General features: G+C 36.1%; 6 protein-coding genes across 6 annotated transcripts; 3 read left to right on the forward strand and 3 right to left on the reverse strand.

Annotated features, from left to right (window-relative positions):
- Nucleotides 1–12283: 12283 nt before the first annotated feature.
- On the forward strand, nt 12284–18739 carry LOC116114870 (potassium transporter 8). The gene is made up of 8 exons (XM_031401007.1): nt 12284–12963; nt 13074–13563; nt 13661–13714; nt 15875–16135; nt 16229–16281; nt 16745–16868; nt 16965–17219; nt 17519–18739. Exons 1-8 carry the CDS (start codon nt 12925–12927, stop codon nt 18568–18570), a joined length of 2328 nt encoding a protein of 775 aa, XP_031256867.1. The 5' UTR covers nt 12284–12924; the 3' UTR covers nt 18571–18739.
- A 1203-nt stretch (nt 18740–19942) lies between these two features.
- LOC116114883 lies at nt 19943–23178 on the forward strand. The gene is made up of 7 exons (XM_031401021.1): nt 19943–20242; nt 20369–20455; nt 20563–20739; nt 21475–21645; nt 21786–21998; nt 22080–22168; nt 22378–23178. Exons 1-7 carry the CDS (start codon nt 20155–20157, stop codon nt 23035–23037), a joined length of 1485 nt encoding a protein of 494 aa, XP_031256881.1. The 5' UTR covers nt 19943–20154; the 3' UTR covers nt 23038–23178.
- Nucleotides 23179–25366: 2188 nt separating this feature from the next.
- Nucleotides 25367–25894, forward strand: LOC116114866. Its single transcript, XM_031401005.1, has one exon. It carries the CDS (start codon nt 25367–25369, stop codon nt 25892–25894), a length of 528 nt encoding a protein of 175 aa, XP_031256865.1.
- A 2402-nt stretch (nt 25895–28296) lies between these two features.
- Nucleotides 28297–30195, reverse strand: LOC116114871 (RING-H2 finger protein ATL46). The gene has a single exon (XM_031401008.1). The coding sequence runs from the start codon at nt 29787–29789 to the stop codon at nt 28581–28583; it is 1209 nt and encodes a 402-aa protein (XP_031256868.1). The 5' UTR covers nt 29790–30195; the 3' UTR covers nt 28297–28580.
- Nucleotides 30196–32671: 2476 nt separating this feature from the next.
- On the reverse strand, nt 32672–34710 carry LOC116114850 (probable inactive receptor kinase At2g26730). Its single transcript, XM_031400990.1, has 2 exons — nt 33387–34710; nt 32672–33302 (listed from the first exon to the last, which is right to left on the reverse strand). Exons 1-2 carry the CDS (start codon nt 34708–34710, stop codon nt 32734–32736), a joined length of 1893 nt encoding a protein of 630 aa, XP_031256850.1. The 3' UTR covers nt 32672–32733.
- A 931-nt stretch (nt 34711–35641) lies between these two features.
- On the reverse strand, nt 35642–37921 carry LOC116114884 (ubiquitin-conjugating enzyme E2 5-like). The gene is made up of 7 exons (XM_031401022.1): nt 37790–37921; nt 37593–37669; nt 37368–37447; nt 37126–37240; nt 36967–37019; nt 36148–36276; nt 35642–35884 (listed from the first exon to the last, which is right to left on the reverse strand). Exons 2-7 carry the CDS (start codon nt 37634–37636, stop codon nt 35742–35744), a joined length of 564 nt encoding a protein of 187 aa, XP_031256882.1. The 5' UTR covers nt 37637–37669; nt 37790–37921; the 3' UTR covers nt 35642–35741.
- Between the last annotated feature and the right edge of the window lie 27489 nt (nt 37922–65410).

A 65410-nucleotide genomic window follows, 5' to 3' on the forward strand; every position in this document is an offset into this window, starting at 1 on the left:
AAAACTGATAAGTTACAACCAAGGGCTATTAGTTGCATTTTCTTAGGATATCCTGAGGGCATTAAAGGTTATAAATGTTGGGATATTGGAGGGAAAAATGTATCATTAGTAGAGATGTCAGATTTAATGAAGATGAGTTGGGTATTTGGGTCAAAGAGAGTAACAATGCAGATGGACAGAGGTCTTAAATCTGGATAGGTGGAGATTTTTCAAGTCTGAACAATCTGTTTCAGACACTGTTTCAGATTCCCATACCCAGGAGGAAGAATCTAGCTTAGGAGAAAATGGTGATAAGTGATGATGGACATGACCTGCAAAATTATCAACTAGCTAGAGACAGGGAAAGAAGGGATAGACCCACTAGGAGGTACTCACATGCTGACATGGTAGCATTTGCTCTTCAAATTGCTAAAGAGATTGATGATGAGCCAGGACTGTTAAGGAAGCCATGATTAGTAAAGATTCCAGAGGATGGAAAACTTGCCATGCAGGAAGAATAGAGGCTTTAATCAAAATCAGACCTGAATTCTTGTTAACAAACCTGAAGGCAGTAGGGTGGTTAAGCGTAAATGGGTTTTCAAAGGAAAGAGGGTTATACCAGGGGTAGAAGCACCTAGGTTTAAAGCTAGGTTGGTAGCCAAAGGTTCACACAGGTTGAAGAGGAGTTGATTATAATGAATTTTCTCACCAGTTGTGAGACATACCACTATCAGAATTCTTTTAGCCTTAGTGCTCAGTTTGATTTAGAATTGGAACAATAGACATCAAAACTGCTTTCTTGAATGGTGATTTAGAAGAAAGAATTCAATGGAGCAGCCTGAATTGTTTGAAAAGGGGTCTACAAACCGGTTTGTTTGTTGAAAAAATCACTGTAGGATTAAAGCAGTCACTAGGCAGTGGTATAGAAAATTTGACTGGTTTATGGTGAATGCTGGATTTATTCAAAGTAGCTTTGATGGTTGCTTTTATTTTAAGTGTTTGATAGTGAGGTGCTACATTTATTGGCTTTGTATGTAGATGATATGCTTGTGCTTGTAAAGATCTTTCTGAAATTGGTAGGTTTAAGGAGAGAGGAGTAGACAATTTGAAATGAAGACTTAGGGCAAGCTAAAAAAATCTGGAATGAATATTGAAAGGGATAGAAAAATTGGAAAATTGATTTGTCACAAAAGGAATATGCTGGAAAAGTTATCAGAAAGTTTAATATGAGTAATTCCAAACCTGTCAAAAACCTACGACAGCACTTAAACTCAGTTCAGTTCAATGCCCAGAAACAGAAGAAGAAAGGAAGGAATGAACTGCATTCCGTATGCAAATGCAATAGGGAGTTGATGTATTTGATGGTGTGTACCAGACCTAATTGCCTTTGCCGTTAGTTCTATAAGGTAGGTTTATGAGTAATCTGGGAAGAATCATTGGGAAGCTGTAAAATGGGTGCTTAGGTATGTGAGGGGTACAATGACTACTGGAATGTTTATAGTAGGGAGCAAAATCAAGTAGGGAGCAAAATCAGGAAATATCATTGTAGGATATGTGGATGCTGATTATGCAGGAAATGTAGACAATAAGAAATACATGACTGGTTTCTGTTTTCTTTTGGAATAATGGTTTCGGAAAGCTAATCTGCAGGCAATTGTACTTTGTCAACTACGGAAGCAGGAACGTTGCCATTACAGAGGCTGTTAAAGAAGCAATGTGGCTCAAAGGAATGCTTGAAGAAATGGGTTTGAATCAGCAGCAGGTTCCAATCAAGAGTGACAGCCAAAGTGCAATTTTCTATGTAAAAATCAAGTGCTTCATGAGAGATCAAAACACATTGATGTCAGGCTACATTTTATAAGGAATTTGATTGAAGATAAAGCCATCAAGGTGGAGAAAGTTCCTGGTTGTGAAAACCCAGCAGACATGTTCACCAAGTCTGTTGTCTGGACAAGTTAAGGCTCTTTAAGAGCTCTTTCACATTGAAGAAAAGTAGAAGGAAATTCAGGGCAGTAAGTGAGGGCAATGATCAAGTGCCAAGGTGGAGATTTGTTGTGAGGTGGCAATTGATTTATGCGCATGTGGAAGTCAAAGTTTAATGGGCAGTCAAAGTTATTTTTGCTAAAGTAAGGGGCAGTTCTGTCAAACTAGTTTTCATTAAACCTAATTAAATTAGGTTTTGCTCATTTTCATTCTCTCGAGTTTCTCTCTTGGTTACAGAGAGAGAAAGTTGTGTTACGAAATGTTGGATCCGCTGGAGTTTCGAAGAGCGTTGATGGAATCAACGGTAGTGGTAGGTCTTAGCTGGATTGTTTTTCTGTTTTCCTCTTCTATAAATCTATTCTAATGCTTGGTTATTTGGTGTGTGGTGTATGAGAGGTGTTGAGATCTGGGTTTAAGAGGGGGGTGTGCACTGTGTAAAGGGTGAGCGTATCTCTGTAAGATTCTCTTATTCATTGTGAAAATCTGCTTATTGCCCTGGAGAATGGATGTAGGTAATCATAAGATTACGAACCACATAAATCTTTGTCCCCTTTACATTTCATTTTTATTGTGCATATATGTGGATTATTGCTGCTTATATGTTGGTTATCTGCTGTTGAATGTTGGTTTTCTTGCTTTTGGTTTTGCGGTTTGGTCTCTTAAGTTTTAACATGTTTTTTTTTTTTTTTTTTTTTTTTTTTTTTTTTTTTTTGCCACCAGGTATCCAATTGCATCATTACTGCATTTTCAAAAGTTGGCATACCAACTGTTCAAAGAAAGATCCCAATGAACTACCCCTACTTGTGCTTGCACACACGCCCAACCTGCTCGCCCAACACCAATGCGCAAGCACCCGAGCGTCGACCGTGTGCCTGGCTACAATTTGTTGGTCGTTGCTAGTTAGGGTTTCGTTGTTTAAGGGTGGTGGTCGACGATAGGTGAGTGTTTGGGGTGGGGGGGTGGAGTTGAACTGGAGGTTAATAGGAAGATGATAGTGGCATTAAAGCGGTTCAATGGTGCTGGAATTAGGCTAGATTCGTCGGAAAAGGGCTGGTGACGGCGCTGGCAATGGTGGTGAGTTGAGAGAGGGTGAATGAGATCTAGGATTTACAATTTACCTTTTAATCGTTATATTGAACAATTAAATGTTAATTTAAAGGTGAAAATCTAGAATTTATGAAACCAAGGGTGGGAACTTGCTATTTTGCTAATCCAATAAAGCTATGGACATCGAGGTTTTTGCATCGAAAATGTGTATCGGCCTACATGTCCCCCTGACTCACACCAGCAATTCAGACGCGAAATATTTTTCTAGTGAACGGTCGTCCATGAAATATGGACGGCCGTTCACTTACATAGACTCCCGTCCATATTATATGGACGGGGGTCCATTTACTACGGACGGGCATCCCCATTTAAAGGACGCCTGTCCATCAGTAAAATAGAATAAAATTTTTTTATAAAAATTAAGGACGGTCGTTCATAAGTTGTGGACTGCCGTCCCTTCATTTTGGACGGGTACCCGCAAATACGAGACGCTCATCCATTAAGTTCGGACGAGCGTCCGTAATGAATGGACGCCAGTCCAAACTTAATTTGGTTTAAAAAATAAAATAAAAAATTTGGACGCCCGTCCATAATTGTGGACGGGAGTTCCTTAAGTTTGGATGGGCGTCCGTAACCAAATGGACGCCGGTCCCTTATTGTGGTTTTAAAAAAACAAAATAAAAGAACTTGGAAGTGTAGAAGGACGTCTGTAACTAATGGACGCCCGTCCATTATGTATGGATGGCAGTCCACACTTAAGGGACGACCGTCCCTTATGTAAACAGCAAATGGACAAATCTTGACTACTTGATCCGACATCATTCTCTCAGGCAGAAAGGTGAGTAATTTCTCTGTTTCTAAACTACAAATTTAAACAGATAATTTGCCATCCTGATTGCATGCATCTGGGATCATATTAATATATAGATTATAATACAATGACAACAATGTGAATGTAGAAAATCATGTAAAAGTTTTTGAGAAAAGACCATAGAATGTAAATAAACGCACTTGCAGATTCCAAAGCCGCATAGAAAGATTCAGTAAAATATGTTCCACAGCATCATTAGATGACGACTCGAGAATCTAAGATGAACGGAAAAATGGAAACCACAGAGCAAATGCATCCAGATATCCACGACTAGAAACATAAGAAATAAAAAAACAGAGACACGCAAAGGTAGAGTGAATCACCATCAGCAAGCATGATACTGCAGTCAGTTGCACTGACTCATCCAAATCATCAAGCAATTCCAATATCACACCAAGAACTTGAGTCGTGTACTGATAAATATTATTGGTTGGTATCTGCAACAGCAAATCAAGAAAGTTCATTTTTTAAAACAAAGAAAGAAAGTAAATACCATATATACAAATGTTCAACAGCAAATCAACATTTGAGTTCATATAAATACTAGAGTTTGATCCAATCTCATTGATATTAATACAAAGAAGAAAACATATATAATTGTTACATAATCGCCGTGATGAAAATGTACCTGAAACTCTGTGGCCATTGGTGAGAAGAGAAAGTAGCAGGATTAGAGCCTTTATCTCCATCTTCGTCTCCGTTAATATCGTCTTCATCGGAACCAAAGCCACTATTATCATTATTGCCATTCTCTTCTATGTCTTCTTCATCAGAATCATCCTCCAAGAAAAAATCTTCTTTTCTCTCTCTATCCTGATCACCCATTAATAATCTGTACGTACAAACACCAAATCAAGTAATCAAAAATCACCCAACCAGTATTATATTCAAAGGTTAGACTGAAAAGCAGCACGCAATAATTTTTGGAAATCGGAGAATGGTGATTTTGTGTTTTGCAGGTTTACCGGAGAATCGAGTGGGTGAGAAAGGAGGTCCAAAACCATCCTTGCTAATCTTGTTTGGACGGGCGTTCATTAGAAAAATATTTATTGTTTAATCACGCGTCTGAATTATTGGTGTGAGTCAGGGAAACACATAAACCAGTACACATTTTCGGTGAAAAAACCCCGATGTCCATAGCTTTATTGTTTGCTAATCTTGGGTGGGAACATATCGTTTGCTCAATTTCCAAATTATATATATGCAAGACACAAAAGGTTTCATACATAATTTTAGCCCAAAGGCCGAGAAATATAGCTGCATCTAAATGCATATACTATAATAATTTATTACACAAAAACCCTTTTTTTTTTTTTCAGTTTTAGGGTCTTCCGTCAGCCCCATCAAACTTCTTCTCAAGAAATCTCTTTTTACAGTCATAGTAATAAATCACAAAAACCACCCACTTCATCACATTCCAAATACAATCCAAACAAACATGTGCAGCTATGACTTCAATCACATTCTTGCTTCCTCTATTTCGCCACCCAACAGAGATACATAATAATCTTAACCCAAAACTCCAACCCGAGAACATCAACTCCAATAGAGATCCACGCTTTCTACTGCCTCTACTTAGATATGCCGAGACCCCAAGCGCTACATCGCCGTGTTTATTCTCCTCCAGAATCGAAATCACCAGCCCCATATTCCATATCGCAGTCCACTCCATGTATTTTGTTATAAAAGCAATGAAGAGCAACCCGTATAAAATTTTGAAGAAAATAAATATTGATACGTAGAAGTTTATTGACAAAGTCAACAAGCCGATCAATGTAAGTGAAGTTAATAGAAGAGCGCAGATGGATGTAATCAATGGACCTTTGAAACTCACCTTCTTCATAGATTTGGTTATCAAATCCTTCAAATTCATTGGATCTTGATCTTCTAAGTAAATCACCGAGGCTGTAGAAACTGTGATGATGGTGTTGAGGAGGTCGACAAGATGAACGAATCCAATGAGTGAGAGAAATGAAATAAGATTTTTTGGTGAAATTTTTCCTATCAATTCTTGGATGTAAAAGGTTGAAGTGCCATAGCAGCTGAAAATATTGTAGCATCCAGAAGAATGGGACATGAATGTAAGAGCTTGAATCAAGTTGTGCTGGAAAATTATTTCGTGTAAAAGGAAGAAGCAGAAAAAAGGGAGGAGGGCGATGAAAACGATGATGAAGTTGAGATTTTTGAAAGGTAATTTGATGGCTTCTTTGATTATTCCAAAGTAAGTCTAGCTTTTCTCTCATCATAATTTGATTGTTGTTGTTGTTCTCCATTTTCATTCTGCTTTCTTTACTCCATTAATTCATCATCTAAGTTATGCGAGATGAAGTCCATTGTCTACTATAATAGTAGAGTCAACTGTGTTGGGTTGCATTGCTAGGTCTGCCTACTGAGGAAGGCAGCGTCTCCGACTAGATGGAAGTTTCCTGCTTTTGTGGTTTCCTTTGGCTCCATTGAAGTGCTTTTGGGGGAAAATGTTGTGCTGCAAATCACTGACAGGCTGCTTTCTATGTTAACCATGAAAAAGTGAATCTCTTATGCTCCGTTTGGTTCATTATTTGATAGTTTTTAGAATAATCTTTTGAAAAAAAGTTAAATTGGGTAGGTATTACGATGTAGGATTTGGAAATTAACAAAAATATCTCATATATTTGTTTATTTACTAAACACCCCTATAATAAAATATTAAAAGTTAACAAAAACACCCTCAACCCACCCATTAAATACGGACAGCCGGCTACCACCGCTGAAGGGTGGCCAGAGTGTTTTTGCAATTTCTAAAAAAAAAAAAAAATTGGAGGTATTTAGTTAAATTAACAAATTTAGGAGGTTTAAAAGAAATTGAAAAATATAGAATAATATTTTGAGAATAATGACATTTTACTATTTAACTTTTTGGGGAATACTAATAATAGTATTCCCAAAATCGAAACAAACGGAGCCTTAACTTCTGGAAGTTATCTTTATTTGGATTTTTAAACGTAGACTTCTTGAATTTGTAGATCCTTTAATTAGCCTTTTTCTTTTGGTTGTAGAAATCTCATATTAGAAGCATATATCCACATGCTTCATTCAAATTTTGTTTTCATTTTCTGTGAAATCATCTTTGGGAAGATAGGGCACCAATATCAGATATGGAAAATGCACTCTTCCACTAATGTAATGCCAGGGTCTTTCAACTCATGGTAGGCTTGTCTCTCTGGCTATAAGGAAATGTTTGGAATGTTCTTTTAGTCCCTTGCTGCCAAGCATCTCGCCTTGCTCAAGCAATAAATAGATGAACTCCCTGAGCTGATGAGACCGGTTGTAGAGAGATTTTTGAAGTCCTCCCATTAAGGGAGGCAATTGAAGAAAGGAAAGGCAGGCAACCAAAGTTAGTCTATCAGAGTCTTGAAAGCAGAGCGACAATGGGCGTGGTTCAGGTTCTATGTTTAGGCAATGTACATCTTTGTAATGTACAATTGTAGTTGTTCACGTTTTCAAATGAAATTATTAAAAGAAGCTAGCTTATTCATCCCCGTATTAAGACGAACTATCCGGTGGTGGAGAACTCTTCAACCCGGTCAGTACCAAATGAGAGGCATTTAGGAGCATTCATTGTCAGTTTCAAGATGTTTAAGTTACCATCATATGTGGCTTTTTGTTTTAAAATTTTTTTAATTTAAATTATGGAAGGTCTTCTCTAGTAAATGGACTCCTGTTTATATTATATGAACAAGAGTCTATTGTTATTTTCCCATATACGAGAATCTATTTAAAATGAATGGTCATTTAATAATCATGGATGTTCGTCTATATTTGATGGACGGTTGTTCATTCACAAAATATTTGTTAATATGTTACATGGTTGCCACTACTCAGGTGACACGTTGTTTAGTGCAAAAAATTGGCGTAAAACTTCGGTGTTTATAGCATTATTGTTATTATTTAACAAGACTTTTAATTGGTGTCGAGAGATCCTGATCTGTAGGAGATTTTTTATTTATTATTATTTATCGGATCCTTTGTTTATGGATCCAAGGCTTAATTGGGCCGGATGTTTTATAAGCTAAAGCCCATTTTGAATTTGTTCATGAGTGATGTTATTTAAAGTAAAATCTTTTTCTACATTCCAATAATATTTTCTAAAAAATCTGTATATATTTAAACTTTTAGTTACGGAAATGACCATTTAATCATTTAGTGTACCCCAAATACTAAAAAAAAAAAAACTCTTTTTTTTTTTCTTCTTGAAACTCTATTTCCTTAATTTTATTATAAACCATGTTTAGAATTTTAAATTATATTTTTAAGATTATGAATATTTTGAAGTGACGGAAGATGAATTTAATCAATGGAAAAAAATAATCATAAAAAAGGTGAGTGATATTAGTAAACAAAATAGATGATAGGGTTAACAAAATGTTTGAAAGAGAAATATTAGTTGATGGTAATTTTGAGAAATAAATATTTTAAATATATATAATTATTTAGGGTGCGTTTGGCTTATTATTTTTATCCATATTCTCAATCCTATTCTTCAAATGTTGTTTGGCACGTTATTCCCAAAATATTAGTCTATTTTTTAACTATTTTTAAACCCCATAAGTTTATTAATTTTATTAAATACCCCCCCAAAAAAGTTTAAAAACTAACAAAAACACCCCCACCCACCAATACTTGCTAGATTCGGCAACCACCGTCGGTGGTAGCCGAAATCTATCACAACAATCACATGACCACCGGAAATGGCTGATAATGGCCAGATCTGGCCTTTTCCGGCCAGATCAGTGGTGGATCTGGCCGGAAAAGGTCAGATCTGGCCGTCGTTGACTGTCAACGATGGCCATATCTTTGGCCATTGCTGACGGCCAAAGATGGTTTTTTTCGGCCGTCGAAGGCCACATCCGAACTTAGATCTGGCCTTTTCCAGCCAGATCCGTGGTAGATATAGCCGGAAAATGCCATATCGATCGAATACTTGCCAGATCCGACCTGTATGTGTGGTTATCCAATTTTTCGGCCAGATTCCGGCAGTGGTAGCCGGAATTTGGCACTGCGGGTGGTAGGGGTGTTTTTATCATTTTACAATATTTTAATATATTGGGGTGTTTATTAAATTAGCAAACCTTAGGGGTTTTTTCATAAATTTTTAAATTTTATCTCGTAATACTTTCCTATCCAACTATCCAATACTATACTCAAAATTCTACCCAAAATAATAAACCAAACGCACCCTAATTATTATTGGGGTGTAGAGTGAAATTGAGTGAGGATTAAATAACACATCTCTAAAGTACATCGGTTTTTATCGATGAAGAAACTGGAAATGGGCCAAAAGAAGGCTGAGATATTGTCTTAGGGCTTTTCTTGGATCGCCAATTCAATAAAGCCTAAACTCGTTTAAGCTTGGTGGGATCGAATTTCCATTGTTGGGTGATATACATCTGAGTGAACGACCTTTTCCCACCAAATTACGATTTAATGACATTTTTTCACACGCTAAATTTTAAAATATCATTTTATTATTCAAATTTATATTTTATTTCTGGTTTCGATATTATTACAATTTTATACCATCATTGTTCTCTTCCCCAAAACTCTTCGAATCCTACCCTTGTCGACCTCACCAATCGTCGATAATCGAACAATTATGATTTGTGCGATCGTCCCTCTCAAGTTAAATTTTGATCAATCTCAACCATCAAAATCAATTTTCCACCACCAAAAGACTCATCAGTCCCATCTATTTAAAAGCACCAATAACTTGGATAGAGTTTGCTTTCTATTCTTTACCAAAATATAAATTTGAGTAATAAAGTAGTGTTTTAAAAATATGTTAGGTGAGAAAATGTTATTAAGCCATTATTTAGGTGAGAAAAAGTCGTTAACTCTATACATCTAGATCTTATATGAACCCAAGATTAAATTAGCAAATTGAAATGCTATTTAATTTGAAACAGAAGATTACATTTGATTTGATTTTGTAAAGGAATTACATCACAAAAATCTAGAAAAGCTGGCCACTAACCTTAATTAATTTCAGTGTAGTCTTTGACAATCTAAATTTATGAAAATGAGCCGGCTGGATATTTTACTTGTATGAGTTGAAAATATGAATCATATTATTGAGTCTTGATCAAGCTGTCACATGTTAATTGTCAGTGAAATAATTAAGGATTCTGCTGATATCTTAACTATATATTAAAATTAATTAATCTCCCTCCAAATACTTAAAGATGCTTTGTATTATGAATTGTAAAATGTGATGCAATATGAAGGATTTTCAGGACAAATTTAGCTGTCTTATTTGCCCCCGGATTCTAAGGCCTCGCTTGATCTTCATGGCATCACCAAATATACTGTTAAAACTCATTATATTTTATCATATTCAACTGCCAGAATTAATTACATTTTCCCTCCTGTGGTTTCGGTCAAGATCCTGTTGCTTCAAATACCGGATAACCCCACCTTGAAACTGACTAAAGTTTACAAAGAGTGGTTAGTTAAAAGCTCAATAGTAATGTTAAAAGTTTGATGACTTTATACCATCGAATGGATTAAACCTGAGCCTTCTGGAAAAGATATAAACATTACAGTTGAAGGGTACTTTTATCATTTTATGTAGTTAACAGTTTTGACTATTGTCCATTAAAACAATGGGAGAGTTTTTAGTATTTGAAAAGGCAGAACCAGGTTCACAATGGATTGAAACTGATGGGTGATTTGAGTATTTCTCTTTTCTGGCCACACCAATCTTTTTTATGCACTACTATTAAAGATTCTGCAGATATTCTTCTGCTGTGAATTTAGATAACAACAATAGGAAAACGCCCACATGGTTTTTGTTTTTGTTTTTTTCTTTTATTTTCTTAAATATGTGAAATTAAGAACAATGTAGAGTAGTAGGAATTTGTAGTTGTAGGTGTAGGTGATGGTGATGGTGATAAATGAAAGATTGAATTGATGAATAATGAATGATATCCAACTTAAGATTCCAAAAACTAAAACAAAAACAAAAACAGATAGAAATAATAAAAGGCAAAGTGGGGCCGTCGACAAAAACAAGTAGTGGAATGTGGTCTCCACTCCTAAAAAGTGATGTGATGTTTCCTGATTGCAAAATCCACCACTGCCCTTTGCGCCTCGCCATTGTTTTCTGGTCAGGTTTTCTTCTAATTCATGGAACCAGAATGAGATAATGTTCTCGTAATTGATGTTTTCAAAGTCATGAAAAACAAATTACGTTGAATATATTCTAAGTTTATATTTCGAAAATCTTCTATTTGTGAAAAAGATGATACTATATAAGGTAAATAAATCTTTAATCGTCTAACGTACATAAAAGTGTAACCAAAATAAGGTGGATTATTGAATTCATTTATCATCTTTATCCTGTATCTCTAATTATAATATTTTCTTCAGTCCAATAATTGTATGAGAGGTCAAGTCAACCGCAGAACCATTCGGTGGGTGAAGGTGAATACACACAAGCGCTCACAAAATGGAGACAGTTAAATATGGGTTAATTAACATCTGGTTAATCATAGGAAGGAAATGCGCGCACGTGTGTGTGTGTGAGATAGGTAAGATTCTAGTGTTGATAATATTAACTTAAAGGGGATCCCATGGGTCCCTGACCAATAATAGGCTTACAAACAAACAAATTAGCGGGCTTCAAGGGGTCCATGCAGCAAGGGATTTGTTTTCTTTCTGAAAATTTTCTAGGCTTCAGACTCTTTGAGAGATGAAGATGATGGATAGATATAATTTTCATGGAGATTAACTTTTTGTGGTGGATAGGATAAGAGAGGCTGCTGATTGTATTATAAGTGGAAGATTTGTTTAAAGCTTTTTATTATATCTGCAGCTCATATATATCCCGGCTGGCCATTGAAAGTGAAACCAGCAATAGATTTGTGTTAGTGCTTATGCCACTGAGAATTGAAAATCTCCATTTTAATATTCTCTTACAACTGCAGAAATTGCAGACGCAGTTGGTGGAGGTTTTAGATTCATAACAAGGTTTTAAGTAGCAATTTAACATCACCGATCCAAATACTCATTTAATGTTAGGAGAATCTTTACCAAACTATGGATTCTCTTCAAGATATATTAAGATTAATTGCAAAGGTTTGTTTAGTAGGTAAAGGTAGGCAGCCAGGCCAAGTTGAAACTAATATCTTTTTTCTCTCACTATCTACACCACCCAACAGTTATTACGTGTTCCGTGGTTGCATCCACATAAGGGAAATTGAAAGCCAACTACATCACAAAATTTGTTATCCACAACCACAAGCTATATGCTCAATTATACCTCCAAACTAATATATTTCCACGTTACTAGCTATAATTTCATTTAGACAAGAAAAAACACACATAAAACGTTTCCTTAAAATATGTTACTTAACCCAAAACTAACACATTTAAAGGGCGTTTGATGCAAGGAAAATAGAAAAATTCAGAGTCAAAATCATGCTGAGTTTGAAACCAGCTAGGATTGGTGAACTAGTGTAGATATACAGAGGGAAGTTTGTTCAGAGTTTGGGTGGTGAGTGTTAGGCCTGTCTCAGTTAGTGCATGCCTCGATCACAAAGCACTTTACCACTCAAAAACAAAAACAACTTTGTTATATTTATTCACTTTTCAAAGAGAGCCAAGCCAAAGCCACACCCAAGGGGAGAAGATAACAATAGCGTGATAAAGAGAACCCAAAACTCATATTTTTCACATACAAAGCAAAGCAACTATCTTTCTCTCTCTTTCAGATTTGGTAGACATTAATATATTTCTATATTCTATGTAGCTGCAATTCCAAAACTGTTCTCTATATTCGTTTGTTGTGTTTCGTGTTTGTTCTTTATTTGTCTCCATTGGTGGGTCTTGACTCTTTAACTACTTTGTATATTCTCTTATATAAAAAGGGATACTAGTCTTTCTCATTCTAGATTTGTTTTTAACTTGTTTGAATTGAACTGGGGAGGGTGATAAGCCATTTGGGTCGTTTGTTTTAAGCTTTAAGTAGCTTCAGAAATGGATTGTCAGTGATTCAGTGGCAGTCAGTGATGGATCTTGAAGGTGTCATCAGTAATAATCCAGTTAAGGTATGACATGTGGCAACCATTTTTTTTTCTCTTTTTGTTGGTTTTATCAGCTTCAAAATCGCAGCTTTTTTTTTTTTTCATGTTGTTGTTCTTTCTTTTTGTTGTTGCAGAAAGATTCATGGAAGACAGTGTTAACTTTGGCTTTTCAGAGCTTAGGTGTTGTCTATGGAGATTTAAGTACTTCTCCTTTATATGTTTACAAAAGCGCTTTTGCTGAGGATATACAACATTCAGAGACTAACGAGGAGATTTATGGGGTGTTATCTTTTGTGTTTTGGACTCTAACATTGATACCACTGGTAAAATATGTGTTTATTGTGCTTCGAGCTGATGATAATGGTGAAGGTGGCACTTTTGCTTTATATTCATTGCTGTGTAGGCATGCCAGAGTTAGTTCCTTGCCCAATTGTCAGTTGGCAGATGAAGAGTTATCAGAGTACAATAAAGATGTGATTTTATCAAATAATAAGAGCGTTGCTGGGTCTCGCTTGAAATCCACTTTGGAGAAGCATAAATTATTGCAAAAAGTGTTGCTTATTTTGGCTTTGATTGGAACTTGTATGGTCATTGGTGATGGGGTTCTTACACCTGCAATTTCTGGTATTGAGCTTTTATTATTGTTTGTCTTTGGACTTTAAGATGAAAAATTGGTCTTTTTAGTTGCTGAGAAATGTTTTTGTTCTGGTTCCCTGTACAGTTTTCTCTGCAGTATCTGGTTTGGAGCTTTCCATGTCAAAGGAGCAACACCATTGTAAGTTTCTTATCTTGAAGCCAACCTGTTCTATCAATTGTTTGTTATTTCATTCCAAGAGTAAATTTTCATGTTAGAGGGGGATAATTTTTCATTCTGGGGTGAAATATCAGTATACCAATTTCTTTCGATCTTAAACACAGACTCAATATTCCAGAAATTCACTTGGCAACTGGGAAAGGAGAATATTCCAAAAATGATCGAGTGATACAAACTTTGTGGCTAACTCTGTTGATTGCTTGAATAATCTTAAAACAATTTCTTTAGCATCCCTATCCCAAATACGCCGCAAAAGTAACATATCTTAGTTCTGTCTAGATATCAAATTTGCTGTTATATATTCAGATATTGATGTTTGAAATTTGAAATTTGCAAATCTTATGCTTCCTCTCTTCGTAAAATCTAGACGTAAATTAGTGGACAATTAGAGAATAACAAATAGTTGAGGCATGCATTATTGTGGGGTCCTTACTAATATAATTAAAATAAACTTTGCTTTAATCAAGACTCAAATCACCCTCAAGTTTATAATACTATTATTTATGATGTGGAAGATCAAGTTATAGCATCCTGGTTATAATAATGTAAAGATCCAGTCATCTACATGTGGCTTAGAAAATAAGTTTGAATTGAATAAATTAGAAGATTAAGTCCATAAAAAAGTTCTATCTTTAATAAAGTTAAACTGTCATTATGAGGTGGAGAAAAAAGTGGTTTTTAATTTGGATAAGGTTCTGAAATCTGAATAAAAATATAATCTTATATCACCATCTGCTTCAGTTAGTTCATTTATTTGATTGGAATCATTAGATGCCTGATTGGTTGGATGGTTATTGTTGGACTTTTCAAACTATGCTAGAACAATGACTTCAAGTCACCCATGACATACATAAATATAAGTATTGCAACAACCGAGCTCCGACCGATTGTTGCTGTCCAGAGCGTGGTGAGAAATATTGGACAGAATTCTATATCATTCTTTGTTTGCTGTTGTCAGTCGTATATCGATTTTCTAGACAATCAACAAAAATTTTAATTGTCACATGATTCCTCTGTATGATCAACTTGTTTTGGAACACCTAATTATCTTTTTATTAGTGGGATTCTATCTTTTGTGTTTTTCGCTTATTGGAATTCGGTCCTACATCCTTAGTTGCCAATTCATTTGCATTTGTGGGGAACAAGTTCTCCACTGACTATCATGTCATGGTGTACAAAACATTACCTAATCAGTTAGGACTTTGAGAGATAATCAAATGATCTCTGTTTAAAGCAAACAAACAACACTCTAATATTCAGATGCTATTTTGTGTGCCCTTTAGCCTATGTTTTGACTCACTTTTAACTTAAGTGAGGAAAATTTATGTTTACCTTCTAATATGCCTACTAACATATCTGCTTCTCAATAGGCCATTCCTCGATCCTGATACACTTGAAAGAGCTTACAAAACAGAATTTATTGTGCTCTAAGAGGTTCATCTTCATACAAAATTTTACCTTTAAGCCTAAAATATCTTGGTATGAGGAAATAAGCTTAAAATACATTTGATCAAATAATTATTACATTAAAACAAGTAAAGTTGTTCAACAAAGTTGGTTTGTGCAGAGGTACATAAGTACCATCAAGTTATTGCCAAATTCATTCCATCCCTTGAAATCGGTTGTTCATATAGAGTCTACCTGCAATATATGAATCAGGATTTGTTGGAGCACAGTTTCCTGGCACTGTCACAGTTTTATCTTTGTTTCTGTCTGGAAAGTGGATGCTAGCTGAATATGAATGGTTTTTTTTTGGGAAAATTAACTCCCAAGATTCAACCAACTACTATAACCTGATAAATGATCACATATGGTTTTTGTTAAAAGAAAAATCACTTAAAAAACAAGCCATTTACGTGTTCACCTGACAGGTTTATATCCATGGCGAATATATATGTATATGTGTTTGTGTTTGTGTTTGTGTTTGTTTGTCTGTGTGTGTGAAGATCTGCTATGCCTTGAAGAAGTCATACACTCGCCAGTTTCTATTCCTTGATGAAAATCTTAGAATTTTATTAGTTTTTAGAGAATCAAACACTCTACAAGGAATGCGATCTTGAACTCATATTATTAATTGTGCACTTAGTATTCTATGTCCTTAAGAGTTCATTGATACTGCAGATGTTGAAGTACCTGTTGCTTGTGCAATACTGGTGTTTTTGTTTGCCCTCCAACATTATGGGACCCATCGAGTGGGATTTTTATTTGCCCCTGTCGTGCTTACATGGCTTCTATGCATCAGCGCAATTGGTGTCTATAACATTTTCCACTGGAATCCCCATGTTTACCAAGCACTCTCCCCATATTATATGTACAAATTTTTGAAGAAGACCCAAAAGGGAGGCTGGATGTCCTTGGGCGGGATTCTGCTGTGTATAACAGGTAGAAGAGCATTAACAGTGAATTGTCTGTTCACCATTGATGTACTAGGCCTTTTATATCTACTCTTAAATAAATCATTTTTCTACATTTCAGGTTCAGAAGCTATGTTTGCGGATCTTGGGCACTTCACACAGTTGTCAATTAAGGTGGTTGATTAGTCTAGATTCTTTGTTCATCCTAAATATGCTCAATTAAGTTGAATGCATAATCATCTTTGTGAATTTCAGAACAAAGTTATACTAGTCCGATATGTAATGAAAAAAATACTGAAATTAGATGCATAAGCATATTGTTAAACCAAGTGAGGTACAGAATTAAGATCACAATTGAATTGTCGGTTTTGATAAATTAACATAGCCTAATCATCATTGCGAAAGTAGAATTATTGATACTGATATAAAAGATAGTACATTAGGTTTAGTACTATAACTGATCCTTCATACGTATTTACCAGTACCATAAGTTGACTTCTATGCATCATGCTCAAGTAAAACAGCCGTGTGTTAATCTTCTCACTGTTAATGATAAACCGAATAGAGAACTATTCTGCTTAGGATGCCATGAAAATTTTAAGCAATTCCACTAACTATAAAATCCTTTTTCTTGCAGATTGCTTTCACCTTTGTGGTTTATCCATCTTTAATCTTAGCATATATGGGCCAAGCAGCTTATCTTTCTAAGCATCATACTATTGAAAGCAATTACCGGATTGGATTCTATGTATCTGTACCCGGTAGGTGGTAGTTGCTGTTCTTCATAGATAAGAATAATCAATTTAAATTTCGTGATTTGACACTAAACCAAAGCAAAATTATTCTTCTTGTTTCAGAGAAAATAAGATGGCCTGTTCTGGCTATAGCCATTCTTGCAGCAGTTGTGGGAAGTCAAGCCATCATCACCGGAACTTTCTCAATAATCAAACAATGCTCTTCTTTGGGTTGTTTCCCCAAGGTCAAAATTATCCACACATCTTCCAAAATACATGGCCAGATTTACATTCCGGAGATAAACTGGACTTTAATGTTTATATGCTTGGCTGTTACTGTTGGTTTTAGAGACACAAAGCATTTGGGAAATGCATCAGGTACTGTCATTGTCAAACCTTGTCTGCTAGCACCTACACATACAAACACTTATTCTAGTCCAATCTATGTGCACTCGTCATCTACATTCAAGCTTTTATATGGGGATGTCTTCGGAACATATAAAGACTGCACAATTTCAAGATGTTTAGTTTCAGCTCTTTCACCATTGTTAATGAAGGATTTTAACTGATTGTTTAAACTAAAACATAATGCGTACAGAGATTATCAATGATCTTAATGTTTTCTGAAGTAGGAACCAACTTGATTCTTACTGCAATTTTTCTTGTTCTCTTAACAGGTTTAGCTGTTATAACTGTCATGCTAGTAACCACCTGCCTAATGTCTCTAGTTATTGTTCTATGCTGGCACAAAAGCATCTTCATGGCCGTCTGTTTTATATTCTTCTTTGGTTCCATCGAAGCACTGTACTTCTCAGCTTCTCTCATCAAGTTCCTTGAAGGGGCTTGGGTTCCCATTGCCCTCTCATTGATCTTCTTAATTGTAATGTATGTTTGGCACTATGGCACACTCATGAAATATGAATTTGATGTGCAAAATAAGGTGTCCATCAACTGGCTTCTGAGTTTAGGTCCTAATCTCGGAATTGTTAGGGTTCGGGGAATTGGTCTCATACACACCGAGCTAGTTTCTGGAATCCCAGCTATTTTCTCTCACTTTGTCACCAACCTTCCAGCTTTCCACCAGGTTGTCGTCTTTCTCTGTATCAAATCAGTTCCAGTGCCACATGTCAGACCCAAGGAAAGGTTCTTAGTGGGAAGAGTTGGTCCAAAGGAGTACCGGCTGTATAGATGCATAGCACGTTATGGGTACCGTGATATCCACAAAGATGACTTGGAGTTTGAGAAGGACCTTATTTGTAGCATTGCAGAATTTATTCGGTCAGAGAGGCCGGAAATCAATCTAGGAATTGAATATCTGGAAAATGATGAAAAAATGACTGTTGTTGGGACTACTTCCTCAAATTTAGATGGCGTAAAAATGTGTGAAGATGATCAAGATGTTTCTGAAATTGTAGGCTCTTCAGAGATGAGGGAACTAAAGCACTCCGAGAAAGCAAGAAAAAGAGTTAGGTTTCTTGTGCCAGAGAGTCCACGAATTGATCTAGATGCACAAGAGGAGTTGCAGGAACTGATGGATGCGAGGGAGGCGGGAATGGCATTCATACTTGGACACTGCTACGTTAGAGCAAAGTCAGGATCAAGTCTGATGAAGAAACTTGTGATAAATTTGGGGTATGATTTCTTGAGAAGAAACTCCAGGGGACCAACATATGCTCTGGGAATTCCTCGTGCATCGACTCTCGAGGTTGGGATGATTTACCATGTTTAATTTTGAGTATAGAGTATAGTTGTGTATTCAATTATTTTCTTTCTTACAATCATATTGTTTATGAAAGATCACAGCTTTCTTATAAAATGCCTATTCAGTGTCATACCTAGGTAAACCAGTATTATTGTTGATCCCCAGCTTATACATGAGTTTGTAATTTGCCATTTTAGTAGGTTTCCACTTTATATTTTGAGTCATGCTCATATTTGACAAATGTTATATAAAGTTTCTAATTAATTCTTATAAGAGAAAAGAAGTTTTGAATCTTGTTTCCTTACACATTGTCATGTTTATATCTAATCAATCATAAAATATCATGTTGAATTATTCATTACGCCTATGTAAGTCTGTATTCGTTTTATTGTACACGTTCTGTATTACCAAACAATCTACCAGTTCAAGTTTTTTTTCCCACAAGATGCAATTCCTGAAGGCACAATATCTTAAGAAGAATTAATGGAGAAGCTATTCTCTTCTGCAACAATCAGTACCTGCAAAAACTTATCTTATTTTCCATGGTTAAACTTTGAAGGTAATGCATATGGCACATGCCTCAATGTCACCTTTGCCATTTTTTATGTACTAGAATATTTAATTTTTCTTTATTAATTTGTCAGTAAATTTAGATAGTACCATAAGCCTAAAAGATATACAAACAACTAAACTCTTTTATCTTTTTTTTTTTTATTCTTTTTTTATTTTAAGTGATGTTAAAATTAATCAATGATTGGCATATTATTTATTATTTTATTTTATTAATTTTAAGAGTTATAATTATAAATTTCTATTGTCATTACTCATGTAATAATAATCCCCTTTCACAGGGAGAATGGAGGATTTCTAATAATTGCAGATTAACCATTATTAATATAAATTAAAGATGCAATTTGATAATTTCTGAACATTTTTAAAGCCATGAGTAATTCTAATCAAAAGAGCAAGGATTAATAATCCTCTTTCAAAAGTCCACATGGTAAAGCAACATCTAATACAACATAATATTAAAGCAAATTAAAGATTTGAGTGTAGAATAAGTTAAAGATTAAAGAGTTAACAAAGGAGATCAATGGAGCCACCCATCTTGGACTCTGTGACTGTAACTACACTTTCTTAATCTCTTCCCACAACACAACCTCCGACTATTAAAATTGAACTTCCATGATGGATGATTTGAATTGTTTTTTCAAATTGAATAGACACATCTGTTGTTATATATAAATTTTGTAACAATTAATAAATTTAAAGGAAAATGGTAGAGAAAAAGCATATGATTCTCTCTGACAGTGAACACACACATTCTCTCTCTTTTACTTTGTTTTGTTGATGTTGAACTGATCTTTTCTACTGTTAAGCCAAATCGCTACACTTAGTACTCTTGTCTTTGTCTCTTTCACTCTCTCTCTCTCTTTCTCACAAAAAGGTTTAAGTTCTACTGATTAACATGTAAAAAGAAGAAAAAGTAAAGTAGCATACAATTTGTGGGGTCTCCTCCTTAACTAGTATATATAAAATGCTGAGCTTAAAACCTTCCCATTTCAGCATTTCTTCTTCTCTCATGTTCAACAAATTAACCCCAGCTCAACAATGGTGAGAAGTTTCGTTGCTTTTGTTTTCATTTTAGTGTTTCTCTTTGGTGGGTTCTCTTCAGTTTCGGCTTCCACAACACCTGCAAGTAAGTACTAGCTTAAACACTCCCCTATATTTTTCACATTTTTTAAAAAAAAAAAAAAAAAAAAAAAAAAAAAAAAAAAATTCAACTTGTAAAATTTGTTTACTTAATGTTTGAGTATATTTGCAGGAATTGTAAGTGGGGTTGTCACCAATGCGGTCTCTGCTCTTGTGAAATGGTTGTGGTCACTAAAAGCTCCTATAAAAACTGGCAGAGGTAGAGATCTTTCATAGAACCCACATTCTTTAAGTTGTACGTCTTTTTTAAGTTCTCCAAAGGTTTTGTTTTTTGCATTATTAAGGTTAAAGGGATTAATTTTTCAGCTATTTCTAGCGGTTCAAGAATGAAATTTGAGGGTGGATATACAGTGGAGACATTGTTTGATGGAAGTAAGTTTGGGATCGAGCCATACTCAGTTGAGGTGTCACCAAGTGGAGAACTTCTTGTTTTGGATAGTGAAAACAGTAACATTTACAGGATCTCAACTCCATTGTCTACGTGTAAGTTTGCTTTTGTTTTATTGGTTTGTAGAGTTTGTTTCTCAAATTGATAGGTTTTATTTTAATTAGCCTTCATTCTTGTGGTTATGATTGTTGTACTTTGCTTTGTACTTGGGAAATCTTACATTTTCTTTCTAAAGAAAGATTCTAAAGCCATTAATAAAAAAATTATAACAGGGTTTTATAAGCTTTTGTTAAGCAGAAGTCTCCACTTTTATAAATACAACAAGACCTTTTAGTCTTGTTTCTGTCTACCCAATTCATCTTTTTGGAGATTTACTCTTTCACTTTTTATTTTTAAACAAAAATTAGAGACTAATTTCATCTGCCGGTGACTTCTTGTTTACTCACGATGTCTTGCTCTTATTGATTTATCTATTTTAGACAAAATCTTTACGCTTTTGTGTACTTCATGAAATTCAAATACTTTTTTGAGCTTCTTAAGCTGAACTCCTTGTTAATTTGAGTAAAGGATATCCAATTCTACTTTTGCTTTTCTTATTTGATAATTAAAAGAAGAAGCAAATTAAGTGAGACTTAAAATTTTTCTTTTTCTTTAATATCAAGATAGGTTTCATGACCTTGGATTCTTTTCATTTCAATCCTTCTATTAAAAATGTCTTACTTTCTTTAAATTCATCTTCGCTGGTTCAACTTCTTCATTTGATCCGTTGTTGTTCAACTAATTTTTCTGTTAGAACTTCTCTATATTCTTAAATCAATGATGAAATGCAGATAGCAGACCCAGGCTGGTTGCCGGGTCACCTGAAGGGTACTACGGGCATGTGGATGGGAAACCAAGAGAGGCAAGAATGAACCACCCGAAAGGGCTTACTGTTGATGACAGAGGAAATATATACATTGCAGATACAATGAATATGGCTATCAGGAAGATTAGTGATACAGGTAAATTTTTGTATATTTGATGCATTCCCCTGGCTAAAGTTTGAATTATCTTTCTTTTAAATTTCTTTTGTCCTATAGTTCTTGTCTCTACGATATCAATTATTCTTTCAGTAACTCGTCAACTCAATTTATTTGTGCAGGGGTCACAACTATTGCAGGAGGAAAATGGAGCCGTGGAGGAGGTCATGTGGATGGTCCTAGTGAAGATGCAAAATTTTCAGATGAGTTTGATTTGGTTTACGTTGGAAGTACATGCTCTCTGTTAGTTATAGACAGAGGAAACCAGGCAATTCGAGAGATACAACTCCATTATGATGATTGTTCCTATCATTATGATGGTAGTTACAATTTAGGTATATCTGTTCGATTTTCATTCTTATCATTCTTGTTTCGAAACCTCTATGATCTATAGTTTATTTCATTGAACATTGCAGGAATATTTATGCTTGTTGCAGCTGCATTCTTCGGTTACATGCTAGCATTGCTGCAGCGGAGGGTGCAAGCTATGTTTTCTTCGCAAAATGTAAGCTTTCTCCCATCTTCGTTATTTCCCTTTACTGATTGTTGCATAATATGATTCTTATAAACTAAGTGCTGAGACAAAACCACTCCTGCAAGCAAACAGTAATAAATCTTTCATTATGATAGAAACTCCTTGAATCGATCGTCCCTTCCCAAATTTCTGCATGATATTGTCTAGGAAAGTTTCAAATCTGACTTTTTGCTTCGTAGGATTCAAGAAACTCATTAAAAAGAGGTCCACCAGTGGCACCCTATCAAAGGCCTTCTAAATCTGCCAGGTCACCCTTAATTCCTACTGAAAATGATATTGACAAATCAGACGATGGTTTTTTTGGTTCAATTGGGAGACTTATCCTCAACACTGGGTCATCAGTAGCTGAAATGTTTGGGGGATTATTTTCAGGCTTAAGGAGAAAGCCCACCACCCACTATCAGTTCCAGCATCAATACCAGCAACGGCATATACCTTCAAATGGATGGCCCATGCAAGAAAGCTTCGTCATTCCAGATGAAGATGAACCGCCTTCTATAGAAACAAGAAGCCCTACACTAAAGAAGAACTATCCATATATGACTAAAGACCTGGAGAAAAAACATTATACTAAGCAATCGCGAGCTTACTTTAATGGGTGGGATAGCGATTATCAGCATCACCAGCAACAACAACAGATACAGAATCACCAGCATTTCTCACCTAATCCACAGACTTACTATCAGAAAAGCTGTGAGACAAATGAGATAGTTTTTGGGGCAGTTCAAGAACAGGATGGACGGCGTGAAGCTGTGGTGATAAAGTCTGTTGACTATGGTGATCCTACGTATAGCCACCATAATATCCGACCACGACTGAATTACAGGGGCTATTCATAGTGTATTACTACATATTTTATGAAGTAGACAGCACAAGAAGATGTTTAACTTGATGTTTCTGCTACCAGATGAAGATGGGAAGCTTGGCCGCTTCTCATTCAGAAGGAATGTTATGCTAGTTGTAATAGGAATAGGATGGATGGATGTATCTTGACTCTTTAAGTTTGCATATGCTTATGTATAATATTGTATTTTCTTTTTTACTTTAGTAGAAATCAAGAGAATGTAGGCAACGCTAACTTTTGAGCGAATCAATGTGGCTTCTCCTTGAGATTTCAAAGAGGAATTTAGACTGGGAATCTAATTGTACAGCTATGGCTTGGAGAAAAGGAACAAATGAAAGATGCAGCAAGAAGCTTAAGCCAATGTGCTTGTATTTCTACTGAATTTTAAAGAGATGTTAATATATAACACGTAGCATCTTCAAAGAAGGGAAGAAAAAACCAAAAAGGAATCAAGGGTTGGAGTATCCTCCATATTGTTGAACTGACATTTGAATAAACTCAAGGTAAAGAATAAGGTACCTGAATTGGATTGATGAAGAGGTTGCTGGGTATTGTATGGGCCTTTATGGAACACATTTTTTTTAAATAAAATATACTAATTACTCTTCTTGACATAATAATTAAGGAATCTACTGATTTTACATTTTTCAGAATATTTTATCTTAAATCTTTAGATAAGACAGAATCATTAGTTGTAATCATACATATCATGGCCCTTACATGTATTATATATCTTGCATCAAATAATATACAAGAAACCAATTGTCGAGTAATGAATTTGACCTACTGACAGTGTTGGAAAAGGTTATAGGGATAAGAGACAAAATTTTATTAAACAACAAAATAAAAATCAGATAATTACAGGACATAATATTTTATCCTGTGATTATCATTAGATTCGTTTTAACTATTAAATTAAATAGTTAAGATAATTTTTTTTATAAAAAAAATGATAAAGATAAAATTTTGAGTCAAAACTAGTCTTGGATCCTGCAAGGATCATAATTATATTATAGGGATTATAATTATAAATACTCCCAACAACAAAAAGTACCCTAAGACCAAGGCTCAACCAGAATTTTGTAACTGCCATCTGCCAGCCCATTTTAACAATAACTCATTACTAAATAATCTATAAATTATATTAATCCATTTATTTATTATCACATCACTGTCCACCGACTATTAGATTCTCTAACAATTTTTTATTGGAAATATTTGATTTCGCTACACGTACACAAACAAATATATATATCCTAACTTATAATTTAACATCAGATTAATAAAAAAATTAATCTCCTTTTAAAATTGTACTTTCAGTTTTTTGACGGTTAAACAGTAACAAGTTACAGCGACAAATGCGGAGAATTAACCGGTTACCGGCTGCATAAAGTGCCCGCATCAAATAAAAAGTATTTATAAAACATAATTTCATNAAAAAATGATAAAGATAAAATTTTGAGTCAAAACTAGTCTTGGATCCTGCAAGGATCATAATTATATTATAGGGATTATAATTATAAATACTCCCAACAACAAAAAGTACCCTAAGACCAAGGCTCAACCAGAATTTTGTAACTGCCATCTGCCAGCCCATTTTAACAATAACTCATTACTAAATAATCTATAAATTATATTAATCCATTTATTTATTATCACATCACTGTCCACCGACTATTAGATTCTCTAACAATTTTTTATTGGAAATATTTGATTTCGCTACACGTACACAAACAAATATATATATCCTAACTTATAATTTAACATCAGATTAATAAAAAAATTAATCTCCTTCTAAAATTGTACTTTCAGTTTTTTGACGGTTAAACAGTAACAAGTTACAGCGACAAATGCGGAGAATTAACCGGTTACCGGCTGCATAAAGTGCCCGCATCAAATAAAAAGTATTTATAAAACATAATTTCATCACGAGAAGGTGTAATTATGATGTCAATATTTACATATGACATATATAAAAGAAATAATTGAATTTGATATGAGTTATATGTTGATATAAAAAAAAAGTTGGTAAAAATGCCACATTTATAAGAAAGTCATAACAGCAAAGAGGTGAGCTGGTACAAATCCATTGAAGACTTGAGAGTTAAAAGAGTGACGAACGTGGCTTCACGACCACAACCGGCAACCGGCAATTCCCCGTTAACGTTAACTACTTAATCCCCCGAATTTTCCGTTCCAAAGCCCCTTCATTTTCTTCTTCCTTGTTTCACTTCACATCCAAATCAAAACGCATAGAACTCTCTCTCCCTCTGGAGAGAGTTCTATTGCGACTGCTTTCCGGGGGGCTTTTCTCCTTTCCCAAAATGCCCTCCCCGTCTCATGACATCTCCGAAAACCCCCTCGACGACGACGACGACGATCTCCACCAAACCGCATTCTCCAGAAGTGGCTGTTGTTTCTGGATCCCATGTTTCGGTTCCAAACGCGCCTCCAACGGCGGCTCAATCTGGTGGGAGCGGATTAGCACCGGTGAAAATAAAACACCGTCGCAAGACCCTTTGTATCTTCGTGGTTGGAAGCGGCTTCGAGAATGGTCCGAGCTCGCGGCCGGTCCGAGATGGAAGACTTTCATCCGTACGTTTCGGAAGAACCGCAACAGTCCGGCCAAGCAATGGAAATTCCAATACGATCCTTTGAGTTACGCTTTGAATTTCGACGACGGTCCTGGGAAAATGTGTCAACAGATGGATGGAGATTATATCGCCCGGGATTTCTCATCTAGGTACGCCGCCGTGCCTGCCTCCATCAAGGCCTCCACAGGCATGGAGGGAGGTCAAGATTCACGTGACTTTCACGTGAACGTAGTTCCAGAAGGGAAGAGCTTGTTGTGAATTTTTATCTTTGGTTAAAGTGTACCATCAGGCCAATGTGCGCCCGGGTGGCGAAGTAGTGGTTTGGGTACGGTGATTATGGATATGGTTGAGAAAATGGTTGACTTGTTTGTGTGGTTTATTTATTTTTCCTTTGGGTGGTCAAAGTGGTGGGGGCCGGAGCACGTTAAGGTTAAATTACATTTTTATGGGTGATAAAAAAATTTAATTTGATTAATAATGTAACTTAATATTTTTGTGAGTAAAAAAAGAAAAGTGTAGAGGAAAGGAGAGAGAAAGAGGGAGGTTTGTTGCCCATTAAAGAATTTTTTATGTACCAAAAATATCATTTTATATATATATATATATAGTGAATATCTTACGTTATGATTTGTAAGATTGTGTCTATTTTGTTCAAATGTTTATTGGAAAAACCACTACAGTATTTAACTTATATTTATATGTTGTAATTATAACATTGTTAAACAAATGAATTAAAATAAGAAAAATATACTAATGAATTGATGCCGTGCCATAATAATTAATGGTGGTGAAAAAAGGGTATTAAGGTAATTAATAATATTTTGAGTTGGCTACTAATTATTTCACTCATGAGTTGGCATCCAATCAACACCAACGAGAAGAGGTTGAGAGAAATTGAGATCTTGGCTTTGGAATTTAGGGGAGCCAGCAAAGAAAAGGGAATAATTTCAATTTGTTTAATCTCAGAAAATAAATAAATATATCGATCTCAATTTTCTGTCTTCGTTAAATAATTGAATTCTCTCTTCGTTAAGTAAAGCTAAAGCACACGTAAACCTGTCTCAAGGCTCATGCATGCATGTGAACAAATACTAAAATATACGCCTAATAATTATTCTTGTTTTCAAAATATAACATCAATCAAATTCAAAAATCCCTTTCTTTATAAATAAATTCAACTAAAACTTATAATAATTCAACGTACTGATAGAAATATGTAACATTATTTTTATATTAGAAAAGAAATATAGTAGCTTTATATATCTCGGGGTTGATTTGATGGATTTTTATTAATTATAACAAATTTAATTAATTACTAAAATTCTTGCAACTATTATTAGTAAGAGTATCATATATAACTTTATTATAAGGAAATCAATTAATATATATTTCTATAAAATGACAATATTGTGATTGATTTAATGTTATTAAAGGGAAATTGTGTGGCAAAATTATATATAGACACATAAAAGGTTCGTCTTTACTTTAAAGGGGAAATGGTTGTTAATTATTTTTTTCTTTGACAATAAGATATGGCTGTTATTCCATTAATTAAGATAAAGTACACCCACCAAATCCTGTTTATCATTCTAATTAAGATGTTAGTTAGAAACATTTATATACAAGATTGAAAGGAAATTTCCTCATAATCCAATTTAAGAGATCACTAATCAAGTAATAAATGGCCTGGGCAAGGCCTACTTTCTTATGTTAAGACACGCGCTTAAGTAAGTAGCGTGAGAAGAGAAGTGTAGAAGGGACAAAAATAGCTCCCCATCTCAAATCAGTTCAGTTGTGAGTTGTGTATTACACAAGACATATCCATGATCTCCCAATTGCCCTTTATGTGTCTATATTAAAATGACAATATTATGAATGTAGACACAAACTTCCTGCTTCTCAAATCATCTGCTCTTCCTTTTGACCAAGTTATGACCTAAATTTTTTAATGGATTAATTTAATAAAAGGGGTTAGTTTCAACATGGTCTGGTCACATGGGAAGACCAAACTAAAATGACCCACATATCGCTGATGATACATACCATACAGCAAAGACATTTTAAATTAAAGTTGTAATCAAAAAGTTTGAAATATTCTATCACATTGCTTTCATGGATCCCACCATCAATTCCTCAACCGCCCACCCCTACCCTAAAGATCAATTACACAAAAGCTTATGTGCAGGCACCAGCACCTTATCCCAAATTGGGTTTTTACATATGAAAAGTGGAAAAGCTAAAGCAGAATAAAAACACAATGCCATGCTTTCAAAAGCAAAAGCACTTGGCCTCCTGCCTTTGATCATGATCATCAACATAATATAAGCATATTGGTATATATACTTTCAGACTCAACATTGTGGTTCAAAATCAGCATGTTTTGAGGTCTTCAATGAATTGTATGAACAAGGTGAAGTGAATTCATATAAGAATTTGGAAATTGGAATGCAATGATATAAGCACAGTTCACTAGTGGACTTGTGTTTAAAAATATATCGTGTCCACTGAGGACTTTTTTAATTGTCAATCCAACCAACTCAAACAAGCAAAAGGTTGAGATCTCTCTGATAAAACCATTATACAAGAAATTTGGCAACAACAATTGCTAAATGAGGAGAAGAACATAAATAAATCATATGAATATCTTCTTTTTTTTTATATATAGGAAAATACATCATGAAATCATCCGCGCAACATGAATAACAATAACACCACAGCCTCAACATCTGTCAACTACTTGGTCACCTACATGAATTCTATTTTGTCATTCTATGGTAAAACCTATCTTTAAAAGAGGAATTGATGCTTAGGTTTCAGTATTCCATAACCAGCACTTTGAATATTTTAATTAGCACCCCAAAAATTTTCAGAAAGAAAAGCTAAACAAAGGCATGACAATGGTACTTTGATCGATAGACTGAAACAAGCAAAGAAAAGTATACCTTCACTTTTCTTCTGTTCTCTCCATCCATGGCAAATCCATTTTAAGAGACGAAGGCATGCCCATTTCGGCATCTGTCGAACTTGAAAATTTTCCCTTCTTAGGCCAAAGCCAGATCTTGGAAACAGAAAAACTCTCACCTTTAGCCATGTTACTGATCTTTTTCGCCTCCACATCCTCATCAACTGAAGAATTCCCATTGTCTTTTGTATCTCTACCAAGCTTTAAATCGCATCCACGCTGATCAATGCACAATGGAACCCTCAGGTCTGATTCACCAAGCACATACTGATATGAACCCATTGAGAAACATCTTCTTGCATCTAAACTGCTACTACTAGTTTCACCTCCTGCCTCCCCTTCACCACCATTTAGTCTTCTAAATTTACCAAGTCTCACAGGTACAACACCCTTATCAACAACAACTTCTTCAATTTCCACAGTTTTTTGTCTAGAAGTGAATCCATGTTCTCCACAACCAGGAACCCCATCTTCTTCCCTCAAATCATCAAAATCAAAAATTGGGTTCTCAATAGAAAACCCTGCAGTGAAAAGGGTTCCTCTACAAAGAGGACATGTCGAGTTCGAAAGTAGCCAAGTGTCTATACAATTAATATGGAAAGCATGGCTACACATAGGAAGTAATCTCAGCTTATCCTTCTCGGAAAATTCACATAAACAGACAGCACAATCAAATGGCTCTTTTAGACCAACAATCTCTTTGTACAAGAAAACAGGAAGTGCATCTATAAAAGCCTGATCCAAACCAGAATCATGAAGATGGAAAAGCTGTTGTAGCTGCCTCTGAAGAGCATCAGAACCAGAAATTTCAGGGTATCTACTATTAGATTGATTAGAAGCTGAAGAAGAAGGGTGCTTTATGAGGAATCGAACAAGCAAATGGAGAAGACCAGATATGAAAAATAGTACAGCCAAAATGACTATAATAAAAAGAACAGCAGGACTTATTCTTGTACCAGATGAATATGAAGGACTTGATGACTCTTTATGAAAAGAACTTCCAGTAGCAGTTGTATATGGAGATGCAGATGAATATGAAGGAGAGAGTGGAGGTGGGTATGGCAAAAGACCATCTTGTTGCTTCATTTGCTGATGAATCCAAGACATCTTCAAGTGACTATGGCCAAAAAACAACCTATTCTCTTTGTTTTCTAACATTCCACAGATCATAAAAGAACAACCAAAAACCATATTCTCCCTTTCTTAACCCAGGTCTCTACTTTTTGTTGTTCTTCATCAGATTCAAGACAAAATACTAGCACTAAAAGACTGTAGCAGGTTGTTGTTGTTCGGTGTTAATAATTTATCATTTTTTTTTTTTGAAACTCTTTTGTATGATTTGAAATGAAACAACAAACAAAACCCCTCTTGGTCTCACTGATTGATGCTGAGATGATGAACCATACTAAATATAATAATTATAAAACAAGAGAAGCTGACACACACACGCAAACAACAAGATTGAAACTTACCTAACTTGATTCTTCTTCAAAGAACTTCACTTTCTTATTTTCTCCTTTCAAAATCATCTTGAAATGAAATACAATGGTGGTCACTCTTCCCCCTTGCAACTAGAGAACACACAAGGTCTTTTCTTCTGTTCACTCGCATGTATATATATATATATATATATATATATATATATATATATATAAATTATAATAAGAGTTAATTAATTAATTTGTTTATTAATTAATTTAATAATGTGTCTCTCTCTTTGATACTTTAAAAGTCACCCTCTTTGGTTGTGATAAAACTAAGAAGAAAAGCCAGAATAGTGGCAGTGATAGTAGTTTCCGAAGTGCGAGGTAAAGGATGCCAAAAAGAAGACCAGCTGGGAACTCGTCCCACGTGCTGTCTAAGCGCGTGGATTTCAGTTGGTCAACGATAAGCGACAAGTCATTTGTGGGCTTTTAGGTGGGCCTTGGGCCTAACTCTAGTTTTGAGGAGATTATTATTATTATAATTAATTAGGGATTTCATATGTCAAAGGTTCAATAATATCAGCAGAAATATGATTTGTGAAAAGAAAAAGTTATACTTGATTGGATTATTAGATTAGAATGAGTATTTATTTTATTTTAATGAAATATTATTACTTAATTTATAGTATAGAAATATGATCCATGTGAGTAAAATATAATACATTTTTTGGTAACTAATCCACCAAGGTCTCGAGGCTTTGAAATTAATGATCGGATAATCCTCGAGATTACTCAATCACCCAAAGATTGGTAAAAAATTACACATCTTAATGCTATGATGATTTAACAAAAAATGGGCTTTTAGTGAAGTGAGGAAACAATTTCTTATGTCAAATTTGTTGAGATTTTATGTAGTGCAAGCGTTTTAATAGATATTTGAGGCTTTTGTTAAGGACAATTGAAATGTAAGTCAAATATTTTAATGATGTGGTTTTATTAATGTCAAAAATGTATTTGATGGTTGAGATTGAGTTATCATACTTGTAATGTCATATCAATTTTGAGCGGTTAGCATTACTTAATTTTCACATTTTACTTGTTCTGATGGGTTACATTAAAGTGAGATCATCAAGAAGGCAAAGACTGTTTGGTAAATGGGGATATGGGTTTAGATTATAATTTTGAACAATTAATGCAATTGAATGTAGATGGAGATTTGATTATTTCGGTGGGACGTTGGAAAGTGGTATTGGAATTAGTCTCACTTTCATTGATTGTAATTGTAAGTGGAAACACAAAGCTGAATTATAATTAAGTTGTGGAAACTTTTCTTTTCAAAAGTTAATGGCAATGTCACCTCTTTCTAAATGCTCCATTAACATCTTGCTTTCATAAAATTAAAGCATAAGCACAATCAAGAGTAAATTCAAAGAAAGGCTTCCTCATCCTTAAGAATATTGTGAGAGATTTAGGGAATAGATTATGAAATTAAATATATATATATTTTTTTTAATTTCCCTTTGGAGGTTTAGATATAAATAGCCTTTTGTATCCTATTTGAGAGATCTTATCTTGAATGTAAATATGTGATATCTTGAAAGTCTAAATTTGTGTATTGTTTGAGGTAAATAATAATATGAACTACTTTTTTTTTTTTAATTATTATTATGTACACAAAAAATATGTTATTCATTTTAGAAATTAATATTTTTCATGAAGTAATTTGATTTTAAGTATAAATGAAAATGACCATGCATCAAAATTGTATTTTTCATATCATAATCAATTTTTTACCAAGTCTTTGCATCAAGTTGATATTAACCTGAAGAATCATCATATTCATAATATGCATCAAAACCATATTTCAATCATTTGAAATGTTTTGACATGAAAATTGTAATGTATATTCTTCTTCTTTTAAATTTATTTCGAAGTAAATATATTCGATTTGTGTTACTATAAGAATATATAAACAGAAGAGACAAAAATTAATTATATAATTGTTAACCACTACAAGTAACAACCATTTGATTGAACGCCGAGTTCCAGCTGGGTTGCAGATTTGATTGCATCTGCATCACGCAGAATCAGTTGACTTCTTCACTAAATTCCACTGAATATCAAGTAATCTTTAATCTAGAAGTTTTAACCCTAAATTAAAACTAATATGATTCTTCAAGGGCCTATCTATAAACCTCCATTAATCTGCCTTCATCTTTTTTCCTTTTTCTTAGCTAGAAGTGTACAGGCCATTTTGTGCGCACCTCAACTGCTTCCCGGCCCCAAACAAAGCTTTCGAAACAGAGCAAACTGATCTGCCTTCATATTCATTAGTTCACAACTGATCTACCACTTCTTCTGCCAACTGGTTACCCAATTCCCAAATCTAAATACCCATTTATTCAATCTTGTTATCACCTATCAAAATGGACAGATAAATAATAAAGTTTTGGTCCAATCTTTGAATATCAGTTAAATTTCGATTGAGACGAGCCCAGATAACTAAAAGAATGAAGCATACTTTGAGTAGCTCCATATGCTTGCTTGATTATCGGTTATTGAAATATTACATAAATAGGATGTAACTAAGGAAGAAATAAGCTACTTTGTCTTTAAATAAATGCATTAAAACTTGGATATAGACTGAAAGATAATTTGTTCCTGTACTGAATGTCTTCTTATAATGTTTAATAATTTCAATCCAAACTTTGTCATGCTTCAGAAACTATAGATCTCTCCTCTTCTTCTTTAATGGTGTTGATCATGGCAGCAACTTGGCTAATGGTAGGCCTGGCATCCGGGGAACGGTTGACACATTTTATGGCGACTTGCAGCAAATTTACCATCGTCTCTTCACTTGCGCCTTCAGAAATTAAGACTTTGTCGAAAACTTCTACAGTCCATTCTTCTCGGACGACTGAGTGAACCCATGTGGTCAAGTCCACTCCATCGTTCTGCACCAGGCGTCCAGTTAGAAGCTCCAGAAGGATGACGCCAAGACCGTAAATGTCTGCTTTGTAGGCGTTTGATGATGCAGTGATGGCAGGGCGTTTGAAGCCGTTGGCGAATGAAGAGGAGTCTGGATTGTCAAACACCATGAGTCCGTATTCACTTATGCAAGGCTCCATGTTCTTGTTGAACAAGATGTTGGACGATTTCAAGTTGCCATGAGCAATTCCATCTTCACTTAGCTCCTGATGCATGAATGATAATGCCTCAGCAATTTTGGCTGCAATATCTAGCCGGCTTGCCCAGTCAAATACTTGCCCCATTTCGGCTCCTGAAAAAGTACTATATTTTAGAAACAAAAACACAGTGATTTGATACATATAAACACTTTAGGAGAAGTAAGTGTTCAACATACCATGGAGGAGCCTGAAGAGACTTGCATTTTCCTGGAATTCATAGACCAATAGTTTCTCTTGTTTAGAACAGTAAAAGGCTAGAGCTGGCAATATATTTGGATGTTTGGCTTGGTCTAATCTCTGCATCAGGACCTTAAAATCATTGCTTGAAATTGCCCAATCCTTAATCCTTTTCACAACCAGGTTCATACCAGTTTCCATAACAATCTTGTAGAGGGTACCATTCTTTCCTCTTCCAAGCAACTCTGCAGGAGCCCTCAGCAACTCCCCGAATTTCAGTCCATTCACTACCGGACTTGTAAGGACTACTAGTGAGGATGAAGGCAAACCGCTTTCCGCTGAATTCATAGAAAATTCTGTTTTGCTCTCTCCTGTTTTATAATCACTTGATTCAAGTGCTTTAGACTTGTTGATAGTGCTATCATCAGCTGATGATGCTACCTTGTTTACTGCTTCAACTTTCTCTTCTGACTTTCTTCTTTTACATATCCAAAAGATGATGAAGACTATAACTACCAAGCCTAACACAGCATATCCGGAGAACATAAGAATCTGATTTTTCGGAACATGTTTCGATTTCTTAACCTCAGAGTTTGGAGAGAGCGGAGTCAGTGGACATATATTTGGCAGAGGGTCTCCACATAACCTGGGATTACCGAAGAAGCTGCTTAAGTCGAATTTTCCTTGTGTGTCTGGAATAGGACCACTCAAATCATTGTAAGATACATTGAACTGCTGCAGATTGGAGAAGTCAAATTGTGGTATCTTATCTGTGAACTGGTTGTATTGAGCCAGGAACATATTAAGACCAGAAATCCGGGACAAGTCTGGCAAAGCACCGGAGAAGTTATTGTATGAAACATCTAGTCTTTTCAGGTTGCTCAACATGGAAACAGAGCCTGGAAGGTTTCCTGAAAAACGGTTCCCACTCAAATGCAAGCGAAGGAGCTGAGTACAATTTGAAATATCAGCTGAGATCTCTCCATGAATATTGTTGCCATCAAGAATAATAACACTGAGAGAATCAGCTAAAGATTGTACATTGCAAAGATAACTAGCATCAAATGATCCATAAAGATTGAACCTGGTAAGGTTTAATCTACTCACTGATTTATTGTGCCGATTATCGCAAGTTACACCTGTCCACCGGTCACTGCAAGGATCAGTGGTGGTGTTCCATACAGGATCAAGTAGGCCATTGTTGTTTGACAGTTTTGAAAGGAAGTTGATCAATGAACTCTTAACTCCTGCATCCAAGGAATTTGTTGTCTGAAGAATGAGAAAGAATGAAAGAAAGATAACCCAGATGCGGGTTTGATCCATATTTGGGATCTAGGCTTTGATGCAGAAAGGTCTGCAGTATAGCTTTGTCAAAAACATATATAATTTTAAATAAGGGATTGATATTGTTGTGTATGGAGGAAATCTCTATGTTCTAGTTATTGTTGTAATTAGAAAGGATGCCAATTGGCTTGTTAGCTGATTCTACAATAAAACTTTGTATTCTTGTGGATTTTATTGCCGCTAAAGAGTTAATAAGGGCATTTGTCTAGAAACTATATTTACTTTGGGCGCCGGCAGCTACAGTCAGCTGAAATTGTATTTGTCATGTCATTATCAATGATGAGAAGAAATAATGGGCCCTATGACATTTTATTTTTATGAATCCTGGCTTCTATACATTTCATATCAGGCTCCTGATGAAGTTGACTACTTCGGAAATTCTCCTGGAATCAACTGGCTACGTGGGATCTCTACAACTGAACAAATCTACATTATTGCCAATGTGTAACTGTCTCAGCAATAGACAACCAGAATTTTATAGTTTTTCTCATGATTCTGAAAGCTCATGAAAGTGATTTCACAGTTGGTTTGAAGGAGGATTCGGTTCATGAAATTCGAAGCATGCGACAACATGAGCTAAAACTATTCTTAATGATGATTATATTCGTCTGTTACATTCCCTGATAGATTCCCTTTCTTGTGTTCCGATATGCATCTTATTCCAGGAAAAGATCCTAATGAACTAATTCTTTGTTGCATTATTAGTTTATAAAAAGTTATTCTTTGTTTATATTCACAGGTCTAAGTAGAAATCATGAGCGCGATATCCAGGCCTTATATTATATCAATGTCTTCTGAAGAACAATCTTTTTTGATTGTTGGTTCACATATCTAAGTTAAAACAACTCATTTAGTTTTCTACCTAACTTGATCTGAAAGAGGAAACAAATTAGCACAAAGATCCATTCTATTTCATTAAAGTTATCAATACACTTCATGATTTTTACAAGAAAGTGAAGGCATAAACATTTCAGGATTGTTTAAATTACAGTGGAAAGTTAAATATCTTCTCATGGATCTGCTTCTCCAGCAATGTTGTCATCACTTAATGTGCTTTGCCCATCACTGATGTCATTGCTGCTGATATCGTCATCGCTATCTTCTAAGGTTGGACCTGCCACATTCTCCTTCTTAGCATAGCGCTCACAGTACTCTGTAATCATAATGAATTGACAGAATATTTTCAGTCCAATTGGATATAATTCTAGAAAATTTTCTCAATATACCAGCATACGGATGATTAACATAACATATTATGCCAGACCAGTAATATTCATCAAATTTTCCTATAAACTGAACTGAAGATTAGATAACTAATGTAGTAGCCAGCTAAATAAATAATATTGAAGAGCCCAACTGTTGTTCGTAGTCACTGACAACCAAATAGCAACATAGTAAGAAATGAAGAGATCTCACCTTTCACTCTGTGTTCATACTGTTTCTGATCCTTCATCATCAAGGAAGCTGCGTCACCATTCAAGGGGTCGGAAGGATTAGGATAGAGTAAGAGCTGTGGAAGGAAAACCTCAAAAATATTCAAAAGATCTGCAACACAGAGAATCTGTGGTAAGATACCTGAAAACTGAACTCCCAAGTGAAAGGCAAATCAAAATGCAAACTTGAAACCTTAATGTAATGTCAATACTATCAGTAATGAAGCATCCCTATCTTTATAATCCCCCTAACTCCTTTCACTGAGTATATAAGACCTGAATCTGTCCTTGCCGAGTGAAGAGATCTACATGTTCGCAGAACCAGGATCTAACATTCAATCATTCAGTTTTCTGATTACCCCATGTTAACTATATATATCTTCAATGGTGGTTAAAAAACAATCATTGACATGCTCCTAACTCAGGTCCCTTTCAAAGAGAGTAAAATGTCACTGCACTACATAAAGTCTGTCATGTTTCATTGTGTTGTTTGAGATCAGTTGCATCTGCTAGTTTCTCCCACATTTGCTCAACAAGACGAATTAATATTCAATGAAGAACCTTGAACCATTTTGCATTTCACCAAAACCTAATAAAGCCGCCCCAGCCCGTTAACCAGTAGTGTTCAGACTTTTCTTAGCAATATGGATTTCACTAGGAAAGAACAAAACTTCTGTTGGAATTTCCAAACTGTATGATTGATGTTATGGTGTCTTGGTTTATTGTGTGCATCTTTGTTGGTATGTACAAATTACAAAAAAAATGAAGTCAAATAATCATTCAAAAAAAGTCCTGAAATTACCAAACATTGGGCTCCATGTTTGGTTGATTACATCCAAGCACACAGAACCAGACCTTCAAATCGCATAGAAGAAACTTGTTAGCATATATTACAAGTAGTTTGAGACAAAATTCAAAAGAGAATACACAGCTTTTTTCTCTACAATGTAAGAGAACTTACAGTTCATCAACATTGGGGTGGAATATTTTGTTAATAAATCCAATGGAAGGAGACTTGTAAGGATAAGCATCCGGCAACTCCACTCGGATTTTCCAGACACCGCCTTCGTAAAGGCCTGCATCCATTGCGGTAGAATCAACAAAAAACAACCCAACTAAAGCCTTTTTAATCACATAATTGGATCTCCTAACAATAAATTTCAATTTCTTTCAAAATTGAATGAACTGGGCAGAAAATTTTACTTTCTTTGGGACCAAGGAATAGCACTTTGAGTTCATTAATCCCGTCGTTAATTAGCTCCACCGAATAGTCACTCATCATCCTGTTTCAAATATTTGAAGATAAAGAGAGTGGAAACACCATTAGTAAGATCAATATCCACAACATTAACTTAAAATATGAAAAAGCAAGAAGAAATTGCAAAGAAAATCTCAGCCAAAAAAAAAAAAAAGTAAGGAAATGCTTACAGCTTCATGACATCCATCTCTCTTCTTTTACACGGGGAAGACATCCTTTCTTTAACCTGTATTCTTCAGTTTAGAGCCTGCCATGATTATGAAATCAAATAATAAACTGTGCCACTGCTTCAAATATTCAATATCAACAAAGAAACAAAGAACAGAAGAAAGAAAGAAAAAGAAAAAAAAAAAAAAAAAAAACTAACCAAAAGAGAAGTGAAATAATGCAGCATGTAATAAATTTTTGAATAAAGGTGAAACTGGTTTTGTGTAAAGAAATAAAGAAAGAAGGAAACCAGACAGGGGAATAAAACATGACAAAGATACGGAGCCAGTTGAGTTCGGTGCAGTAAACGTGGCATGTGTCATTCGTTATTCAACTGTCAAACAGGACTAGGCCGGTCCCGGGTTTGGCTCCTCCCACTAAAATCAACACTTATCCCCATTTTTTTTTTTTTTTTTAATTATAATTTTAACACGTTACTCGTACCAAATAGTTAACTTTTTATTAAAAAAAATTACAATTTATGTGATTTGAACAAATTATAATTAGTTGCAATAACACACCCTTAACTGGAAGATTAATATTGAGCTTAGTGATGTCAACGTAGGTATTAACGACATTGTTAATTCATGGGAAGGCAAATGGTTTCCTCTGCTAAGAAAGAATATTAAGAATAATGAACATGATACACCATGCTCCAAAAAAAAAAATAATAATAAAAATTGCAGCATCGAATTGGTAGACATATCAAACTATATATGAACAGAGTAACGCAAGCTTACAGAGTAAAAGGTATTTGGTAAAGTTGTATATTCTGTTATTGAGTAAAGTAAAAGTTGCTGTATATATACAGGAACTGTAGCTAACTAAAACGTGACTAATCTAAAAAAATAATTGCTTTACAGCTCAGCATCTAACTAATGTAACCAACTATACAATAAATAATTTATTCTGTACATCCCCCCCTCAAGTTGGAACTTGATGGAAATCCAGCAACCAACTTGGAAGTAAATTGATGAAACAAAGGACCAGCTAGGATATGGTGAAAATGCGGACAACCTGCAGCTTGGAAGAATATGCTGAGGATGAACAAAACCAGCCTTAAATTGATTGCGAACCAAATGACAATCAATTTTGAGATGCTTGGTGCGCTCATGGAAAACAGGGTTGGCAGTGATATGGAGGGCAACCTGATATCACACAGAGAGGAATAGGAAGGTGAGATGAACATGTAGTCCTAAAGAATATAGGAAATCCATTGCATTCAAACAGTAGAGACAAGGCTACGATATTCAGCTTCAGCAGAAGATCTAGAGACAGTGGTCTGTTTCTTGGTTCCAAGAGATGAGAGAAGAACCAAGATAAACACAATAACCAGTTAAAGACTTTTGGTAGTTGGACAAAGAGCCCAATCTGCATCACAAAATGCTTCTAAACGAAAAGAGCTATTTGCAGGGAAAAACAAGCCTTTGGAAGGACAACCCTCAGTAACGAAGAACATGAACAGCAGCTTCCCAAGATGAGTGCAGGGATTGAAAATGTTAACTGGACTACTGAACTGCCTAAGCAAGATCAGGTCAGGTGAAGCCAAGATAAAGAAGTCTACCAACCAATCTGCGATATTGATCAGGATTAGCAAATAAAGTATCCTCAGTAGAACAAAACTTGAAGCCTTTAAGGTAAAGGAGTTGTAGCAGGTTTGGCACCAGAAAGGTCTGCATCTGTAATAATATCCATAACATATTTTTTGATATATGAGTACCTTGTGAGGACCGACAATCTCAAGACCAAGGAAATATTTGGCATATCCAAGATCTTTAATGGTAAATTGATCATTAAGGAACTGCTTCACAGCAAGAATGTCAGTTCAGAAGAACTAGTAATGATGACATCGTCAACATAACTAAAGAGCAATAAAGGAAGAATCAAAGATTAACAAACAAACAGTATCATGAGTAGACTGAGTAAAACCATAAGTAATCAACTGGGAAGTAAACTCATTATTCCACATCTGGAAGCCTGTTTCAAATCGTATAGAGATCGTTTCAAACGACAAACCTGAGCTGGTCCAGTGTATCATAACTAGCAGTGGTAATATATACATCTTCATCAAGATAGCCATGCAAAAATGATTATTAATGTCAAGCTGATGAATAGGCCAGAATTTTGCAGTAGCACAGCAAGAAAAATTAGTACAGTAACTAATTTTGCTACAGGGAAAAATAATCAAAGTAGTCAACACCTTCTACTGGTTGTAACCCTTGGCAACTAATCGGCTTTATACCTATCAACTGAACCATCTTGATTAAGTTTGATCTTATAAACCCATCGTGAACCAATGGCTTTCTTTCCTGCAGGTAAAGAGGTTAACTCCCATGTATGATTTGCTTCTAAAGCTTGAAGTTCATGTTGCATGGCCTGTACCCACTGAGCATTAAGTCTAGCTTGACTATAAGAAGCATGCTCTTTAGATACATTTGCCAAGAAAGACATATATGATGAAGTAAAAAGGGGTGATTGCACATATGGAAATGTAGGAGGTGTATGTGGTGAAAAGACACTAGATTGAGCAGCAGTGGCAGTGGAAATTGATGGACAAGTAAGAACATTAGAGACAAAATCTTCTAACCAAGCAGGTGGTTTTGATGTCCTGGTACTGCGTCGTATAGGAGGTATAATTGGTGAGGGTGAAGAGTCTATAGAAGAGGAGCTAAGTGATGAAGGTGACAAAAAGGGAGAAGGTAATTCTGTATGATTAGGAGGAGTATAGTGATGATTTTCAGTAATAAGAATCTGAGGTAAAGACACAGTTGTTGACGTAGGGCTATTTTGTTTAAAAGGAAAAGAATGCTCATGAAAAATGACATCCCTAGACATAAACACTGTTTTAGACTGAATATCAAACATTTTATAGGGTTTATGACCACTGTTATACCCTAGGAAAACACATTTATAAGCTCTAGGGGCAAACTTATCTTTATGAGGATGAGTGTTAGTAGCAAAACATAAGCATCCAAATGTTTTGAGGAAAAGGTAATCTGGAGGTTTATGGAAAAGTATTTCATAAGGGGTTTTCCATTTGAGAACAGGAGTGGGCAATCTGTTAATGATATAAGTGGCTGTGAGTATGGCTTCCCCCCAAAAGTGTTTAGGGAGAGCTGATTGAAACATAAGGGATCTAGCTACTTGAAGCAAATGTTTATGTTTCCTTTCAACTAATCCATTCTGCTGGAGTGTATAAGTGCATGATCTTTGATGTAAAATGCCATGTTCAAGGAAAAGATTCTGGCAATCTTTACTAAGAAATTTAGTTCCATTATCAGTTTGAATTCTTTTAATGGATAGGGAGAACTGATTTTTAATCATTCTAAAGAATGTAGTCAATGTATGTACTACTTGACTTTTATGACTTAAAAGAAAAGTCCAAGTAGCCCTATTGAAATCATCAACTATAGTTAAAAAATAATGTGCCCCTGTAAGTGTGGCTACTTTATAAGGTCCCCAAATGTCAATATGAATCAATTCAAAAGCTGTGAGAGAGTAAGTTGTGCTAAGATGGAAGGGTAATCGATGCTGCTTTGACAGTGGACATACATCACAAATAAAAGTTGCTAGATCAGAATGTTTGACAATAGAAACTTTATTAAGAATAACATGTGATGGATGGCCGAATCTTTGATGCAATAAACTTGCCAACTGCCAATACTGCCTCAGTCTGCAGGTCCTATAAGATACAGTGAGTAGGGTAAAAAACAAACTTGATGAGTGCAGACTCTGAAAGTTTATTTACTGAAAGTAAGTTAAACTTAAAATTTGGAATATGTAAAACCTCAATAAGTGTTAAGGCTTGCTGCAAAAGGACTTTTCCTATGTGTTGGACAAAATTAATTGATCCATCAGGTAAGTATACAGGTGTGGGTTTATGAATTGAATTATAGGTGTTAAACAAGGCAAGATCATTACACATATGACTCGAGGCTCCTGTATCTATAATCCAAGATCCTAAACTTAAAAATTGAATTGAACTTAATGCTTGTGTTAGACCAATACCTGCAAAGTCAGCGAAATGAGCAAAATCAATTGTAGAGCCATCAGCTGATGCCTTTCTTTTCATAAGCTTGGCCAACTCTTGTTGGATTAATTCTGATATTGTTGTTCCCCACTCAGTTCCAGTATTGCCAAGTTCCTTTCCATCTTCTAGAGGTATATCAGTCATATTTGCATAACTCTTGTGTTGAGTCTTTCCCTTTTGTTCCTTCAAATCTTTGTACTATTCAGGATAACCATGAAGCTTAAAACATGTCTCCTTCGTATGCCCATTGTTATTGCAGAAATCACAATGTCTCTCTGACTTCTTAATCATATCCTTTCTCTTGTATCATATCTTAACACCCTGTGCTTTTGCAAACATAGCATTAGTTTCAAGATTATCTGCAAATGCTACATGTACCTCTCTCTATTTTTCAACTCGCAAGATCATTGAGTATGCCTTGTTAATAGTGGGTAAGGGATCCATGACCAGAATCTGATTTCGAACATGATCAAAGTTATCATTCAATCCCATAAGGAACTGCATCAAACGATTAAAAGAAGTTATTTCTGCCACTGATTTAGCTGCTCCACAACTACACTGTGGTATAGGCATCAAACATGTCAATTCATCCCATAACTTCTTCAGTTTTGTGTAGTATTGTACTACTGGCATATTTCCTTGATTAATTGAACTAATATCCCTTTAGATTTGATATAACAAAGGTCCATTACATTCACCGAACCTTTCTTCCAATTCCTTCCACAAATCTTTTGCAAAGGTTGGATACAGGAAAGCTTCAACCATCTCTCGCGAAATTGAATTCAAAATCCAAGAAGTAACCATGCAATCTACCCTCCTTCATTGATCAAATGTTGGAGAACTTTCACCAGGTATCTTACATTGTCCATTAATAAACCCTAACTTCACTTTGGCTCCTAATGCGAGTTTCATCGAATTACTCCAAGACAAGTAGTTCTTATCCATTAATGGAGTTGAGACAAGGATCATACCTGGATGATCAGAGTTTTGCAGAAAAAAAGGATCTCCGCTTCGTATATTTTCTCCTGTTCGTACTGAATTAGGTTCCATTGTTGCTTCACTTTGAAGATCCGAGCTCCTTATACCAGGTTCCATGTCAACTAGAAGGAATAGTATTTCACAAAACCAGAAAATCAATGATTTCGTGAAGGATCTATTGCTCTGATACCATGAATAGAGTAGCGCAAGCTTTACAGAGTAAAAGGTATTTGGTAAAGTTGTATATTCTGTTATTGAGTAAAGTAAAAGTTGCTGTATATATACAAGGAACTGTAGCTAACTAAAACGTGACTAATCTAACAAACTAACTACTTTACAGCTCAGCATCTAACTAATGTAACCAACTATACAATAAAATAATTTATTCTGTACAATATATTTGAAGGAATATTTATTATATCATTCCTAAATGCAGGGCGGAGGCGGAGCCAAGATTGTGGATTTGGGGTGGCCGGAAAGTAATATAAATAAAGAAAAATCAACATGAAAAAATTAATGACTACGACCAAAATTATATCACAAAACCCCTCAAGGTTTGTCCTAATCCAAATAACCTCCTATGATAATTACTTTGAACCCCAAAAATGCTTAGGACATCGGCATTTTTGCACCGAAAATGTGTACCAGCCTATGTTTCCTCTGACTCATACCAGCAATCCAGACGCGTTATTAAATATTTTTCTAGTGAATGACCGTCCATCAAATATGGACGACCGTTCACTTACATGGACTCCCGTCCATATAATATGGACGGGGGGTCCATTTACTACGGACGGACGTCCCCATTTAAAGGACACCCGTCCATCAGTAAAATTGAATAAAAAATTCTTATAAAAATTAAGGACCGTCGTTCATAGGTTGTGGACGGTTGTCCGTAAATATTGGACGGGCGTTCATATTTTAATGGACGCCCGTCCATTAACAATTCTTTTTAAAAAATTAAAAAACATTTAGGGACGGTCATTCATCAATTATGGACGGCCGTCCCTTCATTTTGGACGGGCGCCCGCAAATAAGGGACGCCCATCCATTAAGTTTGGACGGGCGTCCATTCCTAAACTTAATTTGGTTTAAAAAACAAAATAAAAAATTTGGACGCCCGTCCATAAATTGTGGACAGGCGTCCTTTAAGTTTGGATGGGCGTCCGAGACCAAATGGTTTAAAAAACAAAATAAAAAATTTGGACGCCCATCCATAAATTGTGGACGGGCGTCCCTTAAGTTTTGATAGGCGTCCGTAACCAAATGGACACCCGCCCCTTATTGTGGTTTTAAAAAAACAAAATAAAAAACTTGGAAGTGTGGACGGGTGTCCATAAGTAATGGATGCCCGTCCATTATGTATGGACGGCCTTCCCTCATGTAAACAGCAAATGGACGAATCAAGTATGACTGGGGAGAGCGATCATGTGGAGGTAAATAGCAGCCAAAATCCATTCTTGTTTTCTGGCACCAAGGTGGCTGATGGTTATGCTCTAATGCTTGCTACCTCAGTTGGAATGGACATAGCATGGGGCCAAATGATGAGCTAGATAAGCCGAGACATCGGCGAACAGACTCCTCTGCAAGGTCAGCTTAATAAACTAACTTCTTTAATTGGGAAGGTTGGATTAGCAGTTGCTTTCTTCTTTCTTCTAGGCTTACTGGTCCGCTACTTCACTAAATTTAATGGAAGCAACACCAAGTTTGAAGAGATTATGAATTTTGTTTTAGGAAATGTGGCTACAGCAGTCACGATACTCATGGTTGCAGTCCCGGAAGGTCTGTCGTTGGTTGTTACTTTGACTCTTGCTTATTCGATGAAGAGAATGATGTCGGATCAAGCTATGGTGAGAAACGTTTCTGCCTGAGAGAATGATGTCAGATCAAGCAGTCAAGATGGTGATGTTTTGCAACCATTGTCTCGCAGGCAGAAAGGTTTCAGTTATAGTATTGATTTGCTAGATTGTTCATGTTGGAATGTTTTACCAATGTACACATGCATGCAAATGTTCATACAACCACATTATGGAAACCAGAAGTTTCTAGATAAATTTTATGTTTGATTTGGTGGAGATGGGTGTCTGGTCATAATTTGTCTCTCTCAAGGCTTACATGAACATTTGTATATATGGTATTTACTTTCTTTCTTTGTTTTAAAAAATGAACTTTCTTGATTTGCTGTTGTAGATACCATCCAATAATATTTATCAGTACACTACTCAAGTTCTTGGTGTGATATTGGCATTGCTCGATGATTTGGATGAGTCAGTGCAACTGACTGCGGTATCATGCTTGCTGATGGTGATTCACTCTACCTTTGTGTGTCTCTGTTTTTTTATTTATTTTTTATTTCTTATGTTTCTAGTCGTGGATATCTGGTTCATTTGCTCCGTGGTTTCCATTTTTTCTGTTCATCTTAGATTCTCGAGTTGTCATCTAATGATGCTATGGAACCTATTTTGCTGAATCTTTCTATGCCGCTCCGGAATCCTCAAATGCGTTTATTTACATTCTATGGTCTTTTCTCAAAAACTTTTACATGATTTTCTACATTCACATTGTTGTCATTGTATTATAATCTATATATTAATATGATCCTAGATGCATGCAATTAGGATGGCAAATTATCTGTTTAAGTTTGTAGTTTAGAAACAGAGAAATTTCTCACCTTTGTGCCTGAGAGAATGATGTCGGATCAAGTAGTCAAGATGGTGATGTTTTGCAACCATTGTCTCTCAAGCAGAAAGGTTTCTCACCATAGCATGATCTGACATCATTCTCTTCATCGAATAAGCAAGAGTCAGAGTAACAGCCAACGACAGACCTTCCGGGACTGCAACCACGAGTATCGTGACTACTGTAGCCACATTTCCCAAAACAACATTCACAATCTCTTCAAACTTGGTGTTGCTTCCATTAAATTTAGTGAAGTAGCGGACCAGTAAGCCTAGAAGAACAAAGAAAGCAACTGCTAATCCAACCTTCCCAATTAAAGAAGTTAGTTTATTAAGCCGACCTTGCAGAGGAGTCTGTTTGTTGGTGTCCTGGCTTATTTGGCTCATCATTTGGCCCCATACTGTGTCCATTCCAACTGAGGTAGCAAGCATTAGAGCATAACCATCAACCACCTTGGTGCCAGAAAACAAGAATGGATTTTGGCTGCTGTTTACCTCCACATGATCGCTCTCCCCAGTCATACTTGATTCGTCCATTTGTTGTTTACATAAGGGACGGCCGTCCATTACTTATGGACGCCTGTCCACACTTCCAAGTTTTTTATTTTGTTTTTTTTTTAAACCACAATAAGGGACGGGCGTCCATTTGGTTATGGACGCCCGTCCACAATTTATGGACAGGCGTCCAAATTTTTTATTTTGTTTTTTAAACCAAATTAAGTTTGGACGAGCGTCCATTCCTTATAGACGCCCATCCAAACTTAATGGACGAGCGTCCCTTATTTGCGGACGCTCGTTCAAAATGAAGGGACGACCGTCCATAACTGATGAACGGCCGTCCCTAAATGTTTTTTAATTTTTTAAAAAGAATTGTTAATGGACGGGTGTCCATTAAAATATGAACGCCCGTCCAATATTTACGGACAGCCGTCCACAACCTATGAACGGCCGTCCTTAATTTTTATAAGAATTTTTTATTCCATTTTATTGATGGACGGGCGTCCTTTAAATGGGGACGCCCGTCCGTAGTAAATGGACCCCCATCCATATAATATGGACGGGAGTCCATGCTAGAAAAATATTTAATAACGCGTCTGGATTGCTGGTATGAGTCAGGGGACACGTAGGCCGGTACAAGTTTTCGGTGCAAAAATGCCGGTGTCCGTAGCATTTTTGCTTTGAACCCTATGTTATTAGCCCCTTTGAAGTTCCTTTCCTTGTTTTAACCAAATCAGGGGTAAAAGAATAAAATATACCTAAATTTTTATAATTGGGTTATTATCAATTAGGGTATAAATATTTCAGACTTTTGCATGGGAGGATAGGAGTTATAAGTCCTTCAATTAAAGTACAAGAACAGTGAGTTAGAGTTAAGATTTAATTTTATATAAGAGTAAGGAACAACTTTAAGCTATCCGTCTTACAAATAAGTAATAAAAATTAAAAAAATTATTTTTTATAAAATAAATAATATCAAAATTAAAAAGTAAAAAAATCTATTGTTATTTTCCTTTTTTTTTTTTTTTTTTAACTTTTAATTTATTAAACTCTCTTTTATTTTTAACTTATTACAAAAGATTTTAATTGTTTGTTTTAAATAACTTATCAAAAAATATTCATGCTTTAACTTTTAAATTTCAATCGTACCCCTTAAAATTATAATCTTTATTGAAAAATTTTATTCACGTTTTTATTTGACTTTCATTCTTAATTATATTATCTTTTGTACATTTATATATATAATAATGTATTGAGTAATATTGTTATTCTCTAAATATTTTTTTCATAATAAATTTAACAACTTTATATAATTCTCATAATTTATTTAGTTATAATTAATTTCATTAACGTAAAACAACTTAGAGTGTTAATTATTTCCAAAATTAAAATATTTTTGTTATATTTTTATTAAATTCATGTTTTGTAATAGAAGCTACAAAAACGTACGGCACACTTATCATTGATAAGATAATTCATGAAAATACTAATTTTTAGATATTTAAAATTTATGAAAACAAATACTTAATACCTATAATAAGATATTTAAATTACAAACAAATATATCATAAGTATATTATTAAGTCATATTTATTCAAATTTATTTATTGATCAGCACTATATAGACTGTTGATGCAAAATTTACACCAACCAGAGTGATCCGATTAATCTTGGTGGAATCAAAACGGATATATGCGTGATTAAAGATAACCAACGAATTTATGTAAAAAATGCATAAATGTAATGAATACAATCATTTTTTAAAGTAGTTCGGCAAGTTAGAACTTAAGCCTACGTCAACTATTTTTCTTATTGCTTTAGAGATCATACAAGAAATATATTAAATGTAATACTCCGTATTTTCTTTGTGGATTTTATTTAATTTTATTTATGTGAATCTAGGGGGTAATGTGTAAGAATTGAAACTTTTTGGAGACGTTTTAGTAAGAAATAAGGCATGGTGGGTTTATTAAATGGTTTTGTAGAAGCACTTGTGTGAAATTGGAAGTGTGAAAATCTTTCAACGACATTATGAAATTGATTAAAGATGAGGGGTCTTACTAATGTTGTGTCATGCAAGGGCACATGCATAATTTTCCAGGGAGAGATCGTGATAAAACAGAGCTTTAATTAAAGGATTGTGGGGTGCAAGATGTAAGAATCAGAGACTAAGGGATGCATGATAATCGGCCATTGCGAGATGGACTAAAGGAAATTTTTTTTGTAGAATTAGCCCCCGGTTTTGGCACCTTGTTTTGCCAATGTTGGTTGTAGATTTATTAAATTGAATGAGGAGAAGAAGAATGGGGGAGTGGAGAAAGAGAGAGCCGAGAGAGTGAAAGGAAAAAGGGAGAGAGGGAGAATTTTTTTTTTTTTCTCATTTTGCCTTCATTCTCCTGTGTAAATTGAAAGAGAGAAAAACAATTTTGAGTTGAAGTAGACGAGGGCCGAGAGGTGATTTGTAGGGGAAGAATTTTCAAAAAAAAAAAAAAAATGTTTGGGTAAAGTACTAAGTGTTAGACATGCATTTTCAATCCTTCATCGTATTTATTCAATCTTTCATTCCCTCATTGTTTAGATCCCAATTCTTATTTCAATTTTGAATCGCATAGGTGGAGAAGATAGGAGGACTGAACACTTGAGTTGAAAGCAAAGGAGAAAGTGGTGAGTGGAATAGTATTGCATAAAAGAATTCATGCATCCAAAATTTCATCTCGGTTTGGATTCTATTTTGTTCATATGGGTCTTGACCTTGCTGAATGTTTCTCTTTGATTAATGAAATGGTTTAATTATGTGCTAGAGTGGAAGTGGAAGTGAAAAATTATATTAAGAAGGTGTTAAGATTGGGCTAGTGAATTTCATTAATAGGAATGGTTATAAAGTTGTGTTTATGTAAATTTTAATCTTTCCTCTGGATTATACGGAAATGCATGCTATGGTTGGTTAATTTGATTGGCTATTGGGCTCATTTATTTGTTTACAATTGGGAGTATTTTATTTGTTTTGAAACAAATGGTGTAGAATGAATTGGAAGGTTGTGGGTTAGTTATAAAATTGACTTGATTAGAAACATGAATATGGGTGGATACTAAATGAATTTTGAATTTTATATTTGAATGTTCTGCTAAGCTTTGTGATGAGTGGACGGCTGGAAAATTTGGGAAATAATGGGCATGAGACTGCTGGCCTATATTGTATAGAATGTGAACGTTTACTTTGCCTAAAAGGTTAGAGATTGGCTGGATTTTTGGAGGTAATGGGTATGAAATCATGAGCTGGAGGTTTAATTAAAGTGTATATATATATTTTTTTTGTATTGTTGTTGCATTGTTGGCTAGATTTTTGGAGTCATCAGTGTAGTATTTGCTGCATTTTCATAAACTGCGGACTTGATTAAACGTGATTGTTGGGTGGGAATAAGTGCTGGAAGTTGGTAAAAAGGTAGAATGGATATGAAGTTAATGAGTTATTAAAAACTATAAATGATACATTTTATTTTGGAAATTTGCAGAAAGGGTGTTGAATAAAAATGCTAGATTTTTCTTATGGGCAATAGGCTCTTGGTAGAGGGGGTTAATTATCATGTTTAGAAGTTTTGGGACCTTAGTAAAATTGATGATAAATATAGGGTGTAAATAAATTTTACGCACTTTTGTATTTTGACATGGCGAGCATTGCATTCATGATTACATGCCTTTTTATTGAAATTTTATATCATATTATACTTTATATATGCACAAGGCATGCATGATGCATATTGGAAAGAAATTGTGGATGCATGATTATTATTATATTTGACTCCCAGATTGGAAACCGTACCCATCCCCCTCCAAACATCAGCTAGTATTTGATATTTATCCTCATGCGTGCATTGAGATAGTCTGTCTTATCGAACGATTAGGATATCCTACTAGGACAAGACAGACGCCTGACGAGCTCCAGGCGGGATTACACCAGGCGAGTATTGGCCAGTGTGGGATTTTGGATGCCCCGAGGGTAGACCGTGGGCAAGATTATATTTGATACCATATCATGACACCCCGAGGGTAGACTGTGGGTTGAGCATGGTTATCTAGTGATGTTCGTTCCATCTCGAGGGTAGACTGCGAATGGTGCCACCCCGAGGGTAGGTGGTGTAGCTTCATGTCTAAGTTAGGGACTGATACGGAGAGTTATGATCTAGGTCTCTAAGTGCTAGTAGGGTGGTGATAATTGATTTATCTTATATGATAGTGGTGTGTGATTTCATGGCATCCGAGAATAATATATGGTGTTTGTTGCCTTATCATGTAAGTGTATTAGTGTTGTGCAGCATGCAACTGGATTATTCATGCATGTTTTCAAAGTTAAAGTTATTTTCATATAAAATATATTATCCGCTCACTGGGCTTCCCAGTTCGTGTGGAGCACACTCTACGCTCTAGGTTGGCATTGACGCATGATGATATGCATGTTTTACAAACTTTAGCGGACTTTGATACTATGTTTCTTTTTTGTAACCGGATTTTCAATTCTTGCTTTTGGAATATTTATTTTGTGTATTTCCACTTTCTAAACCTTAAATATGCAAATGCACTATTTTTCACTTTCGTCTATAAACAGAATTGTTTTTGTGAATGTTTTTAGAATATTCACCTTCCTTTCGGGATCCTGAGTCTCCTGGAGCGCCTAGATCTGGTGGGATAGGGATACTTGGGAGGGAGTGTGACATTAAATGCCTAGAACAATTTGCTAACCCTTTTGCCTTCGTTGGAGGGGGTTTATATACAGTTTTGTAAACAAGGAAGGAGAGAAATTATTGGCATTGCAATCACGTTCGAATTGTAATTTCGATATTCTCGTGATTATGCGCTAAGATCCCCTTATTATTGCTGTTGATATGATCTCTTCCGAAATATTCGAGATCTGAGTTTATCTGTGATTGGTCGAACAATTTACAGATTCGGTCGCGACTAGCTTATGTTGGGTGGAGCTTTAGCATGGCGAGCTTATGCTGAGTCAAACAAGTGTTAAGTCGAACTGATTTTGGGTCGAACTATATCCTTGCGGGATTTTGTCTTCTCCGAGCTTAATGGAAAAATCACACAACATTTGTCCCCTAGTGTTCGATGCTCGTTTCGAGTTTTGAAGACTAATTGCTTGATTTGGCATTTAGCTCGAACTTCACAAGTTGTACACTATCTGCAGACTTGGTCGAGCTTTGTGAGTCAGTCGTAGCTTCGGTCGACATTAACAAGACTTAAGCTTTTTTGCTGTGATATTCACGATAAACTTGGAATTTGAAATGAGGGGCATGTAGGTAATTTTCACGGGGTCGTGTCGCATTAAGTGCAGTTGGCTTTTATAGCTACTTTTCATCGTGCGTGAGCGACTATAGTTGTCCACGTGTGAAGTCGAAGCGATGTGCAATGACAATTATGATTAAAGAATTTTGATGGTTGATCACTCTTTATGGATGATTGACACATGGATACGTCGAGTGGTCAAGATTGCTCGAAGAATGAAAGGTTGAGATTTGTCGCAGATCAACGGTCTAGGTTGAATCCCGTCCTTTCGTCTCTCATGCTCGCTACTATAAAAGTGGGCATTCTTCATCAAAATCACACATATGCAATATCTCAAAGCCAGTTGCTTCTTATTCCGTCATTGCTCTTTCAAAATTACGACGACTTTCCGGCGAGTTTCCACCGTGTTTTACACTTTGGTAAGGCTCTTGTCTTCATTCTCCTTTATTTTAAGCTTTCTTCGTCATCGAGGGCGGCCATTGTTGTGGCCATGCTAGCTTTTTTTTATGGTTTTTTCAGTCGACCCACTAGTTTGGGTTTTAGGAAGGTTTAAGGAGGTGGCCACTGGAATCCTGATAGCTCGCTTGTATCTCTCAATCGATGCGAGCTATCCTGGATGCCTGAACTAAAAGCATGTGTGGGTAGGTCACCGATATTTTGAGCTCTGACACTTGGTTACTTCTGTTTTAGGTATCTAGAAGCGTGATTTCGCCATGTCTTCGTCTAGTAGCCATAGCATATATCGACTTTTTGATTCCTCGATGACCTCGGTAATTCCCAGGAAAGGAATCCTAAACGAGGTGTCTGAGGATATATTAGTTAAGAGCTCGACTAACAATGCGACAGGCTTTTCAGACCATGCCTCTGTTGAGCTTCCCCCGCCTAAGGGCTCGCCAATCCCTAGACCAAAGAAAGAGCCAAGTTCCTTGATTAGAGAGGAGGACCTTCAGCGTCTAAGAGAAATTTATGCGACTCAACTCCCGTTGAGGGCTTCGGGGGGTATTTCCTGAAAAGATCCCCTTAGAGGTTGGGTGGCGATCTCTGACACTCTTCTAAGGTGCAAAATATCTGTCCCACCTCATTACTTTATTACCAATGTACTGAAATTGTTCGGCATTGCTCCCTTCCAACTAACGGGGAACTCGTATAGAACAATAGTAGGAATGTACATAACATACCTGATAGCTGATTTAGGCGAGCTACCAGTGGATGAGTTTGTCCACCTGTATAGGTTGAAAAAGAGCCAAGACTAGATGTATTACCTCTCTAAAGCGAGGAAAATACGTTTGAATGGCTTGGTCGGAATTTCAAAAAAGATTGGGAATTAGGACTCCTAATATTTCTTTTATAAAGCTGGAGAGACCGGCATTTTTTCCTCGGAGGCTAGTAAGTATTCTGATCTTTGTGTGAGACTAAGGGTCCCTTAGTCCGATAAGTGAACTAACCCCACGCTTTCTTTGTTTTGTAGTAAATGTCGAGCAAAACTTTCTCCTTGTAGCGAGTTGAGAGTGGCTTCAGCGTTTTTTTGCGCTTCCTAGTAACGAGCGTGACATCACCCAACTTATCACGCTTTCTCGCTTAATAGCATACGGTTTTTGTGACGGTGCTACAAAATTCTACATTATCTTCGAAAAGGTGAAGTGTCCAATAGCTTGCAACTTTTGCCTCCATTTTGATAGGCCGCTAACAACGCTGTTTTCTTTGCAGATATATGGGCTGATAAGCTGAATAACCTAAAGAAGAAGGTGGCAGCTTGCGGAGTTGCCAAGAAGCTGTCAATAATCCCTATAAAGAAACAACTCGCAGATCCTGCCGAGGCGATTGGGCCAGGTTTCTCACTGTTGGTCCTCAAACATATTGGTAGAAAGCTTGGGGAATGCCTAAGTACAAAGAAGCCTGCAACTACTTCTAAGGCGGTTGGGCAAAAAAGTACTCTTGAGCTCCCCAAAGGCTAGACAAAGAAGTATTCCGAGCCGACGGAAAGCTCGGGAAAGAAAAAGGTGATCGAGTAGTAGGAGGGCTCGAGAAAAAGAAGTTGACTGAGCAGTTGGAAGGCTTGGGAAATAAGACTGGTGGGCCTACTAGTGGCCCAAAGAAAATCTTGGTCAAGTGCACGACCAAGAAAAAGTTTATTTCGGCAGCCCTATTGGAAGTAGGTAGAGCTTGCCCCCACGACGCGGTAAAGGGAAATCGATTGAGGTAGCTAAGGTTGATCTTGATGAGCGGATTGGTGAGCTTCCTGAGCATATAGGTGTCAGAGCCTCTACGACCAGGAAGGCCATTTCGGAGCAGATTTATGAGATGCTCAAGGCTTTCCTTCCTCACTAGCAGCTTACTCGCCTTTGCAGCTATGTCATCAAGATATTAGTAGTTCGCCTCTCTTAAATTGCTCCAACGTCTTCCCCCTTTCCTTTATTAGTTGTTTTTTCCTTTTCAAGCTAGCATGGTGACCAAACTCCTTTTTTATGGGAGTTACCCAACCCTGGAAGGCACGCACCTGGGTTGGCAAGAAACAAAGAAGCTTAAAGAAGATGTCTTGGTAAAGGTCGACGTGGCAGACAAGAAGAAAGAGTCGCTGTGAGCCGAGCTTGAGCAACTAAAGGAAGGGTAGGTCGAGACCCTCAAGTTCAAAAAGAGAGAGAGTTTCTCGACAAACTCTTAGTGAGTGAGGTTGCCCGATAAAAAGCTGAGAAAGACATGCAAAAAACTGAGAGAGACCTGAAACAATAGTGAGGTGCCAACAGTAAGCTAACTTCCAAGCTTGTGACTCAGAAAGCTGCGTCGAACTGGGAAGCCAATTTTTGTCGAGCAATAATTTTATTCCTTTGAGGATTCCTTTTACATTGTCTGAATGAACTTAGCATAAAAAATTGAATTTGCTCCAAGTTATGCATAACTCGTTTCTGTAGGAACTTTTTCAAACAAACAAGAAAATCTTTCTTGCGACAACGTCGAGTTAGGATTGATTGCCAGTCACGCGTTTTGGTCGTCGAATTATGATCAATTTTCTTTCGACATGTTTTACTCGAATGTTTTCGAGTTTTAACTTCGTCGTGTCAGGGAATTTCTCCCTTGACGAGTTGAATTATGGCGTGGCTTATAAAGCAAAGTTGCTTTTTTTTTTAGCTCTGGACTCCAAGTTTTTTTAGATGTTATCGCTTAAGAAATAAAAAGAAAGTTATGAATAATACCTCTTTATTGATAATCGAAATTTGGCCACAAGAGACCTTACATTTGATATTGGAAGAAAAAAGATAGAGAACAAAATTGAACCCGAGCTGCTTATTGGTAGTGTCTCCGCAGATGCTCAGCATTCCATGCTGGCAATATAACTTCACCATTGAGGTGTTCCAGTTAAAAGGTTCTTGGTGCGAGCTTTTTAAAAAACCTAAAAAGACCTTCCCATTTGGACCCAAGTGCCCCCAAGTTCGGATTCTGTGTACTTGGGACAATCTTTTTGAGAACCATACCTACTTCAAAGTCTCGGTTCTTGACTTTAGAATTAAAGTATTTTTTGACTCATTGTTGATACGAGACAACTCTTAACTGAGATTTAACCCAATGTTCTTCGATTAAATCCAACCTCAAATAGAGAAGATCTTCGTTTGTTTTCCTTATCGAAGACCTCTCGCCAAAACGAGCTAATCCCAACTTCAACTGGGGCTATCGCCTCGCATCCATAAGAAAGCGAAAACGAGATCTCTTATGTCGAGCTTTTGGCCATCGTTCTGTATGACCATAGTGCCTCGGGTAGTTCCTTCGCCCATCTTCCTTTAAGAGAGTTAAGCTTCTTCTTGAGGGTGTGCTTGATTACCTTATTGATGGCTTTTACTTGACTGTTAGCTTGAGGCCGGTAAACAGTAGAGAAACTTTTCTTAATGCTGAGCCTTTCACAAAACAATTGGAAGTCTTCGCAATTGAGCTTTTTCCCATTATTGGTTATGATTGTATGGGGAATTCTGCATCTACAAATGATGTTTTTGTAGATGAAATCCTTCAGCTTGTTTGAAGTGATGGTAGCTAAAGGCTCAGCTTCTGCCCACTTGGTGAAGTAGTTAACTACGACCACCGTGAACATGGCATCTTATTTTCCCTAAGGCAAAAGTCCTATCAGATCGATCCCCCAGATCGCGAATGGACATGGGCTTATCAGAGTGGTCAACTCTTGGGGTGGAGCTTGTGGAATATATGTGAACCTTTGACATTTATCGCACTTCCATACGAAGTCGGCTGAATCGTTGAAGACTATCGGCTAGCAATATCCCTAACGGAGTACCTTGTATGCCAAAGATCTGCCTCCGGCGTGATTTCCACAGATACCCTCGTGTATTTCCTTCAGGATATACTTCACATCCTTATGATCAACACTTCGCAAAAGTGAGGAGTTATAGCCTTGCTTATACAACCTATCATTGATAAGCGTATACTAAGCTGATTTTGCTCGAAGGGTTTTGGCTTCATTTCATCCCTTCAGTACTGTCTCATCTCTCAAGTACACGGTTATTAAATCCGTCTAGCTATACCTTTGCCCTTTTACCAAAATTGCTTCTTGTGATACAAGGATGCTTGGACTTGGGAATTTAATTGGAATGGAATAAGTTGTTTCCTTGCTCATCGCTGAAACCAGGGGAGCTAGAGCATCGGCCACTGAATTCTTCTCCCTTGAAATCTACAGAATTGAAAAAGTCTTGAAATGCTCAAGTTTGGATTTTACCTTCCGAAGATAGGACATCATTCTATCCTCTTTAGCTTGATATTCTCCAGAAATTTGGTGGACCACGAGCTGGAAGTCACTATATATTTTGATTAACTTTGCCCCAATTTCTTTGGCGAGTAGATTCCCGTGAGCATGGCCTCATATTCTACCTCATTGTTCAAGGCAGCAAAACCAAATTTGTCTGCAGCTCGGATTGGATTCCCTTCCTACTGGCTTGTTCTCTTTTAAGGTGCTCGCTTCACATAGGCTTACCTCCCTTTCGGGCTAATATGATAACTTTGAGATGAAGTCAGCCAAAGCTTATCCTTTGATTGCTATTCTCATGAGATACTTGATGTCATGCTGACTAATCTCCATAGTCCATTTAATCAATCTTCCCGATGCTTTGGGCTTCTGTATTATCTTTCTCAGAGGAAAATTTGTGAAGACATATATGGAGTATGCCTGAAAATAGGGCTGCAATTTCTGAACGACTATGATGAGTGTATAGGTGAGCTTCTCCATCTCTTGGTACCTTGCTTTGTATCAAGTAGCCACTTTCTCACATAATATACTGGCCACTGCACTCCCCCTTCCTCGAGTACTAAAGTCGCGCTAATCACGGGCTTAGATACCAATAGATACAATAGCAAGGGATCGCCTTGGACGAGCTTTGACAACAAAAAAGGCTACCCTAAATGCCTTTTCAACTCCTTGTTAGAGTAGATGCCCTAGAGCCAATCAATTATTGTAGAATTGACTCTTTGTAATAATGTTCATTAATCAATAAAAGACATTTTATTCTATATCGCGTAAATTATTATTATTGCAATATGTGTTGATATATGTCCTTAGAATGGTAGAACCGTGACAAGGGTATCAAGTGTTTCAAATCTTGATAGTGAGAACCCTATGAGCACATATGGTGGCCATTCTAGAAACGTCCGTAGCCCCAGTGTTATTCTGAAGTAAGGGCACAGATAATACGGTAAGGCTATCATAGTGTTGAATGACGTTGTAAAAAGGCAGTGACTGATCTCACTTATCAAGGTTATTTGGTGACAACCTGGTGCAACACATGAGTGCTTGTTGTAGGCGAATACACCGCAGCAAGTTCACTGGACTGACCCACCAGAGGATTCCATATGGATGGTAACCCTAGTGTCTATGGAACAAATCCTCTAACGAATGGTGGTGCATGTGATCCTTAGACTTGAGATCACCGGAGTGCCTTGTGCACCGATTGATATAGTTTAACATTAGCCTAACGCAGTTCTTTTTAGAGCTGTCAATACAGTGGTGATTGGCTGCATCAAGGAGTGTATCAAGACTATGGGGGATAGACAGAGGATTCATCACTTCCGAGTACGGGAGAAGTTATCTCACGGCGCAATTCAGTAAATGACAATGACACTAAAACTATGGCCACAGTGGGATTGAGTTGTTGTTCTATCCAGTTTATAATACAGGTCATTGGTCCAGTAACTGAATATATAATATCGAGAGTAACTGGAGGTTGACACTATTTCTATGCCTTCGTCTCGTCGAGATAACGTATGATGAAAGGATTGAATTTTACGATAACCATATCGTTGATAGATAGCTACTTTGCTAAATCCGAATCTATCGGGTGGCCACGATGCCTTGCTAGGGGCCAATCTTGGTCTGTGTGTAGTGAGATGATTAATTGGTGTTAATCGCGATACTACACACTGCCGATATGATGAGGAGCCTATGAGTCACATACATAGAAGATAATTTAAGAGCCAGGAAGTTAGAAGGGTGTTTTCGTCTTTTTGGGCGAAAGGGTATTTTGGTAATTTCACAGTGTAATTAAATTTGCTGAGGTCGTAGCCTTTATTTAATTTGTTAGAAAATTATTTAAGTGAAATTACGTTTAAATATATGTTTTCATATATTTAGATAAATTATCATTATTGTTGAATGTTAATATATATTAATTGATTTTAATTGAGATAATGATGAATTAAAATAAATATCTAATTGTGAGTGTTTGGAAACAAGGGGTGTTTGGGTTGGAGCCCAAGCTTATTCCATATGGAATAGGAAAATTAAACTTTACTATAAAAGAAAAGAAAAAGGTTAATTGAAAAAGGCAAGAGTTTTTCATTACATTCATTCATTGAAAAAGAGAAAAACCTCCAACCCCTAAAACACTCTCCCACGCCAGTTTTAGTTTTTGATTGAAAATCAAATACTCTTCATTTCCTTCTTTGTTCTTAAGGCTAAAGAGGATCTAACAAATCCCTCTTTAGTTCCTTGCAATTATCTTCGTGTGGACTACATCGGTTCGACCCTACACTTGGGTCGGTAGCAAAATACGTTCAGATACAAAGTTGGAGGAGCCTCCAAACGTGCGTATGATTCCTTAAAACTCTAAACTATTTTTTGCAGATTCTTGTTTTGATATGAACTGTAAATTTGTGCCCTGATCTTGGTTCTATGGAATGATCCGTGTTGTTATTAATTTTTGTTTTCCGCTGCCTCAATGGATCGTTTCCTAACACTCTTGGAATGCTTTCTCACACTCCTCTGTCCATTTGAAACCCTTGTTGCCTTTTAGGGTCTCAAAGAAAGACATGCATCTGTCAATAGCTCAAGAAATAAACTTGCTTAGTATGGCCATTCACCCTGTCAAACTTTGAACTTGTTTTATTTTAGTAAGATTGTGCATGTTTAGGAGAGCTTGAATCTTATCTGGGTTGGCTTCAACACCTCACTGATTTACAAGGAAACCCAAAAACTTCTATGAGCTTACTTCAAAAGCGCATTTCAAGGGGTTCAGCCGCATTCGGTACTTCTTAAGGATATTGAACATTTCCCCCAGGTGATCGATATAGCTTTCGATGATCTTTGATTTGACGAGCATGTCGTCGATATATACCTCCATAGTTTTGTCGATCTATTTTGCGAACATTTGATTCACTAAATGCTGGTAGATCGCCTCAGCGTTCTTCAAGCCGAACGACATAACTATGTAACAATAAATAATAAAAGAGGTATGTTCTTCATCGGGCTGATACATCGAGATTTGATTATATCCCAAGTAGACATCCATGAAGCTTAATAGTGCATTCCTTTCTGTTGCATCTACTAATTGGTCAATCCGAGGTAGTAGAAAGCTTTCTTTGGGATAGACCTTGTTCAAATCAGTGAACTTGACGCAAGTCCGCCACTTGCCATTCGACTTTTTTACTAAATCTGGGTTGGTGAGCCAATCCAGGTACTTCATTTGCTGAATAAAGTTAGTGTTCAGGAGCTTATCAACTTTATCCTTGAGCGCTCTTGATCGCTCAGCATCCATATATCTTTTTTTTTTCCTAATTGGGTGAGCCTCTGGATTGACGTTCAATTTATGGCACATGACTTTAGAGCTGATCCCCACCATATCTGCATATACCTAGGCAAACATATCGAGGTTCTGCTTTAGAAAACCTACCAAACTATTTGCCAACTCGTCACTTAGACTGCTCTCGATTTTCAGAACACGAGTTGAGTTTTCTCGCTGATAGGTACTTCTCGCAACTCTTCTGTCAGCCCTGCTTTAGGCTCTTCTTTATGAATGCGAGGATCTATGGTATCCTCTAAAGGTCCGAACTTTAGCTCGCACTCAACAATGATCATGGTCCTCGAGAGTCCCCATTTTTGTGCAGCATGAATAGCCTGATTATAGCACTCCCTTGAGTCTTTCTTACAACTTATAACTCCGATTGTAGGTAAGATGACGTTGCCATCACCGTTGACATTGTAGGTAGTCAGATAATCGACCACTAAGAATTTTGCCATCACTGTTCTTCTCTGAGGCTTATCATCAACAGTCATGGGTAGCTCGATTGTTCCCTTGGGGACCAGACTGTCCTTAGTGAATCCTTACAGCGGCGACTGACATGCTCTTAGATCCCGCTCGATAAACCGCATTTCTTGGAAAGCCCCCAAGAAAATGATGTTTGCTACACTGCCATTGTCTACCATTACTTGGAAGACTTGGGCATTACCAATTCTCGCTGCGATTACAATTGCGTCATGGTTGTGGTGAGGGAATTGGTGGCACTTTTCCTTAGTGAAAACTTGTACCAACCTGAGTGATCCCTTTGACCTTGGTGGAATCAGAATAGATGTGTGCGTGACTTAATAAAAATCAACAATTGAATAATTAAAGAGCAAAAATGAGTGATGACAAGAGGCAACTTTTAAAATAGTTCGGCAAGTTTGAATCTTGAGCCTACGTCTATTGTTTCTGTTATTGAATGAGAATTATAAATGATGAATTTTTTCCTAGAACAATTGCCCAACCCCCTTGAAAACAAGTTATGATTGGTTTATATAGCACCCATTTACATGATAGAGTTGAGATAAGATTTAAATACGTAGGATTAGGAAGTTGCATGATCTTCGGCTACCTTAGTTGGAATCTAAATCAATCTGAATATCTTCTTTCCAAATTGAGTAAATCAAATATCTTCTCTCCTAATAGGGAATTATCCTCTCTAGATTTCCCGCACAACAATAGCCCCCCAGTTTTTGGAGTGCGAGTTCGGACTTAAAAAGCAATGAGCTTCAAACGCGACGACCTCAGGAACGACGAGCTTTGGAACGAGGAGCTCTGAAAATGAGCTCTAAAATGACAAGCTCTACAACATAAGCTCTTAAAACAAGCTCTGAAAATGAGCTCTAAAATGACGAGCTACAAAATGGCAAGCTTTGAAATGATGAGCTGCAAAATGGCAAGCTCTAAAATGATGAGCTACAAAATGGCAAGCTCTGAAATGGCAAGCTTTGAAATGATGAGCTACAAAATGATGAGCTATAAAACGACAAGCTCTCAAAATGAGCTCTAGAATGACAAGCTCTCAAAACGAGCTTCAAAACGATGGGCACTAAAAATGAGCTCTAAAACGACGAGCTTTCAAAACGAGCTCTAAAACAACAAGCTATTGAAACGAACTCTAAAAGGATGAGCTATTGAAACGAACTCTAAAAGGACGAGCTCTAAAACGACAAGCTGTCAAAACGAGCTCTAAAACGACAAGTTCTCAAAATGAACTCTAAAACATTAAGCTCTTAAAACAAGCTCTAAAATGATAAGCTCTGAAATGACGAGCTTTTGCACTTTCGTCAATGAGTTTGGAACATACCTCAGTATTTTAATGATAACTTAAGTTGTAGACCTCGGATTTGGACAATTCTTAAACTATTGGAAAGTTTACTCAAAGGGCTACAACTCTTATGTTTAACATTTTTCCATATTCAAACTGTATCATGCTTGAGTTTGCACTCTCATTAACGAGTTATGGTGAGTTCGCACTCTTATTAAACAAGTTATGGCGGGTTCGCACTCTCATTAATGAGTTATGGCGGGTTTGCGCTCTCATTTAAGAGTTATGGCGAGTTCGCACTCTCATTAACTAGTTATGGCGAATTTGGAACATACTTTAGTAATTTGACAGTAACTTGAGCTGCAAACCTCATATTTGGACGATTAGACCATTGGAAAGCTTAATCGAAGGGCTACAACTCTTATGCTTAACATTTTGCTATATTCAGACTTTATCATGCTCGAGTTTGCACTCTCATTAACGAGTTATGGCGAGTTTGCTCTCTCATTAACGAGTTATGGCGAGTTCGCGCTTTCATTAGCTAGTTGTGGCAAGTTCGCGCTCTCATTGCGAGTTATGGCGAGTTCGCACTCTCATTAACGAGTTATGGCGGGTTCGTGCTCTTATTTACGAGTTATGGCGGGCTCACACTCTCATTAACGAGTTATGGCGAGTTCGCGCTCTCATTAACGAGTTATGGCGAGTTTGGAACATGCTTCAGTAATTTGACAATAACTTGAGCTGTAGACCTCGGATTTAGACGATTCTCGCATCATTGGGAAACTTACTTGAAGATCTGCAACTCTTATGTCTACCACTTCCCTATACTCATACTTTATCGCACTCAATACTCCCCATCTAGCAGCGGCTTCAATTACAGAGTTGGATTTGGTGACATGGGTTGTAGCCATGGTTGCCTTTTTGCGGTTGGAAGATGGAAAAGAAACTACTGGAAAACTTAGAGAGCTTGGAGTCTTTAAGCCCTTCCTCTAACGCCAAAATGTTGATACGAAAACTTGTACCAACCTAAGTGATCCAATTGACCTTGGTGGAATTGGAATAGCTATGTGGGTGATTTAATGAAAATCAGCAAATGTATGTAAAAAATGTGTGAATGTGAAGAGCGCAATCAATTTTTAAAGTAGTTCGGCAAGTTAGAACTTAAGCCTACATCCACTGTTTTTCTTATTGCTTTAGAAAGCCTACAAGAAATATATTAAATACCTAGAACAATTTGCTAACATCTCTCCCATCCTTGGAGGGGGTTCATATACAAGTTCGTAAACAAGGAAAAAGATAAATTATCGGGATTGCAATCACGTTTGAATTGCAATTTCGATATTCTCATGATTGTGCGCTAAGATCGCACCATAACTGCTGTTGATCTGATCTTTTCTGAAATATCCGGGATTTGAGTTTATTTGTGATTTATCGAACAATTTCCAGATTCAGTCGCGACTAGTTTAAGCTGGGTCAAGCTATAGCTCGATGAGCTTATGTTGGGTCGGACAAATGTTAAGCCGAACTGATTTTGGGTCGAACTACATCTTCGCGGTATTCCGACTTCTCTGAGCTTAATGAAAAAATCACATACAACATAGACAAATTAACAAACGTCACCTAAATCTTATTATAATTTCCCTTGTTTTTTTAAATTTTCTTTTTATCTTTTGTCATTTTAGTTTTTTTTTTTATGGTGAAAAAAAGTAAAAATAAAAAGGCAACGTCGTTGATACTATGAGGTATGCCATTGCCAAGGCTGTTGAGTAAAAGAGCATGTAAAAAAAATAATAAATGCATTGAGATTTCACTTTAGATAAAAAAAGGATATTGGAATTTCACCCTAGATAAAAAAAACAGATGGATACAAAAATGGCGACTAGAATTTTACCGTAGAAAAAATATAGATGGTGGGTTGACTAAAGTGAATAAATAAGAAAACATTAAAAGAGTAATATTTGGAATGGGATATACCGATATAATGGCTGTGTTTGGATGAGTATTTTCATCCATATTTAGAGTCAGACTTTCCCAATAGTGTTTGGTTCAATATTTAGATAATAGGGTCCTTGAAATTCTATTCTAACTTTTTGACAGTTTTGACCGTTTGCATTTATTTTTTGCAGCTTTCCCCTTTTTCACTCTTCTCTTTTGACAGTCTATGACACATTTGAAATTTTTTTTTGCAGCCTTCCTTTTTCACGCGTTCTGTTTTCTTCTTTCATCTGCTTCACCTGTATTTTTTTCAGTCCTTTTTCACGTGTTCATCATTTTTTCTTTCACGCTCATTCACTTCACTTGTTCAGTATTCACCATTTCAGTTTGCATTACGCACGGTTTCACTTTTCTTCTTCACTGCTTCTTCACTTCACCATTTCAGTTTACATTAGCAGCTTCTTCACTGTTTCTTCACTTCAGCATTTCAGTGAAAAACTCCGACCGTTCACCGTTAAGCCACAATACCGTCAAGCCACAAACACTCCGATCGTTCACCGCAACCACCGATGGACCACCACGATACCCACCATCNGTCAAACTAGTTTAGAAGCTCTAAAATTAAGCTGGTATGTTTGTTTATAACTTTTTTGAGCTTATAAGTTGAGTTTATAAGCCAAAAAAAATTAGTTGGGGAGGAGGTACTTTTTTTTTTTTTTTGGCTTATAAACACTCTGTTTATAAACTAGTTTGACCAAGTACATATTATCCTTGTTTAATTTTAAAATTTCATAGTATACTCTTATTTAATATAGTAGCATTTCCAGTCATTTTATAATAAAATGTACTTATAAGCCATATTTTACCAAAACGTGTCAACTACTTATCAGTCATTTATAAGTACTTTAACCAAACACGTAATTGTTTAAAATTTCAAATGTTTATAACACTTGTTGCTTATAAGCTAATTTTCATAAGCTCGGATAAACACCCCTAAGTATGATCATGTTTGGAACTTTGTAAAATTTTCAATTCAACAAAACATTGCCGTTTAAATTCTTTGCACGTATTTAAAAGAAATTTTGGGATTTAGGGTATTTTTTCCCATTCTACTTATTGCGCATTCAAAATGTTCGGTTGTTAGAAATTGAATGAATTAGGATAACGACAATTGACTAAAACAAAAAATTATCGTTATTTTGGTTTGTCAACAATCTTTCGACTCGTCTTTGCACTTCTTTGAAACCAAATCATGGGTAAGCGAAGTTTATTCCTATTTGACTCATCTTTAATGACATTTTACTATTTGACAATGTCTGTTTTAGAAATTACCAACACCCTCTCTGATGAAGATGTTTTAAATTTCCGAAGAGATTACAATATCTCTAAGGATTTTGATTTATTGCCCTGCGATTCGCCTGATTTTTATATATGCACTGTACCTCCTTCTGGGTTTTTTACCTTCTTTGAAATATTTTTGCAATCTGAGCTTGTTCCTCCTTTCTCTCCATTTTTAGAAGAAATATTGATGTCTTATAACATTGTGCCGAGCCAGCTCCATCCAAATGGTTGGAAAATAGTTATGAGTTTCGAGGTTGTTTGTTTGATGAATACCATCGAACCAACTTTTTCTATTTTTAACTATTTTTATGTAATTAAAAAGAGACTGAATAGTCCCTTTAACTTAATTGAGAGTAGGAAGGGTAGAGCATTGTTATTAGAATTGAGCAATAAACTGCGAGGGTGGAGTGATAGGTAATTTTTGTTGGGTTGTAAGAAAGGATGGGGTGGATTACTTGCTGAGTGGGCCGAGGCTAAGAAGCCGGATAATGAAAGTAGAAACATTGAGGGAAATGAAATTGCAATCAAAACATTGGAATAAATTATTCAGAAACATTAGATTTTTGATATCTACGATATGATGAGCAAGTACTCAAATTTTAAATCCAAAAACGGTATTATGAATTTTAATACAATTGGATTCCATTTATCTGTCAACAGTTAGAAATTTATTATATTTATCTTTTTAATGAAAATAAAGTTTGAAAAAGGTCCTCCAACCACGAGACCTATAGTATCAATTTTCGCAACCAAACTGATTGTTCCTGCTCATCCTACACCATATAAATCCAATCAAATATTTACATCGATTGAAGAAAATGATGAAGATACAGATTAGGCCCAATTAATAAAGAGAGGGAAGCAAAACAACGAAATTGAGGAACAAAATATAGTTCCAAAATCTGGTAACAATTTGAAGAATATGCATGCAAGAGATCTAGATAAACTTACACCAGATGAGGTAACTTTGCTGATTTAAAATGTTTCATTTGTTTCACTTTATTTTTGCTGAGGATCATTAAATTTTTTTATTGTTTCTATCCTGTTTTTTGGACAGGCTGTATATGGTTTGTTGGAAATGAAGCAATGTTGGCGGGCATCAAGCAATATCATTATTAAATTGTAGAAAAGAAAAAAAATCTAGATCTTCAAAGGCAAAAACTTATAGCTAAAAACATGTATCTATAGAACAGATTGCCAGTGTGAGCTGTTAAGCTCTGGA

Source organism: Pistacia vera, unplaced genomic scaffold (assembly GCF_008641045.1).
Source record: "Pistacia vera cultivar Batoury unplaced genomic scaffold, PisVer_v2 Contig724, whole genome shotgun sequence".
Lineage (NCBI taxonomy): Eukaryota > Viridiplantae > Streptophyta > Magnoliopsida > Sapindales > Anacardiaceae > Pistacia > Pistacia vera.

What these genes read in the sequence shown, in the direction of transcription:
- LOC116114870 (XM_031401007.1), top strand. Translation starts at nt 12,925, where the DNA reads ATGGATCTTGAAGGTGTCATCAGTAATAATCCAGTTAAG. An exon ending in TCAGTAATAATCCAGTTAAG is followed by an intron (nt 12,964 to 13,073) that starts GTATGACATGTG and finishes TTGTTGTTGCAG; the next exon opens with AAAGATTCATGGAAGACAGT. An exon ending in GATTCTGCTGTGTATAACAG is followed by an intron (nt 16,136 to 16,228) that starts GTAGAAGAGCAT and finishes TCTACATTTCAG; the next exon opens with GTTCAGAAGCTATGTTTGCG.
- LOC116114883 (XM_031401021.1), top strand. Translation starts at nt 20,155, where the DNA reads ATGGTGAGAAGTTTCGTTGCTTTTGTTTTCATTTTAGTGTTTCTCTTT. An exon ending in TCCTATAAAAACTGGCAGAG is followed by an intron (nt 20,456 to 20,562) that starts GTAGAGATCTTT and finishes TTAATTTTTCAG; the next exon opens with CTATTTCTAGCGGTTCAAGA. An exon ending in CAGGAAGATTAGTGATACAG is followed by an intron (nt 21,646 to 21,785) that starts GTAAATTTTTGT and finishes TTATTTGTGCAG; the next exon opens with GGGTCACAACTATTGCAGGA.
- LOC116114866 (XM_031401005.1), top strand. Translation starts at nt 25,367, where the DNA reads ATGCCCTCCCCGTCTCATGACATCTCCGAAAACCCCCTCGACGACGAC.
- LOC116114871 (XM_031401008.1), bottom strand. Translation starts at nt 29,789, where the DNA reads ATGGTTTTTGGTTGTTCTTTTATGATCTGTGGAATGTTAGAAAACAAA.
- LOC116114850 (XM_031400990.1), bottom strand. Translation starts at nt 34,710, where the DNA reads ATGGATCAAACCCGCATCTGGGTTATCTTTCTTTCATTCTTTCTCATT. An exon ending in TCTCTTCAGGCTCCTCCATG is followed by an intron (nt 33,303 to 33,386) that starts GTATGTTGAACA and finishes GTACTTTTTCAG; the next exon opens with GAGCCGAAATGGGGCAAGTA.
- LOC116114884 (XM_031401022.1), bottom strand. Translation starts at nt 37,636, where the DNA reads ATGTCTTCCCCGTGTAAAAGAAGAGAGATGGATGTCATGAAGCT. An exon ending in GAGATGGATGTCATGAAGCT is followed by an intron (nt 37,448 to 37,592) that starts GTAAGCATTTCC and finishes TATTTGAAACAG; the next exon opens with GATGATGAGTGACTATTCGG. An exon ending in CACCCCAATGTTGATGAACT is followed by an intron (nt 37,020 to 37,125) that starts GTAAGTTCTCTT and finishes TGCGATTTGAAG; the next exon opens with GTCTGGTTCTGTGTGCTTGG.